Source organism: Malania oleifera, chromosome 10 (assembly GCF_029873635.1).
Source record: "Malania oleifera isolate guangnan ecotype guangnan chromosome 10, ASM2987363v1, whole genome shotgun sequence".
In the NCBI taxonomy this organism is placed as follows: Eukaryota; Viridiplantae; Streptophyta; class Magnoliopsida; order Santalales; family Ximeniaceae; genus Malania; species Malania oleifera.
The window spans coordinates 51,476,325-51,548,413 of NC_080426.1; the positions used below are offsets into that span (position 1 = coordinate 51,476,325).

At 35.9% G+C, this 72,089-nt stretch overlaps 2 protein-coding genes and 1 pseudogene across 2 annotated transcripts in view; 2 read left to right on the forward strand and 1 right to left on the reverse strand.

The window, feature by feature from the left end:
* The window catches only part of LOC131166461 (putative glucose-6-phosphate 1-epimerase), a 6,548-nt gene extending 6,285 nt beyond the window's left edge, over nt 1–263 (forward strand). The window contains exon 8 of the mRNA XM_058125055.1: nt 1–263. This exon is cut by the window's left edge and continues 196 nt beyond it. Within this exon, the coding sequence (XP_057981038.1) occupies nt 1–16 (16 nt within the window). The 3' untranslated portion in view covers nt 17–263.
* Nucleotides 264–29,637: 29,374 nt separating this feature from the next.
* Nucleotides 29,638–31,998, forward strand: LOC131166255 (NDR1/HIN1-like protein 6). Its single transcript, XM_058124618.1, has 2 exons — nt 29,638–30,967; nt 31,518–31,998. The coding sequence occupies exons 1-2, from the start codon at nt 30,234–30,236 to the stop codon at nt 31,531–31,533; spliced, it is 750 nt and encodes a 249-aa protein (XP_057980601.1). The 5' UTR covers nt 29,638–30,233; the 3' UTR covers nt 31,534–31,998.
* A 16,177-nt stretch (nt 31,999–48,175) lies between these two features.
* On the reverse strand, nt 48,176–58,246 carry LOC131166256 (uncharacterized; annotated as a pseudogene).
* Between the last annotated feature and the right edge of the window lie 13,843 nt (nt 58,247–72,089).

A 72,089-nucleotide genomic window follows, 5' to 3' on the forward strand; every position in this document is an offset into this window, starting at 1 on the left:
GAGACCATTCGAGTAAATTTCCTCCCCTCATGCTGTTGTAACTTTTCTTTTTTTCTTTTGATAGTCATAGTCATGGTTGTAGTAGTGAAGTGATCGAAACAAAACCATTCTGGTTTTTCTGAAACTAGGATCATGGGATAATCCTGTTATGAGTCTGGCCCATGTTTTTTCAAATGGCTGCTGATAACTCTCTCTCTCGCCATTCCCGCATTCCCTGTTTGTAACTGTGGGAGGACAATAAAAAGGAGAATATGGCTTGTTTACCTTTGTGTGATTTTTTTTGTTCGGTGTTTGTGTTTGTGAAAATAGTGCTTCTTCGTGTATGGAGTTTTGGATTGAAGCTTTTTTTCATCTTGTCGTAGAAATAATAAATGCAAAACTTGATTAGAAACATACATATAATCATATATATATATATATATATATCTTAAATGGTCGCGAGAAGTTCTTTCGCTGCTCGAAAGGTTGCAAGGCATTATCTGGTGCATGCCTTCTTGGAGCAATCCTTTCCTTGAAGAATGCTCGAGAAAGCATTTTTGCCCCCACTACCTAAAGGGCTGAACGTTGTGGTCCCTCTTTTGCCAACTATTTAAGTTACATGTATGTGGTTTTCAAGTGCGAAATAAATTGGGAATTGGACTGTTATTGTATAAGAATGCAATACTTTATATAGGAAAAGTGTGTTAGTTTAAGATAAATATGTGAACATTGGTACTGTTTCAATTAACATAAAATAAGATATGAATAGATTTTTTACGGTATAATTTTAAAATTTGCCCTTCATCTATTTCATATTTGTTTGTAGTTTGGAATAGCAGAAATGTTTTTACGACAAGACCAATTTTTTCTTTCTTTTTATTTTAATTCTTCAAATCAAATGTACTCTCATTGCTACCTACCTATTGGAGGTGATTTTCGGGTCAAATATATAAATCAACGGAGTTAGATAACTCAATTGATTACTATAATCATTAGGTCTTTTAGCTACATTAATTTAGTTCTAGAACAAGCAATCATGATTGGTGCAACTTGGTTGAGTTTAGGATTACGGTTATGCAAGTGAAAGGCATTAACACTCATTAAACCCTCGTCCAACAGACATCAGATAATTTGTCTTGATTATCTTTAAATTGAACCGATCAAGACATATTTTTACATTTTATTCAATTATTATTTAAAAAAATAAAATAAAATATTGGATAACCTTACATAAGTAGGAACTCCTTATAAAGGAAATCATGTAGTTGTACCAGATTTCTTAAAAATTGTTGATGGTTATTGCATAACCCATCGATGATTTCGAACATAATTTTGCAAATTTTATATGGTATCAGAGCTTATTTCTCTAACGAGTATTTTTTTTTTTCCCTTGTGGTCGTTTCCCTTGAATCTATGATTGTCAACAATTTCAAGCTTCCTGACAATGGTAACACTCATCTTGTTGCCATTAATGTCGGCACCCAGCTTCCTATGAAGCTGATCCCTTCCAACTTTCCTTTATAGCGCCCCCAACTGACATCATTGCTCATTGGCTATGATCTCTAGGGCTATCTTGACGGTACCATTGTATGCCCATCACCGAAGCTTTCCTCCAGCACCTTCTCTACTAATCATCTTCTGCAAATGTCTCCAATTCGGCCTTCTGCCTTTGGCTTAGGCAAGATAAGCTGATCCTTCATGCCATCCTTGCATTTGTCTCCGAACCAGTGATGCCACTAATTGCTGCTTCAATCATAGCTTGTGATGCATAGTCCAAGTTGCAACGATTGTATGTGTTGTTCACCACACCAACAATCACTTAGGTCTGATACCAATTGTCATTCTCAACAATTAGCCCTCAGAAAGCAATTGTCGGTGTCGAATGTGCGCAGCGGAAGACCACACAAATTCTCACGAACAATCAATGGAACAAGCAAGCAAGCACTCGATGATGAACTATACGAACCTAGCAATCACTCAACAATGTGAATCAATATAAGAAACAATCAAAACACAAGAATTTACGTGGTTCGACAGTTTGCCTAAATCCACGGGAGCAGCGGTTGTTTTCACTATCAATAATGAAGCGTACAAGCTCAATCCCATCTAGGGTTACATATAATCATTATATATCAATCTAATGTGTATATAAGTTCCATAGTTGATCTAAAAAACTTATGTAGCAACCCCTCAGAGGAAATCCCTCCGATTAGCCCAATCTACTGATCTCAGATTCCGTAACGTCCGCAAGTGAAACTGTTGATGGTTTAGACCAAACCGTCAACGGTTTGAGGTCGAGAAGAATTGCCCTTGTAGCACTGCCTGAAACCATCAATGATTACCACAAATCGTCAACGGTATGCCCTCATGGCTGCCATCCTGCATCTTTCTTTTGGTCCCTCGCTTCACGCTACTTTCCTCAGTACATGCATTCCACTCAGAGTATGAGCCACATCCCCAACAATCTCCACCTTGGAGAATATTCACCACCTACAAGAAACTCGAAAGCATAATCCCTGCTGCTCCTCCTGAGCTAGTAGATTGGGATCCACCTCCCATCTAACACCTGGAGATGTAAACCAAGTCCAAGCAATGCTTGAACTTGTCCGTGGGAACATGAACTCCACTTAATTGAACACCCAACTCCTTGAACGATCCTCTAAACCACAAAGCCACCTTGGCAACCTCAGCCACTGCCAATAACTCTGATCTAGTTGCAACTAGCGCACCCTGAGATTATACCCTGGACTTCCAACAATTAGGCCTTCCTATAACATACCATGTTGCAAGTCTCTTGTCATCCAAGTCTCCTGTGTAGTCTCCATTTGCAAACCTCACAACTAACGTAACCATGTGTTGCTTGACGAAGTACCCAACTGCACTAGTGTAGGAAACCTTTGACATGTTTCAAACATCACCGTACGTCCTTGAGTATTGAGTGATAAACTGTTTACTTTGATTCACCAATGGTGTACCGATGACCGATTTAACATTAACCATGCTAAACCTCTTCGACACCTGATCCACAAAACCACCCTGAGATAACCGCAATCTCTATGTAGTTTTGTCCACACAGCCACCCTGAGATGACTTCAATCTCCCTGCAGCTATGACCACAAAGTCACAATGAGATAATCCTAATCTGCCTGTAACTTTACTCTTGTGAATCTCTAACCTAAGAATACTCTTGGCAGCACCCAACACTTTTATCTCAATTTCATTTCTCAACAGAGTTCCCGACTGATTTACCTAAGTCGGAACCTTCCCAGCAATCGGCATGTCATTTACATAAAAAAATAGAATACTTCCCCACTTGCAGCCTATCTCCCTCTCCCCCTCTCAGAGCTCCACTAACCCGCATGTCTAATTCTTATATGATAACTTCATCTCCTCCACCATGGCACCTATCCACATACCTTTGTTCTGGCTGTGCACTACCTCCTGAAAGGTAGTAGAATCCTTCGTGTTAGTAATGGTACTTCGGTGGTGTAGAGACTCGAACCAGGAAAATAAGGAAATTAAATAAGGAAGGAAAAATGGGATATTCAGCAGGCTTCGTCAACGAACTCCATGTTCTCGTCGACGAAGACCTTTCTGAGGTTCGTTACCAAAATTCATAGCTTCGTCGATGAAGAGATTTAGAACATCCGAAAAAATATCAGGCTTAGGGTTCGTTGACGAGGCCCTTCCTTCGTCGACGAATGGCCTTGTGTTGCTCATCGGCGAAGGCATCATTTCGTCGACGAATTTGACCAGGTCAAAGGGTCTATAAATTTCAATTGCTTCATGGTTAAGAAATCAAAATCTCTCTCTCTCCCTCTCTCTCTTTAGAACCTGCACTCACACTCCCTCTCTCTTCGATCCTTCACCGTTTGTTGCTCATTTCAATGATCGGAGGTTACCACAAGGATTAGGGAGCAAATATCTATAGATCTAACGCAGTGGATTCTTAATTTCGGGAAAAAGTTAGGGTTCGATTTTCGAGCGTCTCGGGTTTTTTTTAGGAAATAGGTGAGGAGATTATATTATGTCAGTTATGTTTATGAGTTCTAATGGATTGAAATGTTAAAACGATTTTTAGATAAACAGTTATGACTTTTCTAGGGTTTCCCGGCCTAGGGTTCGATTAACTAACTTTATTTTCAAAATCAACCATTTAAATTTAAGTATGATATTTTAAAAATATAGTATTGATCTTTATAAATGTTTTCACCTGTTGGAAAGTTATTATTTCAAACTATAGTCTTATTTTAAAATCAACCAAAGATGGTAGGGTTTATTATCTCCATTTTTTTTTTTCGTATTTAGCTATATATTTATATTTAGTAAAATAACAATCTAGAGATATTCATACCCTCGTTTTAGCAGCAGTATGTATGTTCTCAAGCAGCTGAGTTATGTATGAGTTACCAGAAGAAAATTGTATGGCATGAATATATTTTTAATTGGCATTAAATAAGCAGGTTTTGTGTAATACTGAACTGTAATGGCTATAAGTCGAGATGAGAGATATGATGACTATATGCCAAGAGAAGAGATGAGATGAGATGAGTTGTGACGGCTAAATGTCGAGTTTACGATACGCCGGTTTTTACCGAGTCAGCATCTGACAGATATATTTTATAGAGATATATACTGAGTATGTTATATTACATTTTTATGAAATGAATGATGATTATAGTTTAATATGATGTGAATTGCCATATATGATAGTAGAGCCCTGTTATGATGTTCTCATGATTAAGCACGGTACCGTAGCTATATGTATGTAGGGGTTTAACCACAATGCTCAGTTAGAAAAAGGCAATTGGTGACCTGGGTAAAGTACTCCCCAAAGGAGTGATTGACAGAGAGAGAGAGAGAGAGAGAGAGTAGGCACCATCGTACTATGTTTATGTTTGACTTGACATTAGTCAACCGGCTATTTGTTAAGTCCAGCCTTCAGGCCACACAACCCGTTATGGGGGGAAGCATGTTGCACGTGTATGTGATGGCGTGACGACGCTAGTCCTACAGACCAGGTTGTATCTTCTAGGCATATATGGGCATATTTACTATAGACAAGGCTATATTGAGTCAGCAGTATGTATTTTCAGATTTACAGAGTAATACAATTTTAAAATGTCAATTAAATATATTTGAATGTTAGCAGTATATGTACACACGAAATCTCATGTTAGCCACACACTAATATAATATAATCCGTCTTATCGAGAGGTGTTTTACCCTAGCATACACATGTTGTTTCACGTCCTCCAAGGGATCGAGCTTAGCGTATTGCCAAGCAGAGTTAGATAGTAGACAGTCCTTGTCAGAGTTGGTGAGACTTTATGCAGTGTTTGTCTTTTGGGGATTGTATATATGGCAGATTATGTTTTCAGTTATATATGGATGTATATGGGAAACAATTAGAGACTTTGGTAAGTTTTATTAGAAGATGTATGTTTTTCGTTGTGTATGTTTATACAGTTCAGTATGGAACACTCGTTTTTCCCTTGTTTGGGCGGGTTGTATATGTATGGTATTAGAGAGATGTATATATGTATGTATGTATGTATGTATGTTTAGTGGCATTCCGGGCCCACCGAGAGGGTCGGGGCATTACAGGTGGTGCCCCGATAGTGCCTTTGAGCCCATTATGATCCTACTAGTCTCTTGAGCTTGAACTCCTTGCATTATGAGTAATGTCATCTCCGCCTTGAGTTTGAAACTACACTTGCATCACAATCTCCTTTTTGCTCCAATTTATCCTGTGATACTGCAAGTCTCCTGAGTTAGAACTCCCTGCACTTCTGCCGTAAGTCTCTAAGTCCACCTGCACAACATGCTCATTGTTGCTACTGTAGCTTTTTAGCACCTATTTCTTTTCATCTACCTGAGTACTCTGTTATATGGTTTTAGCACCTAAAACCATGTCTCCACCAATTTCCACCCTTTTTGCCATTGTAATACCCAGCTTGAACCCAACTTTCTTACATACCAGAAAGATGCATTGTCCAGACATCACACCAAGCTAGAGCCCACCTCACTAGAAATGTGCATGGCTGGACCTCCAAACTCTCTCAAACCAGAGAAGTCTATCTCATAACCTATCCAAGCCTCTCCTACAACTTTCCCATCTAGTGATACCTTTGGCGATCGATTAACCGAGAAACATGCCACATTCCTTAACTTCACCAAGAAGTCCCTTGCAAGCCCTGCATACACCATGCCTTACTCACAAAACTCCTTGAACACTAGCGTACTTAGCACCAATATTTGACCTGAGGAACTCTCTCTCGGTCTAGTACTCCACCTCAGCCAAAAGTTACACCTAGAAAACATCTCTAACTCGTGCCACATGAGATAACCCCATACCTTTTGCGAAAACTTCACGAAATACCTATGTACAACTTGTGATGCTGCCCTCACCGGTCCCCAAACATCCATAACAATGTAGTTAAGAATACCCTTCATTTTGTGTGTGGTTGTATTACATAAAACGACATTATCTAACTCATAACTCTCAGCTGTAGCTCCAACTACAATTGCATTACCTTACAGTGTATCTCCCTGCTATCCACTGTCCTTTCATCACCATCAAAGTGCCTTAACATACCATCATCGTCCCGCCTTTAGACTTGTAACTATACCCGTTACAATCTAAAGTACCCAATGATATCACATTCTTTCGTAGATTAGGTACATGTCTTACCCCACACAACGTCCTTATCACACCATCATACATCTTGATCATGATATCTCCCATTTTGATAACTTTGTAGACCACATCGTTTCCTATCAAAACAGAACCAGGACTCACCAATTTGTAAGTGGTGAACCAGGCTTTGTTGGCCGTCATGTGAAAAGAACGTCTCAAGTCTAGGATCTAAGACCCGTGAGGCATTCTGAAACTGATGAAACAAAAAACATCTCACAATCACTGCTCCCCGAGTCCCCCTCTTCCATTACATTCATAGATTTTGATGAATCCTATTGAGCCTTTGCCTTTCCTTTCTCCCACTTCGAACAATTCGGTTTTATGTGCCCTAGTTTACCACACTTAAAATAGCGAACGTCCTTCCTCCTCCTAGACTGAGTTTTATTACCACTTGATTCGCTCTAAAACTTGCCTCTCCCACGATCCTGATTACCCTTCGCCATGAGCTCTTCACCATGTGAACCCTTATTGCTGGTCTTCTTCCTTTGATGGAACCCCAGCAATGCACTCGTGATGTCCTCTAACTCCAAGGTTTCTTTCCCCCAAGTCAGCGTTGTAACTAGATTCTCATATATAGGTTGTTAGCTTTACCGTGATCCCAAGAAGGGGGGTGAATTGGTATTTTTAAATTTAATCCTTAGGTAAATGTTCTAACACCAGTATGCTCACAACCTTAAGGACAATCTAATGCAAGTAAAGTAAATATGTCATAATTTAAATAAAATAATTTACTCAACACCATATGCACCAGAAAGCAGTAAAGTAAAAGTGACACACAAAGATGTTATCGAGGTTTGGCCAATTGCCTACATCCCCGCCTTGGCTAACATGTACAAGGATTACCACTATAACTTGCTCACTTAAATGGGTGGAGCGACACCTATACAAACCAGGTCAATTAGCACAGGGTTGACCTCAACCTTTACAACAATCCTTACTAGGCTAGATGACTGCCCCCTCAGGCCACGCTTGCAAACACTCAGATTTACAATCAAATGGTACAACAGAAAAGTACTTTCACGTAAAACAGATTTGTACCCAAATGCTTTCAATCACATACACCACAAATGATTTAATACGTAAGCTCAGTGTGGTCTAAATAGTTCAACTCTCAAATTTATTTTCTATCAGTGTAATGAGTACGTGAGAGTGTCAATAATCTATGTATCTCAAAATATTCAATCAAACGTGTTCACACAAGATGTCAAGTGAGTCTCAAGTGTGTCAATTAGCAGGATGTCTCAATCACGAATATAGTGTATATGCTTGGTTTGCAAAAGTTATGCAATCTTTGTATTCAGCAAATGATGTATACTCGAATAAATATTGTCACAAAGATTAATATCACAAACACAAATATCTTTTCACAAATATATCAATATAAATCCCACAAGATATTTGAGTAAGTTTGAAAATATTTTTGCGAGCCAAAAACAAATACAAGCTTCCTAAGATATTGCAATACAAATGCAATACTCAAAAACTTAGGAAGTCTTCTTAGGATAGGCTTATGAGAAAATCTTCCTAAGAACACTTAGGTTTAGCTCTCAATGAAAATTGATTCAAACGCACAACAATGAGAGAGCAAACGTTTTAACATCAACACTCAATACACTTATAGATGATATATAGAATTGAAAAAGGTAAGCTTGAGTGATTTTAGAGAGAGTAGAAATAGTAGTGAGAGTTTTGCTTGAGAGAAAATATTTGGATTTTGTATGTTAATCAAGTTACTAATTTTCCCAAATGAAGGGGTATATATAGACACCCCATGAATTATGACCATTGGGAACAACGCTGGTATTATTAGAAAATATTAATGGCGTTTTAATTAATTTAACCCTGTTTTAAAAAATTAACTACGGTAAAAAAATTCAGGGCAACCCGAGAGACCCGGTCGACCAGAACCATTTTGGTTGACTGAAGTTCATATGGCTCGGTCGACTGGGACATTTTTGAATTGGGGACTCGATAGACCGAACGTACATGTTCGAGGCGATTTTTCCATTTTATCGAGGTTTGGTCAACCAGGAAGATTTGCACTGGGTGATTCGGTCAACCAGACAGTTGAGATTTCTCCCAAGGACCCTCGATCGACTAGACAGTTGCAATGTAATTTGGGCTCGGTTGACCAGTTGGTCAAAATGTTGATCTCAGGAGGTTTCGGTCGACCGGGGGTTTTTGAACTACAATGGTTCGGTCGACCGGGCTAAGGTCAAATTCTTGACCCAGATTGGATTCGGTCGACCGGGGCAGAATGAACTGCATGGGCCGGTCGATCGAAAGTGCACAAAATGTGCATTTTGGTCCTGTTTTGAATCACAAACACCCTAATCAAGTGCCTAACATTTATGAGTGAAAATGTGAGTGTCCTAGGGTCATTTCTGGGTCCTTATGAAGACACCGAAAAAATTCAGTGTCGGTCGACTAAACCCTAAGGTCATTCTAAGGTCATTTGTATTATGAGCTTACGTATTTGACCATGCATGTGATGTGTGTGATTATTATATACAAAAAGCCCTAATTACTATTACAGACCTTTTACATGAATGAATTATATTACTACGTAAGAAATTGGGTCTTCAATAGAAATTTGGTCTTCAAGCTTCACTCTCTCCATGTGCATTATGATATAAGTTCCTGCACAAATTCTCAAACACTCCTTAGATACAATGAGTATTTGTCATAATCAAAACTGGGCGTGACCTATAAGGTCAACATAGGTGACATAGGTAGGGAGTTCAGCAACATCAACACTTTGTCCTATTCCTCGAACTTCACATCAACTCGCTCCAAATCACTAATGATCTAATTAAATGTGTTGATGTGCTGAGTCAAGTTCAAACCCTCTGGCATCTTAAGCCAATATAATTTTTTCTTAAGATACAACTTATTCGTCAATGAATTGGATATGTACCGGCGCTCTAGTTTTAGTCAAACCGCTACCAGCGAGTCCTCATTCATGACGTGATACAACACGTCATTGGCCAGACATAACCTGATAGTAGACACAGTCTTCGTTTCTAACTCCTTCCAACTTGCGTCTTCCATGCTTTCCCACTTCTTTCCGTACAAACCTTTCACCATCCCTTGCTGCACAAGCAAGTTCTTCACCTTCCTCTACCACAACCTGAAGTTCCCCGTTCCATCAAACTTAACAACCTCGAACCTCGCAGAAGAAATCCTAGCCATTGAGAACCAATAGCTCTGATACCACTTGTTGTTCACCACACCAACAATCACTCGGGTCTGATACTAATTTTCATTCTCAACAATCAGCCCTTAGAAACCAATTATTGGCACCGAATGTGCACAACGGAAGACCTCACACAAACTTTCATGAATAATCAATAGAACAAGCAAGCAAGCACTTGATGATCTACTATACGAACCTAACAATCACTTAACAATGTGAATCAATGAAAGCAACAATCAAAACACATGAATTTATGGGGTTTAACAATTTTCCTTACGTCCACGGGAGCAGCGACCGTTTTCACTATCAACAATGAAGTGTACAAGCTCAATCCCATCTAGGGTTATATAATAAGACCTATAGTTGATCTAAAACAGTTCTGTAGCAATCCCCCCTAGAGGAAATCCCTCTGATTAGCCCAATCTACTGATCTCGAATTCAAAAATTCGTAACGTCCGCGAGTGAAACCATCGATGGTTTGAGGCCAAGAAGAATTGCCCATGTAGCACTGCCTAAAACCGTTGATGGTTACCCCAAACTGTCAACTTGTATCTCTATTTTGGTCCTTCACTTCACTCTGCTTTTTTAGGTAGATGCGTTCCACTCAGAATATAAGCCTCATCCCCAATAGTATGCTAATCGTTCACGTACTTGTGTTATGTAGCTTAAGGAGGAGTTGACTCTCATTTAACGAGTGTCTTGCTCGGTCTCAAAGTATCTCCATGCCATCAAGGTTCTAGTTGATGAATTTGTAGTGATTGACTCTCTTGTCTTAGCAGATGACATTACTTTTTATGTCTTCAATGGCCTCGGTCCTGAATTCCATGATATTGCAACACCAATTTGGGAACGCGAGACTTCTCTTACGTTTGAAGAGCTTTATGACATGCTGGTTAACCACGAAAGCTACTTGAAACATGTTGAAGCTTCCAATTCCGCCCTGGTTTCCACTACAAACACCACTCAGCGCCACACTACTACTTCCAAATTCAATACAACCAAAGTTCCAACACTAGTTCCTCGGGTCAGAATCTCACCAACTATGGTCGCTATAATCACAAAGACCGGTCTAGTAAGCCCTTAGATGTTTCCCAACTATGTGACAAAGTGGGTCACTCGGCCAAGACTTGTCGCTCGATTTTTGGAATCAAGTCTGTGAATTGTACCCTGCCACCAGGTCCAGCAACAAAAAGTAGCTTGTGGATTTCGTTGCTTCTCACAATATCACCTATGTCTTGCCAATTTATCTGTTCAGTCGTAGTACGATGGCACGGATGAGCTCGTCATTGGCGATGACTCAGGTTTGCGAGTCACACATGTTGGCTCTATGACTCTTTGCTCTTCTTTGAAGCCCTTTACATTAACTAATACTCTTTGTGCTCCTAATATTCACAAGAACTTGGTCTCTGTTCATAATTTCACCCGTTCCAATAATGTCTATCTTGAGTTTCACCCATTTTATTTTCTTGTGAAGGATCGGAGCATGGGGGGACTGTTCTTCACGATAAATGTTAGGATGGTGTCTATCCAATGCCAATGGCTTCTCCCGCTACCAAGTCTTTTGTTTTAGCACTTATTGGTGAACAAACAACATCTGCAACTTAGCATAGACGACTTGGGCATCCGTCGAATAAATTTGTTGATTTTGTTATTCGTAGATTTTCTCTTCCAGTTGTAGTGTCTCGTACCTCTTCCCCTTCTCTTTGTACTACTTGTCAATGTAATAAAATTCATAAATTGCCTTTTTCTTCCACTTCTCTTGTTAGCACTCATCCTCTTGAATATATCTATATAGATCTTTGGGGGCCTACATCTTCCACTTCAATTGATGGGTTTCATTTCTATGCCTTATTTTTTTGATCATTTTACCAAGTATTGTTGGTTGTTTCCCATCCATCGAAAAATTGATGTTTGCTCCATTTTCTATTAGTTAAAAGGGCTACTTGAAAAACAAGTTGGATTTCAAATCAAGCACTTATACTTTGATAATTTTTTTGGGGGGGGGGGGGGTGAGGGGGCGGAGGGATATCATGCTCTTCGCCAATTTATTTCTTCTAATTCCATTAGTTGGTTAACCACGCTCCTCGTACACCTCAACAGAATGGTACGAGTCAACATCGACATCGTCATGTTGTCGAAACAGGCCTAACTCTATTGAGTTAGGCGAGTCTTCCTCCATCTTATTGGTCTTATGCATTTCAAGCAGTAGTTTATTTAATAAATCGTATGTCCACTCCTATTTTGAAAAATAAAAGTCCATTTGAATGTTTATTTGGTCGCCTAGTCGACTATAAGAAGTTTTGAATTTTTGGTTGTTAGTGTTACCCATGGCTAAAACCTTATACCACAAGTAAACTATAACCAAATTCAATGTCTTGTCTCTTTCTCGGTTACTCAAGCTCACAAAGTGCCTATAAGTGTATGGATCTTGTTACGTCTCACATCTACTTGTCTAGGCATGTGGTATTTGATGAGTGTATTCTTCCCTTTTCTTTCTCTGCCCATGTCATTGTGCCTTCTCTGTCAGTTTTAGGTGCTAACACACATGATTTTGTCATATTGGTTGTGCCTTCCATTGGATGAATCCCCTCCTCTCTTACCACTGTGACGAACAGTGCTCCTTAAGCTCCAACTTCACTTTCCCAGTCATCTTCTTTCCCTACACAATCTCGGCCAGCGACAATAACTCCACCTGCCACACCTGCAACTCCGAACCGGTCTACCCATACTCATGCTATGACTACCCGATTTATGAATAGTATTCATAAATGGGGAGGGGGAGTAATCCATTTATGACCTAAATATTAAATAGATAAAATGGATGTACCCGCCTAACCCTTTTAAATTTTAATGTAATTAATTATAATAATTTATTAAATGGATTGTATTTAAAAAATAATATGATTACGTAATTAATATTATAAATAATTTGGATATCTATGTATATATGTGGCAATTATTTACTTGCCTAATTGACTTGGTTCATCCAACTCAATTAATATGTATGTGCATGTAACTACGTAATTGTTTTGATTTAGTTGTGTCCTTTATGTAGGTACACAATTATAATATTGGTTGCACCTATCAATGAAATTAAATTGCATAATTACAAAATATATTATTATGCGAAAATCAATGTACATAATTTTATAATTGTAGATATCTTGTCTAGAATATATACACAGTTTTACTATTATATATGTAGGTAACTAGTTTCGTTTGGCTATCCAAACCAATTAATATGTTTACATGTACACAATCACGCAACTGATTCGATTTAATATGTCCATAATTATACAAGTATGTAATTATAGTATTGATTACAACTATTAGGTAAAATTAAACTATATAATCATCTAATTAATACTATAAGTTGAGAAATCTATATACATAATTTTATGATTATGGACACGTTGATTCAAATAATTGGTTCAATTTAGTAATTCAAAACAATTAATATGCATGAATGCATGTACATAATTACATAACTAGTTTGGTATAGATATGTTCATAATTATATAGATATGTAATAATAGTATTGATTACAATCATCATTTAAAATTATTTACATCATTACATAATCAATGCTATAATTCTAAAATTTATATATGTAATTTTATAATTATGGATTCCTTGGCTCAAATATATACTTAATTACATAATTATGAGTGTACACAATTAATTTAGTTTAGTTTATGCAAACAAATTAATATGCGTGCATGTACATACGTAATTGGGCAATTTGATTTGTTAAGATATGTTCATAAATATATAGATATGTAATTATAGTATTGACTACAACTATCATTTGAGATTAAACTATATAATTAATTACTTAATACATATCATAATTTGGAAATCTATACATAATTTTGTAATAATGGATACCTTGATTCAAATATTTAAGTAATAACATAATTATAAGTGTACACAATCAGTTCGATTCAGTTATGCAAACAAATTAATATGTATACATGAATGTACATACTTGCATAATTTATAATTTTATAATCATGTAATTACATACATATTTTTCAGTTGATCAATTAATCGAATAACCTTCAAAGATGACAAGAAGACGTGACAATGATAATGTTTAATACTATAAGTTTCACGTGGTATTTAACAATTATTTTTGCATGTTTTAAAATTAAATGGATAAATGGGTTGACCCGTGGTTAAATGGGTAAGGTCATAAATGAGTCAAATATTTTTTATACAAATGGATCATAAATGGGTAAATGGGTTCACAAATGACTCAGCCCGTTTTGTCCGTGCCTATCTTAACCTATACCCATCCATTTTACATGTCTACTCTCACGTTAAGAATCACAAGAGTGTGCATCATTTACCTTACCTTTTATAATCAATAGGTCTTACACAAAGATTGAGACCCCTCTCACTTCAATATCCTCAAATGCATGCATAAACAAAGTCTAGAGACTTGTCATTAGATTTATTAGAAATATGGGTTTTAAGTAGAGTAAGAAAAGTAAGTAAACTAAACATATTTCACATATGCAAAATTAGAAAGTCTAATAGAATCACCGAGTAAATTCAAGGTGATTTTTTTACACTAATTGCCCCTTAAAATATATATTAAGGTCCAAGTACCCTGATCAATTCATTCATATCATAGGGGATTCACACACTCGCATGCACATGTAGAATAGAGAGAATCACACCAGCACTAAGCAAAATCTACAAGATAACCTGCAATGAAAACAAACAAAGCAAGCAAATCAGATATAAGAACAAACACACAAATTAGGAAGTCTAATAGGATCATTGAATGAATTAAAGGTGATTCTATTAGACTAACTGCCCCTCGATCAAAATAGTGAGTGAGAACAATGTCGCGACATTCCCGGACGCGAACTTGGACGAAAATGGGTTGATTTTAAAAATGATATTTTCATGGAAAACATGATGTAATGGAGTCGCCACTAACCTTTTAGTGTGGTTAGATCATTTCATTACTACCCAATTAAGGGTAGAATTGGTCTGTGTTACTAGAGTCGGGTTCGAGAGTTCGGTTACGTGAGGGGAATGTATTAACACCCCCTACATGCGTCGTTCTTACGAACGGTACCTAATTAATAAGAAATTATCCCATAAATTGAATTTAATAAGCTTTTGAAATTACTTCCTTTCAAAAGTGTAAAGAGATGCACAAAATAAAATATTATATAAGTATTCCCTCATAACCGGGGCATACCGTGCTCTGAAGAGTTCATGCATCCCTTTTAAATCATCAGGATCGAAAAATCAAGAAAGTAATTTGAAAAATACACTCCCGAGATTTTTGAAATTTTTATAGAATTTTATAAGAGTAAAAAAAATAATATTTCGGGAGGTTTAATACTTCAAAAGAGTGTTGAAAATGATCTCCAACCTCAATGATTTTTTTTTGGATTTTTCTCTAATTTTTCTGAAATTTTGGTGATTTTTCCTATTTTTTTAATTAAATAACAAAAAGACAATTAAGCAAAAAGAACAAAAATCGAGTCAAAAACATTTTTAGAATTTTCTTCTGAATTTTTTGTGATTCTTTTGACATTTTTATGATTTTTCAAATGCACAAATAGTTTTTTAATATTTAAAACATTTTTTTTTTGTGAATTTTTTATATTTTTTTAAAAGTTTTATTATATAACTTTTTTCAACTTTTTAAAACTTCAAAATACATTTTGTGCATTTTTCTGAATTTTTTTGAGTTTTTATGGTTTTTTTTAATTTATTTGAATTTATTGTGTATTATTGAAAGTTTAAGTAATATTAAAAAAGAAGATTAAACCGGTTCCATACCACTTCAAAGGACTCAAACCAATTTGGAGAAGAACCGGTTCGAAAGGGGTAAACCTATTTAAGGTTTGTTCAAGACCATCAAGTCAACACACGTTGCCTTCCGCGTAGGTGGTGTGTGTTTAGGCGTGTGTTAAAGTGTGAGTGTGTGTTGTGACGTACCGATTTTCATACCATTTTTTTTCAATAAATATTAATCAAACTTCGGTCACGTAAAAAACTCTGATACCATTCAAACATAATTCGACCCAAAGTGGGATACCGGGTAATCAGTCTATCATATAAATACATACCTAACAACGGAAGTCCATATATACATACCATCCAAAATACAAATAACCAGAGTACCAACCATCCATAAACATATATATATATACATATCTAACACATTCCAAAAAATCAACCAAAAATTCTAGGGGAATCATACATCGCTAGCTTAAAACACTCACCTTGTCTATGAGGGTACTAGCTCCCCTCTATCTCGGAGCTCTATCTCCTGGTCTTTCACTGTTCCCTGAAATATTTAGATATTTGGGTGAGACACATCTCAGTAAGACGGAATAAATTATTCACAGTGCGTGGCAGTATGAGTTTTGTTATATCATAATATACTCATTTCAGTGACAATGCCATTTGAGAAAATATACAAATTCGTATTCATAATCATATAGATATAAAACACAATCTTTTATAAGTTTTATTCCGTTTCTCAAATTCATGCGCATGCAACTCATATTTATCAGTGAAAATTCCCGAGGATAGGGGAGATTACATGCCGATACATGTAACTTCCCTCTACTCTGATATCGTTTGTAACATTGTCCGATTAACTCGGGTGAGGCTGCAACTGATACTTATTAGGGCAATCACCTTACTAAGTAAGCACTTAAGCGGAGAGTTTTATTTCGCTCTAATTATTCATGTTATTAAACTCACGCTCTTTTATTTCTCATTTCCATTTCACATCTAACTCATGAGTGTCCTCTGTAACCAATACATATGCCATCTATAACTCATGGTTACCTTGAGGATATTCTCCATAGCATGCTTCCTCCCATGATCAAGGTTGTATGACCCGAAGGTTGGATCTAAACCACAGTTGGCTGACCCGGTTAGATCAAAATAAGAACTCTACCTGTCCGTCTGTAGTACAATTAGCCTACCGCAGCTTGGTTCGGACCTAGGAGCAGTCAACATCTCTCCGAAGGCCTAATCGACTGTCACGCCACACTCTCCACGAGACCGTGTGGTTGCATTAACACCTCACTAGCAACGGTACCGTGCTCTTTAACAACAACTGTCCATCAGGGTTCTCATTTCCACATTTCATCATTCACATTTTGTATTCATGTTTCAAAATTCATATTACAGTATTCAAATTACAATATTCATATTTTCACATTCACATTTCAGTATTTACATTGCAGTATTCTCATTGAATATTCACATTTCAGTATTCACAATGCAATATTCTCATTGCAATATTTATATTTTCATATTCATATCTCATCTCATAATGGTATATATCACATTTTAATATTCTTATCATTTTCTGTTTCTTTCTCACCTTTTCAATACACATTTCATTCTCATAATAGTATATATCTCATTTTGTGTATTTCAACATTTCTCAATTAAACATATCATCATTTCACATATTTCAAATCCCAAAATATCACAATTTAGTATTACTCATATGCCACACAATTTTATCTGATATTCGTATCATAATAATTTCAGGTAAAATATCATATTCTCATTTCACGTAATTATTCAACCAAGAGATCTCAAAATAACTATTATAATTTATTCCCCTTACGTGACTTACTGAAAGGCCTGTTAACACCCAAATCCTACGCCTGCAACGTTCGAAATTCAAAACCCTAAAATTCACATTTTCCCAAATTAATCAACTCAACTCCTAGAATAATTCTCATTTAGCACTTCTTAGGTTCCAAGTACTTCAAGTAACCCATAAAACTTAAAATAACTTACTTACCCTGATTTTGGAGTGGTGCCCAAGAACTCCAAATCAACAATCCGTTCCGGCTAAACTGTAAAGAATCTCCCCACAAACCCCGTCGTGACTTCTGATAGTCAAAACGAGTTTAGATGGAGTGAAAATCGAAAAGAGAGAGTGTGAAAACCGTAGGTCAGAGAGAGAGAGAGAGAGCGAGAGGAGAGAGAAAATTCACACTGAAAATAACGATTTCCCTATTTATAGGCTAGACTTCGTCAACTAGTTAAAGTGATTCGTTGACGAGCCCATGAAAACAATTTGTCGACGAAGAAGCTGGTTTGTTGACGAACCTGAAATTCTCTTAATTTCCCTAACTCTGGGTATCTTCTCGTCAACGAGACATGTGTACTTCGTTGACGAGACCTAGAAGGACATTCGTCGACGAAGACTTTGGGTTCGTTGACGAACCCTTGTTGATGCTCTTTTTGAAATTTCCTTACCCTTTCTTATTCTTTTCCTTTCTCTTTCCTTTATTATTTTTCATTAATAAATTTTTCGGGTCTCTGTATTCTCTCCTTCTTATAAAATTTCATCATCGAAATTACTATTCATCACCTTTTCATCCTTACAGAAAACATCTCAATTTTATTTATTACCCTCACTTATGGCGGAGGAATACCGTGGTTATAGAAAAAGGGTTCTGGGAAATTATATTCATGTACATCAGAAGAAAACTTCTCCAAAACCATTCATAATCAAAACCAAAACACTACTTATTCTATACTATATAAATCAAAATACATACCTTGTTATTCACAGTTCAATGCTGGGTGCCACCGAACAGGTGTGGCTATCTTTGGCGCATCTGTTCCTCTATTTCTCACGAAACTTCCTCTATTGTATGATTACGCCATAACACTTTTACTAGTGGGATTATTTTTATACATAGTTTTTGTTTCTTCCAGTCTAAAATCTGCACTAATTTCTCTTCATAAAATAAGGCATCATCAAGCTCCAATGCCCCATAACTGATCACATGGGAGGGATCTGGGATGTATTTCCTTAACATAGAAACATGAAATATGCCGTGGACTCTAAACAAAACCGGTGGTAACACCAACCTGTAGGCAATTGGACCCACTTTTTCAAGAATTTCGAATGGTCCAATATACCTAGGGCTCAGTTTACTCTTCCTCTCAAATCTCATCACTCCTTTCATTGGTGCTACTTTCAAAAATATGTGATCTCCTGCGTCAAACTCCAACTCTCGTCGGCGAGTATCAACATAACTCTTCTACCTACTTTGTGTTGTTCTGATCCTGTCTCTGATGAGTTTGACTTTATCATGATTCTGCTATATCAGCTCTCACCCCAAAATCTGTCTTTTTCCAATCTCATTCCAATATAACGGGGATCAGCACCTCCTACCATATAATGCCTCATATGGTGTCATCCTAATGCTGGTCTGATAGCTGTTATTATAAGCAAACTCGGCCAGTGGTATGAACTGTATCCAAATGCCCCCGAAATCCAGCACACAAGCTCGTAGCATATCCTCTAGTATTTGTATCGTTCTCTCCGTTTGATCATCTGTCTGAGGATGAAATGCTGTGCTGAACATCAATTGAGAACCTATGGCCTTCTGCAAACTCCTCCAAATCTGAGACGTAAACCGTGGGTCTCGGCCCGATACAATGGACACTAGCACGACATGTCGTCTAACTATCTCTTGAATATACAAATCCGCTAGTCTACTCATGGAGTAGTTAGTTTTGATAGGCAAGAAATGAGCAATCTTCGTTAGTCGATCTACAACTACCTAAATGACGTCCTGTCCATGTAGTGCCAACTATAATCTTATAACAAAATCTATCGCTATATGTTCCCACTTCCACTCAGGAATGTGGAGTAGTTGCAATGATCCTGCTGGTCTCTGATGCTCAGTTTTTACCTGCTGGCATGTTAAATACTGTGCTACAAATTCAGCGATCTCTTTTTTCATATTGCTCCACTAAAAAGATTCTCGGAGATCCCTATGCATTTTAGTACTACCCGGGTGTACAGTATAAACAGATCGGTGTGCTTCCTACAAAATAACTTTCTTAATCTCAGGGTCGGTAGGTACACACAGGCTGGTACGAAACCTCAAGGCTCCATTATCTGAGATACTGAAATCTATCTCCAAACCATCCTGTACTTTATCCATAAGCTCTACTAACTCTGCATCACTCCTCTGAGCTGCTTTAATTCTTTCCTATAGAGTCGGCTGCAGTACTAGATTGACAATAAATGTTCAGTGATTGCCCTCTACGAGTTACACCCCAAGTCTTTCTAAATCCATCTAGATCGGATGCTGCATCACCCCTGCTGACATTGTTGCTCCCACTGATTTTCGGCTCAGAGCATTAGCTACCACATTAACCTTTCCTAAGTGGTAACTGATGGTGCAGTCGTAATTTTTATCAGCTCCAGTTATCTCCTCTGTCGCATGTTTAATTCTTTTTGTAACGATCCAAAAATTTATACAAATTTTTTTTTAAAAAAAAAAATACATATATTGTAAAATCATACTACTCTGAAAATCTATTATAAGATCTCGATCCCAAAGTGGGCACCGAGGAATACTTATTCATAAGATAACACAACTATGCAGCAAAAGACATAAAATCATATAACCATAATTACAATACCAGAATTCAGTATTTTCCCAATACACACACACACACACACACACACACACACACACACACACACATATACATCTCCAGTATTCTAGACTAGATTATCTGGAATCCACACAAAAATACATCTCCCAGCACTCACTTACCCTACAGATAGGGCAGTACAAGATCCCTTCTATCTCCGAGCCTAATCTATTCATCTAACTGGATTACCTGAAATGTGTTAAATTACTGGGATAAGACAACTCTCAGTAAGAGTTATTACTAATGTGTGGCAGCTAAGTTTACATAAATAATATACTTTTAATCAACTGAAACGGTTAGAATTGGTGTATTCTCAAGAAGGGGGGGGGGTGAATTGGAATTTTAAACTTTTCTCCTAAGTTGAACTAAATGTTGGCAAGATATTAAAACCTAGGGTCTTTCTATGTAGTTCCAAATACACTGATAAATATAATATTTGGAAATTTAAATCAAGCGTATCATCCACATAATAACATACACGTGCGGTAAATATAAAGTGCGGAAATATAAACAAACACACGATATGTTATCGGGGTTTGACCAACTGTGCCTATGTCCCCGCCTCTAGCTCGCAAGCCTGAGGATTCCACTAAAAGCTCACTTAAGGGTGGAGCGGCACTGTTTACAACCAGATCAAATTAACACAGGGTTGACCTCAACCTTAACTAGGTCAATTAGCGGGCTGACCTCAACCTACACGCCTTAATAGGATGACGCACCTAGCTTTCCTAACCGGGTCTAAGCAAATCTGGGACTATTCCAAGGATAGTCTCCCTCTTCAGGCTTGTGCCTGGGAATACAACAGATGTGTATTACAATCAAATGGTACAATGAATTTGCTTTCAAATAAAGCAGATGTGTACCCAAATTCGCTTAATAACATACACCACAAATATGATTCAATATGTAAGCTCAATGTGGTCTAGATGGTTCAACTTTCAAAGGTATTTTCTATCAATGTAATGCGCACGTGAGAGTGTCAAACAAATAATCTGTGTATCACAAGATATGTTCAATATAATAGTTCACAAAAAGATACTAGCCAGACAATATGTATATTTCAATGAGCAGGTTTCCTCAATCATATGATGCTCCAGTAATATATATGTTCGGTTTGTAAAAGATATTCAATCTTTGTATTCAGCAAAGGATATGTGAGTTGATGAATATTGCAACAAAGATTTTATCACACAAACAAATATCTCTTCAAATATTTTTCAAGATAAAAGTACAATAGATATTTGGAAGTGTTTGAAAAGTTTTCGCAATCCAATAACAAATACAATCTTCTCAAGATTTTGCAATGAAGGTGCAAGCTTAGAAGATCTAACAAAGTCTTCTTAGGATAGACTTATTAACAAAGTCCCCTAAGAATCCTTAGGTTTTGCTCTCAAATAAAATCGTGCCAAGCAAATAGAACAAGGAGAGCAAACCTTTCCAAACACACACTCAATCCACTTACAAATGATGTAGGTACTAATAAAGGGTAAGCTTGAGTGAATGAGGCTAAAAAATGAGTAGTATAGGCTTTTGGATTTTCAGAGAATTCTTCCTAATCAAAGTAGCTAATCCATACTAATTTTCTCAAATGATCTCATATATATAGGCATAGGAGAAAATATGACCATTGGGGACCTATTGGGTATTATTAGGAAAGTTTAATGATGTTTAAAACATTTTAACCCTGTTTAAAAAATATTTAACCGTGGTAAAAATCAGGGCAACCCGAGAGGTCGGGTCGACCAAAAATGTTTCGGTCGACCAAGTCTCATATGGTTCGGTTGACTAGGGAAATTTTGAACTAAGGGCTTGGTCAACCAGTAGAGGGTGATCTTCCAATTTTCCGAGGTTCGGTCGACCGGGCCATTTTGAACTGGCTGGGCCGGTCGACCAGACCGTTGGATTTCTCCCAAGAACCCTCGGTCGACCAGATAGTTGGTGTACAAAACTGGCTCGGTCGACCAGATGGTTAAAATGTTGACCCAAGGAGGTTTCGGTCGACCGGGACTTTTTGAACTACCTTGTTTGGTCGACCACGTGGTCAAAATGTTGACCTAGGGAGGATTTCGGTCGACCAGGGCTTTTTGACCTATTCTGGTTGGGTCGACTTGGGCCTTGGTCAATCAGTTGACCCAAAGAGGTTTCGGTCGACCAAGCCAAAATGAACTGACTTAGCTGGTCGATCGAAAGTGCACCATGTGTGCATTTCGGTCCCGTTTAGAAACATACAAGCCCTATTCAAGTGCCTAACAAACATATGTGCAAATGTGTGTGTCTTAGGGTCACTTGTGGTCCAATTTGAAGACACCAAAAAAGTCTGGTGTCGGTCGACCAAGGGTAAACCCTAAGGTCTTTCTAAGGTCATTTCTTATTTTGAGCTTACGTATTCTCATGCGGGTGATGCATACAATTATTATAATCAAAACCCTATTTACTATTACAAACCTTTCCTACTTAAATATTACAGACCCGAATATAAATTATAAAAAATAAAATATATCTAGGGTCTTCAGGATCTTCGTTTTCCTCCGAGTCTCCGAGTGCCATCATAGGATACTACCATGATAAACCTGCACATCAACTCGGTAGTCATTAAATACTTGAGTATTTGTCATAATCAAAAAACAGGGTATGACCCATAGGGTCAACAGAAACTGAGATAACATGTAAAGTAAAATACAATATAACTCACCTATGTGGCTTAAAATACAACTGTTTCTAAACTTTCTATTTAAACATACTTTTAGTATCTATAGATATGTCTATTGTTTTCTGCAAATCTATATATATACACATACATAATTATGAAAACTTCCCTGAATGGATAATTGTAAGTCATGATTTGACCTCTCATGATAGGGCTGTGCAGCCCGTAGGCGAGACTTAACACTGGTTAGCCTACCAGGATAAGTCAGTTGAAACCTATGTCGTCAGATCGACCGCTTCAACCCGGACTATCGGGGAGCCTGCAATCTCTCCCAAGGCACGATCAACTACTCCTAAAATCCACACACTATTTGAGATGTGGGGTTGCATTTTGAACTAAAATAGCTACGGTACCGTGCTCTGAAATCTGATCTGGTCCATCAGGGTTTGATACTATATAATACTATTTTATATATATCTTACTGTTTTACCATGATTTTGTTTCAACTGAATTAACCATAACACTGTAATAACTGATCTGTATAAACTGTAATATCTGATTGAACTGTAATATCAAAATGTTATGATTCAGTAATCTGTATATCATGGTATTCTGTAAATGCTATTAAACTTCTTTATGTGTGTATACTATAAATCATGATTTTGTAAATTCTCTAAAACATCTTTCTATATATATATATATATACACTGTAAATCATGATACTTTGAAAGCTGTGTAAATTATGTACTAAACTGATATTTACTTATGCCACACAATTAAATAAATAAAACCCATGTACTGTAATCTGTATATTTCTAATAATAAAGTTAATTTATAATCTATAGAATTTTTATGAAAACACATAATTTCATATATTAAATCATCCATAATTCATATCCCAAAATACATATATTTTACTGGTAAAAATTCGTAAAATTACTAGCATAGCATATTTCCTTTACCTCACTGATTGGGAGGCCTAACTCCAACTTTATTCTTATGCTCGCAGTGTACCAAACTCCAAAACCCTGAAATAATGTACATTTCCTAATTCAATCAACCCAAACTCAGAATAATAACTATACTCGCCTTTTCTCCAGACTCACATATCTCTTTTATCCATAAAATTCTAAACTACTAATTATTTATCAATGTTACTTGAGTTCCTGAGAAAACACCCGCTGGAATCCTCAATCCATGCCTGTGGTGTTTGGAAAACCAAACCCTGAAATCACAACACCCTAGTTTAATCAACTCAAACTTCAGTATATTTCCATCTAACACAAAATCTGGGTTCATAAAAGCCTACAACCATATAAACCCTAGAATAACCCACTTACCTTGATTTTGGGATGGTGTCTGAACTTCTCAAACTAAAATTCTGCTCCAACTAAGTTGTAGAGAATCTCCCCAGGATCAACGTGGTAACTTATGATCGTCGAAATGGGGAGAAACGGAGCCGAAATCGTAGAGAGAATATGGAGAAACCGAAATGTAGAGAGAGAAAGTGAAAGAGGAATTGATTTCCTTGCTGAAATGTGATTTTCAGCTATATATTGGCAGCTGTCCACGTGGCTTCATCGACGAGACACGTGGCCTCGTCGACGAACCCATGAGGAGAGTTCATTGATGAAGGTAATGAGTTCATTAACAAACCAAAAGGTCTGAAACTCTCCCATTCTCGATATCTTTTCGTCGATGAGACACTGAGGCTCGTCCACGAAACATACAAGGGTGTTCATCGATGAAACTAGGTAGTTTGTCGACGAACACTGACTTTAGTTCCTTTTTAAATCTTCCTTTTTCTCCCTATTATCTAATTGCTATTATTTTCTGGGTCTCTACACTTTTTGTGTGAAGAAATATTTCAAACTCTTATGATCAGTGAAAATCTCACACCTAACCCCATATAGATAGTGTCTCCAAATTTTTAGCGCATAAACCACCGCTACTAACTCCAAATCATGGGTAGGGTATTTCTTCTCATATTTTTTTAGCTGTCAATATGCATTTGCTACCACTCTCCCTTGCTACATTAACACACATTCAAGCCCTTTATGTGACACATCATTGTAAATTACGAAACCCTCTTCTCCTGAAGGAATCGTCAACACCAGTGCAGTGATGATCCGCTACTTTAAATCCTGAAAGCTCCGTTCACATTCATCGGTCCACTTGAATTTCATACCTTTATTGGTCAATCTCATCAAAGGACTCATAATTTAGAGAAACCTTCAACAAATCTGCGGTTATACCCAACCAATCCCAGGAAACTTCTGATTTCCTGCACATTCTTAGGTTGCACCTAGTCTTCTACCGCCTTAATCTTGCTTGGATCCACCAAAATACCACCTCTGGATACCACATGTCCAAGGAAGGTAACTTGCTTCAGCCAGAACTCACACTTCTTCAATTTTGTATACAGTTTTCTTTCTCTCAACACTTGAAGCACTATCCTCAGATGTTTCTTGTGTTCCTCTGGCTCTTTGAATACACCAGTATGTCGTTAATGAACACTACCATGAGCTAGTATAAATACTGGGGGAAGACCCTGTTCATTGGATCCATAAACACTACAGGAGTATTTGTCAACCCAAACGGCATAATCAAAAATTCATAGCGGCCATACCGAGTCCTGAATGCTGTCTTTAGAACATCCTCTGCTCTAACATTTACCTGATGGTACCCAGACTGTAAATCTATCCTCGAGAAAGTTTGTGTCCCCTGTAGTTGGTCAAATAAATCATCGATGCGGGAAAGCGGGTACTTATTCTTGATAATCACTTCATTTATTTCTCTCTAGTAGATGCACATTCTCATCAACCCATCCTTCTTTCTTACAAACAAAACCAACGCTCCCCAGGGCGACACGTTGGGCCAAATAAACCCCTTATCTAATAGTTCCCACAATTGTTCCTTCAATTCTTTTAACTCTGCCAGTGCCATTCTGTATGGTGCTTTAGAAATTGGCGCTGTCCCCAAAGCTAGATCAATAGTAAACTCTACCTCACGATCAGGAGGTAATCCAAAAATCCTAAGAAAAAACATCAAGAAAATCTCTCACTACCGGGATATCCTGTAACCTCAACTCCCTTTCTAATACTTCCTTCACATAAGCTAAATATCCCTGGCAATCCTCTAACAACAACTTCCTCAATTGAATGGCGGATAACAACTATGGTGGGGCACGCACATATGATCCCAAAAATTTGAACTCCTGTCCCCTTGGAGGTCTGAACACTACCTCTCTCTGATGGCAATCAATACTAGCATAGTGGGCAGCTAGCCAATCCATCCCAAAATCACCTCGAACCCATGCATCTCTAAAACCATCAAATTAACTGGTAAAGATCTCCCATGAATATAGACTGGAGAGTTCCTGAGTACCTTCCTACACAAAACTACTGCCCCAGTAGGTGTAGAAACGAACAAACTAATGTCTAATTGTTGAGTTTCTATCCCACAAAATTTAAAAAATTCCTATACGATAAAAGAATGAGTCGCCCCTGAATTAAACAAGGTTGTAGCTTTATATGACAGTATTGAAATAGTACCTGTCACAACATCTCTTGTTGCCTCAGCATCTCCCGGTGTCAGTTCATAGACTCGTGCTGAGGTGGTATTCCTCTGATGTCCGCCTTAGGATGCCTGGTGACCTCCTCGATAAGGTCTAAGAGCAGGCGCATTGACTGGCGATGCTCGGCAATCCCTCGCCATATGGCCAATCTGATGACATCGGTAACATACCATCCCACTAACCCAACACTCTCCCAGGTGTCTTCTGTAGCATATAGAATAGAGGGGGCATCGGCCTATCCTGTACCGCTCAATCTCCTATCCCCTATATCCGACCTCCTCTATTATCCTGCGCACTCCACGGCTCTCGATTAGACCCTGCCTGAAAAGCTGGGGGCGTGAGCCTCTTTCTCTGACCTTGTGTCACAGCACCTCTTTGTAGGCTACTCTCAATCGCTGTAGCTCTATCCACTATCTCTAAAAAAGTCTGAGCCTGGAAGCCTACAACCTGATCGAACAAACTCTGTCTTAGGCCCTCCTTAAATTTCCTTGCCTTCTTCTCCTTGTTCGCCACTAAGTACAGGGAAAAATGGGACAATTCGATAAATCTGGTTGCATACTACTATACCATCATCTGCCCCTGCATCAAATGCAAAAACTCCGCTGCCTTCGCACTTATAACAGTAGCGGGAAAATACCACTCGACAAATAATTCCCTAAAGCGGCTCTAGGTCACCACTACAGGTTTAGGTCTATGCTCCTCTAACAGTTTCGCTGATCTCCACCAGCGTTTAGCTTCTCTAATCAACTTAAACATTGCAAACAGTACCTTCTGCTCATTTGTACACGAAAGAATTGCCAACATATCCTTTAATATCCTAAACTCAATTCTCAGCTACTAGTGGGTCAACCCCTCCAGAGAACGACATAGGTCTCATGCGCGTCAACTACTCAATCGTGCAACTCCACTCCCCTAAACACCTAGCCATCTCTGCCATCACCTATTGGGTGACACTATGTAACACTACATCAGGGTCTCTGCCACCTATACTAGAAGGCCCTACATCATCACCTCCAGCATGTGCTCTACTACTTCTAGGTTCCATCCTGAAAATGATATAAAACAGTTTTAGAACTCTATCATCTTAACATCACTAATTCACTCAACAAACTAAACTCATAAAACATTCCTCTACAATCATCCATCTCCAATATATTCAATCCCAATTTAAGATTCAGTCTTACCACTCAAGAACAAGAATCGGCAATAATTTACTATGACTTTCCTGAGATCGACACCCCAGGAAAACTACAGAAACAATCACGGAATTTCCTGCCTCCAAGTCGTAAGATAAAACCCTAAATTTCAATCTTATCCTCCACAATGACTAACTCAAAACTCATGCATCTCACCACATTTTTCAACTTCAAACTTTACTTTTCAAACTCACTGTTTTCATCCATCGTTTTCAAATACTGGTAATACAAGTCCAATCCTCTCTTTTAAAACTTTGGTTTCCCATGTTGGTAATATAAGTCCTGCATTTTCAAACCAACCCTTTTTCACTTTACCATCATCATCATCATCATCATGTTTTCATTAAAAACTTAGGGTTTTGAAGCTAACCCTTTTTAGAGTAATACTTTAAGCTCCTCGAAGCCATATTAGTGTTTGGACAGTGAGTCAATCATTGGACGACTAAAAGGGGTTTATCTTTCATTTTCTATTTCTTTTCTTTTTGAAGACAATAACTATGTAATTGCACTAGTTGTTTTGTGAACATGTCATTAGGAATGCTAAAATGCTGATCATCACCGACATATTTGGGCTAGTCACCTTCCCTACGCACAAATGTACTCATGAACTCTAAATCTATTTTTGCAGATGTTTTCAGGATTTTTCATTATTTTCCCTATTTTTTTGAAAAAAAAAAAAGACGTCACCTTTGTATTTTTAACTATTTTTACCCCTTCTCTTAGAAAAATGTTTGTTTCTTGTTTGGGGACCACCATTCTCTCTTCATTAGCAACACTGAAAAGAATGTTGCATTAACACTTGATGATTAGGCGATTAATGTTGCCTAATGACTGCGTGACTTTTGTCGCTTGAATGAGTACTTAATATTCCTGGTCCGCCTAAGTGACAAGTAATTCTTCTTGCCCAAGCAATTTTTCTATTGTGACTCTTCGGGCGATTTTCCTAACTAGGCGAGTGTTATTATTCTCCAAATTAAGGAGTGTAAAAAAAGTGCAAACATGCAAGTAATTAAAGTGTTTCTTTGGCTACAATATTTAATTTGTGTTTATAATAAATTATATTAAATTTTATTTAAATTTAATATTTGAAGTTCATGTTTCAAAAACAATTAATGTTTTAAATTTCTATCAATAAACTAAGATTAAGTTCAAATGTTTCATATTGCGCCCATTCAATTGTCTTCTCATTTTTGGTTGGAGTGGGGCGACAACATGTGGGTTGAGTGCTATTGAATTATTACTATAGCATCCAAGGGCAAAGGTCATTTGGCTTGTAGGTCTACTTTAAAAAAAAGGGCCAAATCTAAGGGAAGAGATTTGTGCTTCAAGATATTTTGAATTTCAAACATGAAACACATTAACACCCAAAAACAAAAAAATAGTAATGATAAATGGAATAGGCCAAAGAGAAATCAAATAACAAAAACTTAATAATTCACTCTTTAGATTAAATCCAGATCAATTTTTAAAAAAAGGTAGCTCGGTACACAAAACTTCTGCGTATGCAAGGGCCAGAAGAAGGGCGGACCATGATAGATATATAGTACGCAGACTATTTTTTGTGTTTAAAAATATCCCAAAAAAGGTGAAAAATTGAGAAAATAATTATAAAAAAAAAAAAAAAAGCCTAAAACGTTTCCAACCTGTCAGCTATCAGTATTTTAGCTAATGAATTAAATAATTATTGGTTGCTGACTAATTAATTATATTATTTATTCTTCTTCTATTTGTGTTAATATTATATTATTAATAATTATTTATTCTTTTTTCTATTTGGGTTGATATTATATTACTACAATTATTATGGGGATCCGAGGTGCATATTCCAGTTTTCTTTGATATACCGGAAGTGGAGAAACAGAAGACAGAGCAAAACGCGAGGATAATTGGACAAAACGACAAAAATAAACCTTCTTATCATGCCGCGCGTGAATCTCGCTGATTTCTGCCTCTCCTTTCAATAGCTCCGGCCGCCTCTCTCTCTCTCTCTCTGTTCCATTGGCCACCATCTTTCTCAATTGAAGTTAGAGAGACTTCGATCATCTTTGCGGGAATTCCAGATTCATGCTCGAAATCTCATTATAATCAGGCTAGATCTCTGCAATTCTCGTTCAAATCTCTATCCATTTTTTAAGACTGCATTGCTGAATTGCGATTCTCCGTGAGGTTCTAGTTGGTTCCCTCGAGTGATTCGATTTCCAGCTCTTCTTCAATGGTGTTTTTTAATCTTTCCAGTTTCGTGTATCCGAAGGCTCTGAATCAGATTTTGTTCATCATTTCTAATCACACATAAACTCAATTACAAAAAAAAATAAAAAATCGTCTCGTTGAGTTGAATTCCCCATCGACTTCGTTACTTTCAACATACATTTATCGAAATTCACAATTCCCCACCCCCCCCCCCCCCCGGGGGGAGTCTTTGCCTAAATTCAATCATTTTTCGATTAAATTAAAATTGAAGTTCGGGAATGGCACAACCGTCTAAACCAGTTCTACAAAAACCGCCGGGCTACAGAGATCCAACCCTCTCCGGGCACGCCGCCCCCAGGCCGCGGCCGCTGCCGCCGCGAAAACCGGTTCTCCCTCCTTCCTTCCGCCCTAAGCCGAAACGCAGAAGCTGCCGCCGCATATGTTGCTGTTCCCTCTGCATCCTCATTCTCGTCGTCCTCCTCTTCCTCGCCGCCGCGGGTGGCCTGTTCTATCTCTTCTTCGAGCCGAAGCTTCCGGTTTTCCACCTCCGGTCATTCAAAATCCGCCGGTTCAAAGTCACCGTCGAGCCGGACGGCACCTACCTCGACGCCCAAACCGTCGTCAGGATCGAAGCCAAGAACCCTAACCGGAAGCTAACGCTGTACTACGGGCGGAGTGAGCTGCAATTGAGCGAGGAGAGGGATGGGACCGAGTTGGGATCGGCGAGTCAGTCTGGGTTCACTCAGGAGAAAGGGAACGTCACGGTCCTGAAGCTGACGGCGGGAGTGAAGACTGTAGTGGAAGACGGTTTGGGAAGGAAGCTGAAGGCTGGGTACCGAAGCAAGGCGCTGGTGGTTGCGGCGGAGATTCGGACGAGGGTGGGGTTAGGTGTGGGGAGGTGGAGGATAGGGACGCTGGGGTTGAGTGTGGTGTGTGGTGGCGGTGGGGACATGAGCTTGAAAAAGCTTAAGGGAGGTGTGATGCCCAAATGCACCATTCGTATCCTCAAATGGTATGGATTCACACTTCATTTTTTTTATTTGATGGTTCCCATTTACCTTTCTTTTCTTTCCCAACTTAGATTTATGTGATTTTGGGCCGAGGAAATTTTTTCATCCCACATTCCCTTTTCATTTTCCTCCTCCTTATGTTAGACATAGCAAGCTTGAGATCTCTAATAGTTAGAATGTTCAAATAATTTTTTATAACATAGAGACATTCACTCCTACAAAAATTTGATATTAAAAAATATAAATTTTTTTCGTAATCAAAAAATTATAAGGTATATTTCCCTCTGTGTCTGTATGTCTGTATTTTAAATGTTAGATATGTGACAAATTGATTCTAAATTCATTAATATCATGTTTAATAAGTATATAAATTAGGAAATAAACATACAAAGACGTGGAGGGAAAGATCCCCATATAATTTTTTCAAGTTATGTTATATTAAATTTTTTTTGAATGTGTATAGTTGCCCCTCAAGCGCATTAATTAATTACATTTTTTTTTTTTATAACTCATACGTAGAAGGTCTAATTAGAGCTAATTGCGGAAATGCAGGATTCACATTCATTAGAAACCCTTTTGGCATGTGAAGGCCGCCAGCTTCCGCTCTCTGTTGTATTTTCTTTTTTCTTAAAAAATTGTGTGCTACAACACTCACTGAGTCACTGATATCATCTTCTTCTTTTTGTTCTTTTATAGTATTATTATTATTATTATTATATATGCAATATTCTTTTCTTTCTTAATAAGAGAGAGAGAGAAAAAGAGGGAAGGAAAAGGAATTACACGGCGATGTGATCTTTTTGTATATATTTGGGCGTTGGTGCATGGGAGCGGGCCCCAGTTGGGTGCACAATATGCCATTGGTCGGCTGGCATATTTGCATAGCTGGCATTTGTCACTCATTTGTTTATTGCTGCTAATCAATTGGCAGCCACGTACTATTTGTAACCGTTTGACTGATGTGAATGTATATAAGCCAGGGAACATGGTAATAAATGTGGGTGATACTACAATGCATTTTTTTTTCCCTTGATCATTATTGTGGATATATATATATAATAAAAGTAGTGGAGAATTTGTAAAGAGTTTATCCTCAAAACAAGGATACACCGAAAATGAGTCATTGTAATATTTATACTAATGTGGTTAAACTTATTACAATCAGACTCTAATACCAATTGTTAGAATTGGTGTGATGAGAAGAGGAGGGGGTGAATTGAGTTTTAAAATATTTTGACTAAATTTAAATATTTGTCGATTCACCATAATTTATATCTCATTCAATATACACGCGTGTATGTAAAATAATTTTAACAATGAAAACAAACATACACGTGTGCAGTATATCTCATTTAAATCAAATGTATGTATTCAAATAATTATGACATTAAATATACATTCGTAAACATGCTGAAATTGAAACAGAGTGTGTAGCAGATTGAATTCAAAACAAGGGAGAAAATCAACTTTTTGTTATTTCTCTCTCTGCACGTATTACAAACTGAAGCCTCTGTATATATAACCACAGGATGAAGATAGAAAAGAAAGAAAACAAAAGAAACAGAAAAATAGAATGAAAACCAACTAATAAAACTAACATAACTGCTATATTGTGCTGTAATAGTCCCCCTCAAGATGATGTGTAAATATTGTGCACATTCATCTTGGATAAAAGTAATGCAAAAGCTTGATAACCCAAAGGTTTAGTCATTAAATCTGCAATTTGATGAGCGGAAGAAACATGTATAGTAATGAGACCCTCTTGCAATTTCTCACGAACCAAATGGCAATCAATTTCAATATGTTTAGTTCGCTCATGAAAAGCTGGATTACTTGCCATGTGAAGGGCTGCTTGATTATTACAAAATAAGAGAGTTGGTTGATGATGAGAATGATACAAGTTAGCAAGTAAATTTTTGATCCAAATAATCTCACAAATTGTGAATGTCATTGATCTATATTCAGCTTTAGCTAAAAAACGTGAGATGATTTGTTGCTTTTTAGATTTCCATGAGACAAGATAATCCTCAATGAAAACACAATATCCACTGATGGATCTGCGAGTGTCCAAACAGCTAGCCTAATTTGAGTCTGAAAAAGCTTTTATATGAACCTTTGATGATGATGGAAAAAATAATCTTTGGCTAGGAGCAGATTTGGGATATCGCAAGATTCGCATAGCAGTGTGTAAATAAGGAATGCGAGGGGTATCCAAAAATTGACTAAGATGATGCACAACAAATGTAATATCTGGTCTGGTGTGAGTCAAATACAACAATCTTCCAATAAGTCTACAATAAGCTGAAATATCATCTACCCAATCACCAATATCTTTAGATAATTTGGTATGAGGATCCATAGGAAATGAAATAGATTTTGCAGCTAGCAGTCTAGAGTTTGAAATTAACTCTAAATAATATTTTCTTTGTGATAAAGATATGCCTTTGTTCGATCGGGCTATCTCCATTCCAAGAAAGAATTTTGCAGGCCCCAAATCCTTCAACTTAAACTCAGCACTTAGTGAACTATTAACTTGTTGAAGAAGAGTTAGATCACTACTAGCTAGAAGTATATCATCTACATACAACAACAAGGTAATGAAAGAATTTCCATCTTTCTTAGTGAACAAAGAATAATCAGCCTTAGATTGTGAAAAACCCGATGTAAACAACACAAAAGTAAATTTAGAATTCCACTGCATTGAGGCTTGCTTCAAGTCATACAAAGATTTTTGCAACTTACACACTCTTTTGTTCCCCTTGCTAAGATAAACTAGAGGAGGCTTCATAAAAACTTCCTCATCTAAGTCTCCATACAGAAATGCATTATTAACATCAAGATGAAATATATGCCAATTGTGTATCGCAACAAGTGATAATATACACCTTACAGTAACCATCTTTGCAACAGGGGAAAAAATCTAAACAAAATCCAAACCTTCCAATTAAGTATAACCTTTAGCAACCAGTCGTGCCTTGTGTCTCTCTATTGAACCACCAGAATTATATTTTGTTTTATAAACCCACTTAAACCCTATAAGAGTTTTATGATATGGTAGTGTTGTGAGAATCCAGGTGTTATTCATTTCTAATGCAGATAATTCTGCAGACATAGCATCTTTCCAATGAGCATACTGAACAGCTTGATGATAAAATGAAGGTTCAAAATCAGAAGAAATAGCAATAGAAAATGCTCTATGTGAATCAGATAATCTAGAATAAGAAAGAACTTCATAAATGCTATGTGTATTACCTGAAACAATAGCAGGATCCCTGGGAGATGATTAAGAAGCAGAAGTAGCTAAGTTGCAATGATATGATTACAGATAACCAGGCATTCTGTGCTGTTGAGTGGATTTTCGCAAAGGTGGAAATTGATTTGCATCATGTAAGGGTATATTTGTATTATAAGAAACAGGAGGAACAGATGTAATAGGAGGAATTGATGATGACAATGGGTCTGGAAAAAAAAAATATGCTCAGAAAAATTTGAAACTGGCTTGGGGAGAACTGGAACTAGACTCTCTGAAATGGTATTTGACTGAATTGAAATGTCATGTCTAGAAGTCCTATTGAAATCAGATGAGAAAGGAAATATAGATTCATGAAATATGACATCTCGAGAAACAGAAAAAAAAAAAATTTCTATTCCAAGTCATGAAGTTTATAACCTTTTATACTAGATGGATGCCCTATAAAGATACATTGTCTTACTCTTGAAGAAAATTTTGATCTAGAATGGGTAAGAGTTGATGCATAACATAAACATTCAAAAACTTTTAAATGTTTATATGCTGGAATAGAATTATACAAAACTTCATGTGGAGATTTGTTATTCAAAATTAAGGATGGAAATCTATTAATAAGATATGTTGCAGTGAGTATGCTTTCTCCCCAGAAAATCAAAGGCATGTTTGATTGAAATTTTAAAGATCTTGCTACATTTAAAAAATGTTGATGCTTTCTCTCAACTATAGAATTTTGTTGAGGTGTTTCTACAATGATACTTGATGCAAAATTCCTTTTGAATGAAAAAAATTTATCATGTTGAACTCTAAACCGTTATCATATCTTACACATTTTATTTTTGTCTCAAACTGTGTTTCAACCAGATTATAAAAGGCAATAAAAATATTTTGAACTTCAGATTTCTTTTTCATTAAGTAGGTCCAAGTGATTCTAGAATGATCATCCACTAGAGTAAGAAAATATCTAAAACCATTATGAGTTGGAACAAAAAATGGTCCCCATATATCAACACGAACAAGATTGAAAGAAAAACTTTTATTATATGAATGAATCTCAAAAGAAAGTCCTTTTTGTTTAGCCATAGGACAAATTGTACAACGGTCAATAGTTTTGTCTGAAAAAGTAATATCTGATACATGTTTTGAAAGAAAATTCAATTGGGACATAGAAGGATGTCCTAATCTGTTATGCCAGACTTTGGAGTTTATGAGAGAGTTCACAATATTGGATGTTGGTGGAAATTCAACAGCATTAACAGCCGATTGTTGCAAGATGTATAACCCGGCAGATTTTCTAGCAATCCCAATCATCCTCCATGGGGTAAATTCCTGAATAAAACAAACATCAGGTAAGAAAATAAAAACACATTTCTAAGATGAAGTAAGCTTACTAACCGAAAGCGAGTTATATGAAAAAGATGGTACACAATGTACATCTTTAAGAGTTAAACATTCAGATAGTTTAACTGTGCCAAAGTGAGTAACTGGGGCAATGGTTCCATTTGGGAGCATAACAGTAGTGTTCAAAAACTTTGTTATAGAAGTAAAATTATCAACGGAATGAACAATATGGTCTGTAGCACCAATGTCTATAATCCAATGATGCTGAGATGTTGATGAAGTTACTGAACAATTCAAAGAAAAAACTAGAAAGTATCATACCTTGGATGTTCTGTGGAGGATTAGTGGAAATAACATTGGTTGTTTGATGGCTAATGGGTTTATCAGGTTATGAGTGGATTAGAGCTAATAATTTTTGACAGTCCTATTGAGAGAAAGGCAAATTATTATAAGATTCAAAGATTGTATCAAGAAGATGACTTATAACTTGATTAGTTGATGAAGACTTTCCTTTCTGTTGAGAATTACTGAATTTAAAACCTGGAGGATAGCCATGTATTCTATAACATTTGTCAACTGTGTGATTATTCAAACCACAATGAGTGCAAAACAATTTTGTTTTCCTTGGTTGCTAATTTTCAGAAGCGAACTTGCGACCTAAAAATTTCAATTCTAGCACTTTACTCATAAGAGCAACTGTGTCAATTACCCCAGGTTTGCAAACTTCTCTTTGTTTTTCTTCTTGGACCATTAAAGAAAAAATTTTATTTATTTCAGTTAGGGGTTCCATCATTAGAATCTGCCCTCTAATGTGAGAAAAAACTTCATTCAATCCCATAAAGAATTGAATTACATGCTGTTTATCCTGATATTTCAAGAATTCCTGAATGGCATCACAATTATGTACATGTTCTTAGTATACCACAAGAACAAGTGGGAATCTGATTATAGTCAGCTAATTCGTTCCATAAAGACTTAAATTTTGTATAGTAATCCCTTACCGACATGTTTTCTTGAACTAACATTGATAAATCCTTTTGAAATTGAAAAATTCTTGACCCACTTCCTTGCGTGAACCTGTTCTTGAGATCCTGCCACATATCCGTAGCAGTGTTGGAACAAATGATGTTGGCTCTAATCTCTCTCAATACTAAATTGATGATCCAAGAAGAAACCATGTTATTGTATCTTTTCCACAGAGCATTTGAAGCATCTGTTGAAGCTGGACGAACAATTGTTCCATTCACAAAACCAATTTGTTCTTTGCTTTCAAGGCCATCATCATGGATCTACTTCATGTATGATAATTGTCCCTAGTGAGGACATTTAAAACTAGTATTGTACCTGGTGAATCACCACTCTGTAAGTGGTATGGATTGTTTTCTTCACTTGTATTATTCATTGAAATGAAAGAAGTGGACATTGCAGTGATGGCAGTGATGCTACGCAGCTTTCTTTTCTTTCTTGCTCTGATACCATGAAACAGAGTGTGTAGCAGATTGAATTCAAAACAAGGGAGAAAATCAACTTTCTGTTATTTCTCTCTCTGCACGTATTACAAACTGAAGCCTCTGTTTATATAACCAGAGGAAGAAGATAGAAAAGAAAGAAAACAAAAGAAACAGAAAAACAGAATGAAAAACAACTAATAAAACTAACAAAACTGTTATACTGTGCTATAATAGAAATTATAGTGTAGAAATTTAAATAAGATAGAGAGAGAGTGACACACGATATTTGTTATCGAAGTTCGGCCAAACCAGTCTACATCCCCACTTTGGGCATACCCCCCCCCCCCCGCCAAGGATTACATAATCTCTGCTCACTTAAATAGGCGGAGTAGAAACCGTTACAACCTTTCCTTACAGGGCAAGGTAAACCCCAACTCAATTACAATGCTGAGCCCAACTTGTCTCCCTTACGGGGCGAAGACTCCCCAATTCAATTTCCCGGACTGAACCTAATAGGTCTCACTTACGGGGTTAAGAATCCTCAATTCAATTTATCGAGCTGAACCAAATCGGTCTCGCTTGCGGGGCCGAGATTTTCTAGTTCAATTCCGAGTTGAGCCCAACAGATACATTAAAAATATTTTTCGTACATATAAACATGTTTTTAAATACAAGCAGAGATGTACATCATTAACTCTCAAATACATATACTCTCATATGATATGAGTTATATTCAGTAGAGAACGGGTGTTTTCTCAAAACAAAATATTCAATCTCTGAGAAATGATGTGTATGATAAAATACTCAAAGATATGACCCTAAAAAATTTTTCTCTCAAAAATATATTTCAATAAAAATATAGAAAAACCTAGGGTTTTTCTCTTCAACAAATTTTGTACAAATAAAATTATATGAATATTTATAAATGAGAAATATGTTCTCGAACAAAGATTTTTACAAATAAAAATATTTGGAGAATCTGGAGTTTTAAGTTTAAAGATATTTGTGCAATAAATGTAATTAAAAAACAAACGCTCAAACAAAATACTCTCTTTAAAAATATTTCAAAGAACGTAACAAAGAGAGTTGGAGAGTATGAAAAATTTAACCCCAAAATGATTTTTGAAATAAAAGAGCATGTGAGAGAACTTTGATTAAGTAAAAAATTTAAGAGAAAAAGTTTGCTAATCAAATTTCTTGATTTAAGTTATGAAAGGGGTATTATTATATATGTTTGTTTGAGGTGTTCAAACACTTTTGATAGTGTAGATTAGGATGGAGTGATTGCCTTGTGGGTATGTTAAATAGGTATTTAGCATTAATAAAGTGTTTTTTAAATGAAAGGAATTGAAATGAGGAGATAATGAATTAACTAAAATGAACTTATTATGCCGAGATGAGGGGATGATGAACCGGATAAAATGAGTTCATTATGTCAAATTTTGTTTAAGGTTTTAAGATAAATACCCTAGTGCATAAGGGATACTCTTGGAATTGAGGTTGCGAGAATAGAATCGTGAAAATCATCAAAATATTGATTAGAAGAGGGGAAGAAAGAAATAAGATAAGAGGGTGAATCAAAGATGAGAGAGAGAGAGAGAGAGAGAGAGAGAGAGAGAGAGAGAGGGAGAGATGCATTAGGCTTATTTAATGCTAGGCTATTACATTTTAATGTATGTTGGGTTTAAAAGTTCTTTACAATATATATATATATATATATATATATATATATATATATAATATAATATTGTCGCAACGGTCTGAAAAATGATTCAGAATGACGAGAAATAATAATATTAAAAGTTTGATGAAGTCGCCTCTAATTTGTTATTTGCCTAAGTGCTGTTAGTTCACCTAATTACGACTCATTGATTGATTTCTAGATTAATCTTAAGGCCAAAAAACCAGTAGTTCAATTATGTGAGGATAAGGTACTAACACCCTTTCTACGAACAATGCTTAATTAACCATGAAATATTCCAAAATTGAATCTAATAACCTTTAATTAACTCATTAAAAATAAATAAATATTAAAATTTTAAAAAATAAAATAAAATAATGTGCGATTTAGAAATATATAATAAAATCTCCAAAGAAGGGGTCTTATTAGATAAACCTCCCTAAGAACTACTATGGGGGAGGTTTGAAATACTTTTTTACCATTTGTTTAATCATTGAGACGCAAAAAGGAAAAAAAAAATATAGAGATAATAATTAAGCAAATTCATCAAATTTGATAAAAAAAATAATATTTAAAATATTATCAAAATTTTCCAACATTTTTTATAATTTTTTGAAAGTTTTCTAACATTTTTTTTGCAATTTTCTGAGATTTTTAAACACTTTTTTCCTTCATTTTTGATATTTTTATTTTCCCATTTTTTTATTACCCAGGTCAAAATAACTCAAATAATTTTATTTATTTATTTGTTTTCTAATTTTCAAATATTTTTTTCTAATTTTTTTCTGATTTTATAACTATTTTTTCCTATTTTTAAAAAGTAAAAATTAATTAAAAATATATATTTAAATAAAATAAAATGAATCAGCAGTTTAGACGGGTTAGACCAGTTCAATCGGTCTGAATTGGATCAAAAGGTCAACTCGGGTTAACTCAAGTCAAATCAACCGATTGAGGAAGAGTAATCACGTGTCAGCCAGCGGTGGCGTCATGTGACACTGCTTATTATTTATTATTATTATTATTAAATTTCTTGCATGACATCACCTGCAACATGACAACAATGGAAGATTTTGGAATTTGATTAAGTGGTTTTTTTTTTTTTTTGGGAAAGCAGCTAATGCTAGTAGAAGATGGATATTCTAAGAGCGCCAATAGTAGTCACTTGGAGCACCATTTGTATACAAAGACATGAGTGAGAAGATGGAGGATTTTGTAAAGACAAAGAAGGTAGGGAATGAGATGGTAAACAAAGGAAAGGGGCAAACAGTTATGAGGAGAGATGTTTCTCTCATAGGAAAAAAAAAAATTAGGTCCTCCGAAAGAAACAAAGTAATTCTCTCATTAGACTCTCTCATTTAATAAAAACACATTAAACAGTGAGTATCACATAATAGAACCAACATATTTGCATTATTTAGTGTATTTTCATTGAATGAGAGGATGTATGGGAGGACCAACCGGAGGACCTCCTAATATTTTCTCCTCTCATAGATGGCTTTCCTGATGAGCCTTTCTCCGGTTGCCACGTGTTTTAATACTTTTCCCCATGTGTATGTGTTCACGCACGATTTTTTTTTTTTAGGATGAAAACTTAGAGGTTCCATGTAAGCATTTCTATTAGACATAAAGGCGTATGAAAATGATCGAAAATTTGAAAGTTGGACTAAAACAGAATTGTTTGACATTTTTATGATGATTATTATTTTTTTTGTTTCAAATCCTAATTTAAAGTAATAAAAAAAATTGATTTTGGTTTTGGTTTTACTAAAAAACCTGAACCGAAGAAATCCAAAAATCATGTATGTATAGTAATTATTATTAATTTTATATGTTTCAATGATAAATTAACATTCATTTTCTAAATTTTTGGCTTAAAATGTAAATAATATAATGCTGGGATGCAGGTCTAAGAGAAACTAGAAAGGGTTTAATAAAGAAGGGCAGACTCCCCGCGAGTTTAACCGAATTAACCAAATTTTGAACCCATTGAGAATGTTAATAGTTTCTAACAAGAGGATAATTATGCACCTTATAAATTATTTAAAGTGGTTATGTAGTGATTATTTTAGTTTAGGAGAATATTGTGCAATATGTGTCTAATGCATTTTAGCCTTAAAAAGGTAAAATAAAAAATTTCATAAAAACATTAAAAGAAAATGACAAGAATGGAATAAAAAATATTCATTTTTTCATGTCTTTTTTCTTGTCCTTCTTGGCTCTTGTCTAGCTTGGAGCTAATTCAATCTGGGCCCTCCAATTTGAACAAGAAGATCCTAGAGATTGAAATATTTGACGTAAAATTCTTTGATATGTCTGGCATTTTATGCCAAACACATTCCCACTATTTACTCTAATATCGTTTGATTTAAGATCAGTAACAAAAACAATTGTCTAGATGTTAGATTATTGAATTTTGCGAAAAATAAAACATAAAAAAACAAAAAATAAAAAACAAAACAAAACAAAACAATACATTAAGCATAGGATCTAAAAAAATATTATTGCCAAATCCTCATAAAAATTGAAACTATGCCTCTAAAAGTGGTACTTACGAGATTTAATCTTAACCCTTTATTTATAAAAGATTAGAACCAAAAACATAGAAGTCCCAAAAAGAATAAAATGCTAGTTTGTGTGAACAGCATATGCAACATTGATACGAATATAAATCACTATAGTAATTAAATCTGTTATACTAAGTTACAAACTTACAATCCTTAAGAGGGTTTTGTGTGAGCAATACATATGTCACAGTGATGGAAGCATAAATTAGTGTAGTAACTAAACTTGTTATACAAAGCTGCTTACATTCCTTGAAATGGTTTAATCTTAACCTTTTGGTTATAAAAGATTAGGGCAAAAGACATAGAAGCACTAAAAAGAAGAAAATATTAGGGCCCATTTGATATTTCTTCCTTGAGCCTCTAACTCCATCTGCACCACATGCTCGTTACTGTTGCAGTTTTTTGGCACTTGTTTCTTTTCTTCTTCCTGAGTACGCCGCAACATGTCTTTCTTATTGAAAACTACGTCTCTAGTAATCACCACTTTATTTGCCATCGGATTCCACAACTTGAACCCTTTCACACCTTTCTAATATTCCAAAAAGAAGCATTGTTTATGCTTCGTCTTAAGCTTTGATCTCTTCTCACCAAGAATGAGCACATAGACTGGACACCCAAATACTCTCAAGTCGACGTAGTCTACCTCGTTACCTATTCACACCTCCTCAGCAACTTTCCCATCTTGTGATGCCCTTGGTTATCTGTTAACCAAGAAACAAGTCATAGTCACCGCCTCGGCCCACAAATTCTTAGTGAGCCCAATATTCAACCTGAGATACTGAGCCCTTTCAGCTAAGGTTCGGTTCATCCTTTCTGCCACACCATTTTGTTGTGGTGTCTTATGTACTGTAAAATGTCTCTTTGTATCATGTTGCTTGCACAACTCTTTGAAGATCGAGTTTGTGTTCTCAGTGTCTTTGTCTAACCTAAGGCACTTAATCTTTCTCCTGGTTTGGTTTTTCACCTCAAACTTTCCACAATTTAAACTTGGCAAATCTCTCTAACTTGTGCCACATAAAGTACACCAAGACCTTTCGTGAGTAATCATCAATGAAACTCACAAAGCACATATGTCTCCCTCGTGATGCTACTCTCACTGGCCCCTAAACATCCGAATGAACAAAGTATACCCTCCATCTTGTGCATGGTTGCCATAAAATGAACCCTATTCTACTTCCTACGCACACAATACTTGCATAAATCTAGCTTGCATGATTTGACCCCCTTTAAAAGATTTCTCTTGTGAAGCTCCTTCATTCCACGCTCACCCATATGCCCTAACCGCATATGTCACAGAACAGTAGGCCTGGCAAAACAGGCGGGCAGGCCGGGTCACTAACGGGCCGGGTCATAAACGGGCGGGTCATTAACGGGTCGATGTTAAATGGATCACACACATGCCAACCCTAACCCGCCCATTTAATAAACGGGCGGGTAACGGGTCACCCGTTTAAAAAATATGATTTTTTTATTTTAAAAATTTTAAAAATTTCATATAAAATGACATTTTGTTTTTTAAAAAACTGTATTTTATTTATTAATTTCTAAATAAAAAGAACATAAAATGTAAAAAAAAAATACATCCTGAATACAATTTTTAAAAAATGTAAAATTAAAAAAAACACACACACAGTCACCACACCAGATCCGCGCGTCTGTGGTTCGTTCGAAGGAGACGATGACTGCCGACTGGTAGCCTGGCAGATCCGGCACGTAGCGGCGCACCAGTCACCAGAGGAGAGGAAAGACTGCCGGAGGGAGAGGAGAATCTGAGAGACAGAGAGAGTGAGAGCTGAGAGCCGAGAGTCGAGAGCCGAGAGCCTCTCTCAAAGACGATCCAAACGCCAGACAAGGAGACTGGAGACTGGAGTGGACTGTGGTCCGTGGAGAGGCGCGGCGCTGGTTAGGGTTAGGGTTTCTTTTTTTCAAGTGTGTGTGATTGTGTTTGGGAAGATTGAAGAGTCGAAGACCGAAGAAGACGAAGAGGGAACCGTGAGTCGTGACTCACTGACTCAGTGCGGCACTGAGGCCTGAGTCGCGTGAAGGGCCGAACCGCCGAAGGCATAGCGAATTAACCCACTTAACCCGTTTATAAACGGGTTGATCCGGACCCGCCCAATTATTAATTGGGTTAATATTCTTAAACCCGAACCCGTTTTAAACGGACGGGTCCGGGTGACCCGACGGGTTATGACCCGTTTTGCCAGGCCTACAAAACAGTATTGTCTGACTCAAAATCTCAGTTGCAACTCCACCTACAACTGTAGTACCTAGCAGTGTATAGATATTCTCCAGTACTTTCAGACCCTTCATCACAGTCTGAACACCCATGCTTACCTTCATTACCCCACTTTTAGACTTATAACTAAACCCGTCACAGTCTAAAGAGCCCAATGAAATCAAATTCTTTCTCAACTCTGGTATGTGCCTAACATTACATAACGTCTTCACCACACCATCTACATCTTGATTATGATGTTCCCTATTCTGAAAACTTTGCAGGCAGCATCGTTTCCTATCAGAACAAAACCAAAATTCACTAATTTGTAGGTGGTGAACCAATATTTGTTGGGCATCATATGATAAGAGCACGCCGAATCTAAGATCCAATCATCCGAGAGCCCATCTGAATTGGATGAAATTAAAAGCATATCACCATCACTGCTCCCAAAGTCTCCTTCTTCAACTACATTCGTCATGTTTGATGAACCTTCTTTATTTTTAGCATTCCCCTTCTTCCTCTATAGACAATCCGATTTTATATGCCCCTTTTTTCCGCACTTAAAAACACCTTACATCCTTCCTCTTCCTGGAATTGGACCAAGCCTTATTGTTACTCAGTCCACATCGAAACTTGTTTCTCCCACGATCATAATTACCTTTCACCACAAGCCATTCACCTTAAGAATTCTCGTTGCCAACCTTCTTCCTCTAATGGAAACTCAACAAGGCACTCGTAATATCCTCCAACTTCAGAGTTTCTTTTCCCCCATGTCAGAATCATAACCAAATTCGCATACGTAGGAGACGTAGGTAGGGAATTCAGCAGCATCAACGCTTTGTCTTCATCCTCGAACTTCACCTGATTGAATATATTGATGTATTGATTTAGATCCGAACTCTCTGTCATCTTAAGCTCATAAAGTTTCTGCTTAAGATACAACTTGTTCGTTAATAATTTGGACATATACTGACTCTATAGTTTTAGCCAAACCGCCGCTAGCGATTCATCATCCATGACGTAATACATCATGTCATTGGCTAGACAAAACCTGATAGTAGCCATAACTTTCACTTCCAACTCTTTCCAACTCATGTCGTCCATGTCTTCCAGCTGTTTTCCATATAGTGCATTCACCATACCTTACTGCACCAACAAATCCTCAACCCTCCTCTACCAAAGTTTGAAATTTCTCGTTCCATCAAACTTAACATCGAATTTCGTCAAAGAAATCTCAACCATTGCAACCAATAACTCTAAAACCAATTTATTGTGCAAAGTGGTTGAATGCCAATGGGCACCAGAAACCACAAATTAAATCAGAACGTGCGATGCAAGCAACCAATGATGAATATATGGAAACACAATCACACAAGCGCAATTAATAAAGCAATAAAACACATGACACAAGAATTTACATGGTTCGCCACTGTGTCAATGTCCATGGGAACAAGCGGCTAAATTTTCACTACCAATCATCAAGGGTTACAAAATATAGTTTATATTCTAACCCTATGCGTACAGAAGACTTAGAAATTCCCTAAAGTACCCCTGTAGCAAATCCTAAAGGAAAAACCTCTGAATCCCCCAATCTATTGATCTTCTCGATTCAAAATCCATGTTTAGCCCCGAACAAAAACCGTCGGACAGTTTCGGCAAGCCGTCGACGGTGTGGACTAAAATCGTCGATAGTTTCACTAAAACTGTCGACGGTTATCTCATGATACCAAACCGTCGATCACACTGTCGACCAAACAGTCGATGATTTCTTCCTGCAACCTATTTCATTGTTATTTGCTTCACAATACTTTCTTGGTGCATGCATTCCACTCAATATGAGTCACATATCCAACAAATATGTCTAGCATTTTATGCCAAACACATTCCCACCATTCAGTCTAATATCGTTTGATGTAAGACCAGTAACAAAAGCGATTATATGGATGTTTATTATTGAATTTTGAAAAATAAAAAAAAATAATATAAAAAAAAAACTAAACAATACATTAAGCATAGGATCTAAAAAATATTATTGCCCAATCCTAATAAAAACTGAAACTATGCCTCTAAAAGTGGTACTATACTTAACTATATCCTTTTTAAGAAGATTGAATCTTGACCTTTTATTTATAAAAGATTAGAACCAAAAACATAGAAGTCCTAAAAAGAATAAAATGCTAGTTTGTGTGAATCGTGCATATGCAACATTGATACGAATAGAAATCACTATAGTAACTAAATTTGTTATACTAAGTTACATACTTACATTCCTTAAGAGGGTTTTGTGTGAGCAATATTTATGTCACATTGATGGGAGCAAAAATCATTGTAGTAACAAAACTTGTTATACTAAGTTACTTACATTTCTTGAGATGGTTTAATCTTAACCTTCTAGTTATAAAAGATTAGGACAAAAGACATAGAAGCACTAAAAAGAACAAAATATTAGGGGCCATTTGATTGCAAATATAAATATATTTTTTATTTTTATTTTTTAAAAAAATATTAAAAAAATATTTTATTTTTAAATATTTTAACATTTGTCTTACAAAAAGGTTACAAATAAAGAGTGTACTTAAATGTAGAAAACAATGTTTTATTTTTTATTTCTAAATTTTAAAAGAATCACGAAAAGATAACTTGTTTTTTAATTTTTCAACATTTATATAAGATAATATTTAGAATCATAGATTTTAGTCTTGAATTTTGATTTGCTTGGATTTAGAAAAATTTGTCACCATAATCCATATAAATTAAGTTTAAGATCGTCATGCTTCCAATGACAAAATAAGAGTAAGAAATGTAGAAAAACAATGAGAAGTTTTCCAACTTTTCTATATAAATTTAAGAAATTGAAAAATAAGATCACAATTTTGTAATTATTTTAAAAATTAGAAATAAAAAATAAAGCTATTTCCATAAGCAAGTAGTGTTTAAATTATTTAATGTCACTCATTCATTTCAATACAAATATTATAAAAATGAAAAACTAATTATTTTTTGTAATTTTAAAAAATAAAAATAAAAATTCGCAATTAAATGGCCCCTTAATTTGCGTGAAGAGCACACGTGTTGCATAAATGTGAACAAAATTCACTAACAAAGGGTCTAATCTTAGCCCACTATTTATAAAAAAGATTATAATAAAAGACATTAAAACCCTAAAATATATATATATATATGCAAGTTTGGATGAATAGTACACATGCTATATTTATGTGAATTGAAGTTAGTAGAGTAATTAAACATATTATACTCAGTAACATCTTTTGGGAGGATTTAATCTTAGCTTAGCTCTCTATTTATAGAATACTAAGACGAGAGACATAGAAGCCCTCTAATTTGTTGAACAGTGACATTAATTTATCTATGCCGCTTTATAATGTGTCTTGAGAAATTGCATTGCTCATGGACAATGCAATTTTGGGAGTTGGAATTTTAGAATCTTCCTATATAGTGGGTCTGAAAATTGATACAATATATTATGACTCGAAGATTTTAAATCCTGCATGGAGGGACAGCCCTTGGCAGGTCCTTCTCTTAAAATCATATCCTATCCATTTTGGAAGTTGAGTTTAGAGTCATATCCAATCTTATCACTTTCTAAATGCCGACTTTACAATTTTCAAAACAAACTTTAAATAAAGACTTACGACTCATTTGGTTCGTAAAATAGTTACTCGTTAAATAAGATGAAATATGGTGAAAATTTTGAAATTCGCACAATGTGCAGGTGATTACCTGACTTAAAGTATTAAAATTTAGTCTATACATCCCAAAATGAAGCGCCCAGTCTCAGTAACCCAACCATATATTTTGCGTTTGGAAAGAACATTATGCAGTCTAATCTCCAGACAGAGAAGTGATCCTTGAACATGTAACCTTCTAATTTGAGTGTAGCATCCCTAAATCTTTAACTAAACAAATGAAAAGACATCTTGGGCAAAAAGATAATAACAATAACAAATTACAAATAGAAAAATACCTAAATAGGATCAATTATTCCACGTAAAACTTAAAACCATGGCATCCATTGTAACATTTCATAATTGATGGATTCTAAACTGTCAAATTAACCTAAAACTAAGACAAAACCCAAGAACTTTGACTGCAACAATACACATTGCGAGTCAAAACCGTACAAAAGCACCATAGTGCATATTGAGCTTCTGGTTGGGAGTGATTTTCAGTCTTTTGGTTTGGGTAAAACTCAACATAATTTTGTAATACATTTTGTTCAAACTCATTCAAATTCAAATCTAAGACCCAAAATCCAAACTATCATACACACTGACCCTGTGTTTGGGAACATGGATTTCGAGATTTTGAATTTGTGTGGATTTAGAGAAAATATAATACAACAGTCTATTGAATTCTACTCAAATCCACGTAAATCCAAATCCAAACCTCGAAATCCATGCTTTCAAACATTGCCCGAGTTCTTTCAGATTTAAACTAATTGTCTCAAAAGACCAGAACCAATTCCAGTGGCCCATTCAATATTTCATTGTACCTCTTTAACTCTTTCTTACATCCCAACCCCTGAAGATCCAAGACGCAAGAAAGAGACAACTGCGTATGCTGATAGAGAAGCAAAAAATTCCCATCATCCGTTTGCTTCTACTAAATAATGAAAACCTACAACAGCTACTAAGTGACTCTTAACTCAAAATGATTTAAGTTCAAGAGTCCCCCCTTCATATGTTGAATGTAAAATTTATTTAGAATCAACAACCAATTCAACCATTGATCAGAAAATCACAATCTCCGTAATACAACCCATATTGATCAGAATGGACTGGAAACTCAATGAAACTTCAAAGCAGATACTTCTACTCCTGACCCATACAATTGTAATCAAGCCACCATGACCTGCCCAAATATCTCAATTCAGAGCTCATCTTCCATTCTCAGGTATTCCCCAATATCCCCCTGGTGAAGCACAACAATCCCATTTGGGTCCAACTTACGACAATCCTGGGTTGATTTTGCTGCAACTCCAAAACCCAGTGGCACATCAGACATTGAAAACACCACAACCCCATCCCCAGCCACAACATTCTCTGTAATCCTCCCCAACCCACCTTTCAAAACATGGTTTCCGTACAAAAAGGACATCTCTGAGGTCGGTTTGAGCCAGACCTTGTGCTTGGCATTTGCAGCCAATAGATCAAGTGCCTGAATCGTGAGGTGGAAGCTGCCACCCTTGGTGAACTTTCCAATGCAAGTGCCGAGAGAGACAAGTTGGGCCCGACTTACGTTGGTAGCTCGCTTGACAAGGGACTCACTCTATTCTTCTGGAGGCGAAAGCAGTAACGACCTGGATTGGCTTCAGGACCCTCATGTGAGGGCCTCTCCACTATGTTCTTGAGGTTGTTTCCAGTGAATTTGAAAATCTTCTCAAACACTGCTGTTGTCTCATTCTCATCTAATGGCCTCATCCTAGTACCTTCTCTATCTAAGGTTTTTCTCTCTCCTTTTGCCTAGACAAACCTGTCTGGTGAAGAACAATGTTTTTAAAGTTACACACATACCTCAATTTTTAGGTCTATAGACTTCAAAAAATTAGAAGCAGCATCCGTACCAACATGTGACACAAGGTTATGGCAATTTTTCAATTTTCAAAAATTGGGATACAACACAATGCTTATACATCAATTAACTGTCTCTTTTTTCTTTTAAATACATATTAAGACATGTTTTTCCTTTTATATGAAAAACAGAAAAAACTATTAGAACCTATTTGAGCAAAAATTAAGATGAAGTAAAGAGGAGAACAAAAAAAATTAAAGAGATTGTATAATTCGACTACAATAGTGAAGAGGCCAATAAGCATTTTATGTTTCAAAAAAATAAAGATAGACGCAGAATTTAAATCAATTCCTGATAATAAATGAGTTCAAGACTAAAGAGACCCCAACACTATGCAAAGAAATTGGTCTCTGCATAGAATTTGATGACATGCCTCCACTGAAATAAGAAGCAGGAAACAAACACAGCCAATGCTACTGAGATTTGAAGCATTAAACATTAAAGAAATGAATTATTTCAAATCCAAATTTTAAAGGAGAGAATATTCAAGTCATAAGAAGTAAGCAAATAATATCAGAACTGACCAAACAAAAAAATCTTTTTTCATTTTCTGAGGAATTGTCCATGTTTAAGAATGCATGTGAGGAACTAAACAAGGAGATGGATGAAAATCATAAATAATGGTTACAAACAAAAGATTTAGCTATATTAGGCACAGATATGTATTTAGGAATGTTTTTTACATCAATATATAAATTTAAGATGAATTGTAGGTTTTTACATCTGTTTGTGTACGTGTTTAATTCATGCACATTCTGAAAATAAATTGCATCTACAATCAACAATCAGAAATCACTCAATCAACATAGAACAAAATAATGTGAAAAAAAAAAAAAAAACAAATAGCAGAGTAAAAGTTGCAGAAGAACCAAAATTAGAACTCATTAGTTAGGGAGAGAGGGGTGGGCAGAGAGAGAGAGAGAGAGAGAGCGGAGGTGGATCCAGAAATTTTTGTCAGTGGGGAAAATAAATATATAAATAATAAAAATATAATATTTTTCTATTTTTTTCAAAGCAAGTCATTAAAATGCACATACATTCGCATTTAACACTAGTAATAATTAGTTCAAATAGCTTTCATTTAAACACCCCCCCCCCCCCCAAAAAAAAGAAAGACTTTCTAATTCTAGCATGTTATTGCAATTAATTTTTCCCTATTTTGTGTATTTTACTCAAAAAATCTTGGGTCTTTCATGTTTGCTGCCCTTAAGAGTAGGGGAAAAATAGTACATTCAGTGGGGGAGGCCCTTAAGTTTATCAAAAGCTTCTCTTCATTTTAAGATTTCAGTAGGGGCACCTGCCCCCTCTCAGCTCTGTGGGTCTGCAATTTAGAGAGAGAGAGAGCTACAGACACACAAAAAGACAGAAGAGAGATGAGTAGACGACTGAAAGAGCAATCAAAAAAAGGGATAGGCAACAAAGGTGAGAGGTTATTGTTGACTTTTTGAGTCTTATCCTGTTTTAATAATGACAAATCACAACATCTCAATTGTGCATTAAGTATATGAACAGGTTTAAGTTTCAGAAAGCACAAATGACCGATACAACATGGAAGCCATGAACCACTCAAATAAAGACATCTCTTGGAACATTCCATGGAAATCTGAAGAGCAAAGCTTGAAGACTTACATTTTTCAGTTGTAATGTATCTATGCTTCAATTGTGCATGCACATTTCATTTGATTTACTGTGAAGCTCTCAACCATGACCTTAGTTGAACCCTAGGCACTCTATATTTCATGAAAAATCATTTTACAAATGTGCAAAAATTATTTTAAGTGTAAAAATCATTTTTGGAATGAAAAACTTCAAAATGAGATTTTCAAAATTCCCTTCATGTTTCTGTTGTCGCATTAATGAACACTTTTCTCGATCAATCAGTTCTCTTCTTAAAAAATGTCCAACGTGAAAGTTGTGAGATTTTCTTTTAACTTTCTTGTGATACCAAGAACGTCCCATTTGGAGTTTCCTAGAAAACGTAATGCCCAAAATATTGAAAGGTGTCCGCAACAAAAAATTCCCTTCATCTTTCTGCTGTCGCATTGATGAGCAATTTTTTTGAACAATCAATTCTCATCTTAAAATATGTTCAACATGAAAGTTGTGGGATTTTCTCTTATCTTTCTTTTGATACCAAGAACGTCCCATTTGGAGTTTTCTAGAAAAAGTTATGTCTAAAATACTAAAAGGTATCCACAGCAAAAAACCCAGATTCAGTTGACTGAACCTCAGTTTAGTTAACCGAAGTTCATCTTGGTATGATCCGGTCGATCAGATCATCAGGTCAGTCAACCGAATTGCGCTAAATTGGAAAATCGCCTTGGATTCGGTTGACCAAACCTCAATTCAGATGACCGAACCTTAGTTCAATCGATCAATCCTCTCAGGTTTCGCCAATAACGGTCAAAAAATGGCCATAAATTTTGAAATTAAACATTATTTTATTCCCCAACGGTCATATAACAGCTATATCTTGATTTTGCCTATAAATATCAAGCTTAAACACTTGGAGAAGGTTGATAATCCATCTTGAGAGCATACATGAATATTCTTTGATTATTGAGCTTCATTGAAACACTTTTTCACTTCATTTTCAAATTTCTCCTACTCTTGTTTTGAAAATACATTTGGAGAAAATATTTTAAAGTACTCTTGAAAGCTTTGAGTATATTTTACACTCACATTTATTACATCAAAGCTATCTTACTTTTGATATTTCAAAAGTCTTTTTAAGAAAATCATTTTCCATACTCTATTGAGCTTCATATTTCAAATCATTTGAGAGTGCATTAGAAAAGATTTTTCGTTGTACTAATCAGCTATTGAAGGAGCATTCTTTGAACACCAAAAACGTATTTCCATTCATTTTTTTGCAGTTCTGGTTTTGAACCGTGCTAAGTGAGGGTATATCACTTGGAGAGGTATCTCCACCTATAAGAAGGGATTACGGTTTGAACCATACCGAGGGTATATCACTTGAAGAGGCTTCTCTGCCTGTAAGGAGGGATTGTAATGGCAGCTCCGCCTTGGTTTAAAGGAGCAAGATAGTGAAAATCCTCAGGTGGTTTGCTTGAGGTAAGGACGTAGGCGGAAATAACCGAACCTTGTAAATCACGGTGTCATTCTCTCTATCCCTACTCTTTTTAAATTTCCGCAAGTGCATATTTATATCTATTTTGAAGTGATTGTGGTATATGCTTTAAATTTACATTTGATATTGATTGGAAATCGGTCAAATAGTTGTTAAGTTTTTAAATACCCAATTCACTCTCCCCCCCCACCCCCTTCCTCTCGGGATAACACCAATCCTAACAGCTGCAAGAATTTGAGAGAGCTTGGAGGGGAATATGGCAACTATAAGAGAGTGTTTCGACAGCTGCAAAAGAGGACTTCGACAATTAAGGCTAGGTCTGGGGGCTCTAGAAATCGGCTAAGCAACACTCACAAGGACCAACTGACTAAGAAGAATTGCCAAAACGGATTTCACTGATGAGTTCTAAGGTCTTCAAAAGCTAGAACTTCCTTTCTAGTTCTAGGGCTCAAAGGGCTTCCTTTGTTCTGCAAAGGGTAATTGAAGTGCTAAAGTCTCGTACCAAAAAATAATAAAAATATAGTAAAATCTGTTCACAGCCATTAGGTTTCTAAAAATGGCAGAAAGCTTGAAAATTTAAGAATACTCTTATTTATAAACTTAATAATAAAAAATTCAAAAAATTAGTTAGCAGTTAAGCTCATGGATTTATTCTGATTAAAACATTTTCTTTCTTTTACATTTAATAAAGTTACATGAGAAAAGGCTCTTTTAGTAATTATGTGGTGTGGATAGGTGTAGTTTTGTTTTTCATGTTTTTCAATTATTAATATAAAAGAGGGCAGATCTAGAGCTGTACGCAAGGCTCTAGAAAATGCGACCACATTTTTTTTCTCACCTTCTCTTCTTCACTTCTTCCCCACCTCTAGCTTTACAACATGATATTAGAGCACTAATCTCCTTTAAATATAATTTATCTTAGTTGATTTCGGACACTTTGTTAATTCTTTTTGGGGGTAAAGCTTGTTGACATCCACCTCTCCTAGACCCCACTCAAAGTGGGAGCCTTGTGCACTAGGTACGGCCTTTTTGTTAATTCTTTATCACTTTTTTTTTCTATTTTTTGTTTTTTCACTTTAGCTTTCCTTAATTGGCTGTGCAGCATCCCTTGTTGGATGCAGTGTGGTTCGTCGGAGTTTGTTGAGCTGATGTCATTGCTTACTGGTTTGGGTCTACTACAGTTGTTTGGAAGTTACAATGGCTGGTTGCGGCATGATGATGTTGTTTCAATGTTGAATCTGTTCATGATTGATTGCTTTCAATCTTGTATCAATTTTTGCTTGATTTCAATTGGTGTTTGCTGACTCTTCTCATGTTCTTGCCTGCACTCGCTTCTAGTTGCTGCCAGCCATAATGCCCGTAGGCTGTAAGTGCTACCACGTCATAATTATGTGGCTGCATACTTTGTTGTGGTCTACCCTGATCTATGAGGAATGTGGTCGAGTAACTTCAGTTAAGTGGTTATAGCTACCTGTTGAAGTTCAAGAACTTTTTAAGGTATGTGTGCTATGTGTGCTGCCAAAGTCTGTATTGTCATTGTGTTGTTCATTCTCAATATCAGTGTGCGCTCATGGTAGTGTATTAGGGCTGATTTTGATGGCTTCTTCATAAAGAGCCTCAGCTAATACTGTCAACATACAGATCTATCAAATTGTTGGATCCTTTAACAACTTCTTATGGTCTCAGGCAATGGTTCTGTAAATTAATGCAAAAGGCAAGTCAAAGTATCTCCTACATCCTCCTCCGTCTCTAAACTCCAAAGATTATGAGGATTGGATGAAAAAGAATGGCATGTTGCTTGTGCTGTTGTGGAATAGCATGGAGACATGAATTGCTGCAAATGTTATGTTTCATAGAACAACCAAGGTTTGTACGAGGTGATTTTTCATGAAAGCATCTCACAAAATAACATTCAAACTTATGTTTTTGACTTGTTTAAGAATTTTTTTAAATAAAACCAAGAAGATAAGCCCATCAGTGAAGTATTACAACGCTTTGAGCGGTATTTTGGAGGAACTCAATATCTATCGACACTGAGATGATTACAAGGCAACCGACAAAGTTCATGGCTTCCAAGTTTCTATCTAGGTTGAGTCTCAAGCTTCAACCCATTTGTGATCAAATTTTTGCCGATGAATCCATACCATCCAAGAATAAAGCATATGCTAGAATCCAACGAATAACCAAAGATGGCTCTCAGTCTTCTTCTCAAGCTTCTTCCCATAATAACTTAGCATTGATAGCACTTCCTCAAATCATGGTAGCAGAGGTGTTAAGAGGACAAGGTTTGGATGGAGCTCAAAGGTAGTGTATCGAGGCAAGGAGATGGTGATTCTTGAATTTACACACATATGACTAGGACAATCATACTATTAAATTGTTGTTAAGATCTCTATGGGAAACCTACTTGGGTAATTAGTCTCTTGATGAGGCTAATGCTAGTGTTAACACTTCAAATGCAACCAGCCACTCTACTAGGGAGCTGATTACACAACCTACCATGTACCAAAAAGGAAAATAACAATCTTGTACCTATGTTCCACAACTCCAAGCTCAGTCTTTCTACATCTAGTGGCTAGAGCTACCATGGCTCATTCAGATGCAGCCGGGCTTCTTGCCTCTTTTGTTGGCCTAACAAAACTTAATCTCGGTTTTGATAATGACAAACAAAGGAATTTAATTGTGCTTTCAAGTGAATTTACAGGTATTATATCTTACAAGCACAATGGTTCATATTTAAAGCTTAAAAGCCATGAAGAACATAAGCTAAATGAAGATTGGCTAGAGCTTGAATGAGGATCAAACTTGAAGACATGAAGACTTGGTTAATATTTCATATGTAAAGTAATATGAGTCTTATGTAAGTACTTCTCAAGTTTAAGTTTGTTTAAGAAGCTCTTAGGATAAACAATTGGACTTAGAGACATGTTTTAACAACTTGAAAATACTTTTTCAAAGTCCAAATATCTTTTCAAATGAATACATATGATTTCTGGAATCAAAAATAAAAGGAAAAATGAATTTTAGAATGTTCGGGCGACTGAGGCTCAAGCTCAGTCAACCAAATATCGAAAATTGAACAACCTGGTCTGGCATCGAAGAGTTCAAGCAACCGGACACTTGGTTCAGTCGACCGAATGGTTATTGCTAATGATAAATCCCAGATAGTGTTGGTTTGGGCGACCGAACTGAAAGTTCAATCGACCAAACAGGTTCAGGTGACCAAACCTAAAATTCAGTTGACTGAATAGGTTCAGGCGACCAAACCTAAAGTTCAAACGACCAAAAGGCTACTTCCTGATTCAAAATTCATGTTTTCAATTGGTTCGGGCGACCGAACTCCCAGTTCAGTCGACCTAAGTGTGCGATAAAATTTGCGAACAGTGCAATTTCTTTCCGTTTTTTAAAGATATTGTTTCCAAAACTTGGGCAAACGGCTGGAATTCAAACCCATCTATTTAAGGCTAACCCTAATTGTGTTAGGGCAACCCAAAAGCTCGAAAATTCATTGATTTCATTCTTGAAATACTACTGTGCGCCGTTCATCTTCGCTTAAAGTATTTTCTAATTTTTGTTCTTCAATTTCTTATCTTTCAATCCAAAAAACCTAGCAAACCTTTTGAACTTCATAGAAAATTTATTGTTGAGAGTATTATAGTGATTTTAAAGTGTACAAATTCTGCTCTTTGTGGGAGTTTCATTATTGTACGAAAATCTACAACTGATTTACTTGTAAACGAACGATTTGGGTGTGAATCAGAGACAAGAAAGAGGGTTTTCTTGCTTGAGAGGTGCTCCACCTACTGAAAGGAGAGAGGTGCTCCACCTATTGAACGGAGAGAGTTAGTAAAATCCTCACAACGGGTTGCTTGAGGCAAGGACGTAGGCACGTTGCCGAACCTTGTAAAAAATCTCGATGTCATTCTTATCCCTTATCTTTTACTTTCAAGCACATATATATTGATCTTATTTGCTGTCAATGATTTAAATTTGATTTGGGAATACTGTGAATGATCTAATTTGATTTGTGGATGTCTTGAATGATTTAAATACCCATTGTGATCAAACTCTATCGTAGCTACAAATTCAGACTTGATTTAATTTGCTGGGATTGCTTGGTATTGGTTGATTAATTATTTAAATACAAGAATAAATATTTGTGTGGTTGAACATATTGTTATTAACATTAATCTACTAAGAATATTGTTAATATTGAGATTTGGTTTCATATTTAGGATTGTTGGTTGGTATAGTTGTTCGCTGAATAGATTTTTGTGGTGATTAAAGTATTTAGAGTGCATGGTAAATAAGTTTTAAAATTAATTAAGTTTCCGCACAAAAATTTTAAAATACCCAATCCCCCCCCACCCCCCCCCCCCCCCCCCCAAACCCCCCTTTGGGATTACACCTTCACTTTCATCTTATCTTCCTTGCCTTGGGTTATTGATTTTGGTGCCTCCACCCATATAACAAGTAGTCCTAATTTACTTCATTCCTTGAAACCTCACTACTTTACTAGCAATATTCTTATCCTATTTCCTCTATCTTATTATTGAAAAAAAAAAAAAGGCAACCCAATGCACAAAGTTCCCACATATGCGGGGTCTAGTGCAGACATGTATTTCCTTTATATTATGCGTGCTTAAATTTCCCTTGCACTTTATGTCCGTTAGTCAATTAAATAAATCTTATCATTGTCCTATAACCTTATTTCCTCTTCATTGTGTTATTTAGGATCTCCAGACCAAGAGGAGGATTGCTGGAGGGCTTAATAATGATGGTCTATACTATTTTTTTATGGTGGTGGTGATAGATCCAGTTCTTGTCATATAGCTTCCTCAATATCTACTCTTGGTGTCTCTATGGATCAATGGCATGTTTGTTCGGGTCATTCATCAATTAAAAACAGCAACAAGTTTTTCCCGTATTCAACTCTATTTCTCGTTTTGAGTGTTATGCGTGCCAATTAGGAAAGCAAATCAAAACATCTTTTTGTCTAGAGTCAAGTCTCAAAGTAAATCATTGTTTTCTTTTGTTTATTCATATATTTAGGGTCCATGTAGAGTCAAGAATTTGACTAGTCATCAATATTTTGCATCCTTTGTGGATGATTTTTTTGTACATGACTTGGATCTATGTAGCAAACAAGTCTAAATTTCTCAATTTATTTACTCAATTCTACCAAGAAACAAAAACTCAATTTAGCATTAGTATCAAAATCGTTCGATCTTATAATGCACTTGAATAGTTGAATTTGTTCAAAATGAGCTTCAATCCTTTTGCCAAAAGGATTATTCATGAAAGCCCATGTGTACATACACCTTGGCAAGTTTCAACAAACATGCAGTATATGGGGAACTTAGAGGACATTTTAACAAACATCCAATGGGCAGAAAGAGACATAGGAAATAAAAACCAAATTGAAAATAACATAGTTTTTGCTTGGGCTTAATGGCATATATAGGTCCCCAAAATTAGGGGCAGGTGATTAGTTTATGGACCATAACAAAACTAAGTAATAATATATCAAGCATCATCCGAAAATTCACATTAATTAATTAGTAGCAAGTAATCAATAATTCTAAATTCTCTAATTAATAGAGAACTAAAAAATCAGTTCATTCAAAAAACTGTAGCACTCGTACACTACCACCACTTGTTCTCTTTTCCTTTTGTATACTCCTGGTATAATATAACTCAATAAAATCATATCATGCAAAAAACCCAATCAGTTTATTCAAAAAACTACTCAAAGGAAAATAATGAGCTAACTTTTTTCGTAACACCCCAGTTATAGTTGAGAAGGAAGAAGATGCTCACCTGGGCTGAGGGGAAAAGAGGGCAGGAACTGCTAAACGTGGTTGAGAAGAGAAGGAGCTACCGCTCCAGTTTCCAATGGTCGCGCGCAATCGGTCCGTTGTGAAGATAACTCAAAATAGAGACAGAAGAAAGAGGAGTGGCGACGACGGTAGTGATTTGGCAAGCGCCGACGATGTTGGGCGAGGGACGCGAAGTCCACGAGAGAGAAGAACCAGAAGGTGTCGGGACTCGTAGCCTGCTGATGGTAGGGAAGCTTAGGGGTTTTGATATGTCCTTGAATTTAATATATATATATATATATATATATATAAATTCTGAAAAATTATGACTGGAATTGTGCTGTATTCTCGTTCTCGGTGCCTAGGTTGGCAAAATAGGCTAGCCGGTTAGGGTCAAGCGGATTGAACATTTGGTTGACTCGTTTATAAACGAGTGGCTATTATGTAAATTTAAATTTACCTGTTTAATAAACGGATCCTAAATGAATCACTGGTTTAAAAAATATAATTTATTTATTTTAAAATTTTTTATATAAAATAACATTTAAAAGGAAAAAAAATACTCCTTTATTTTATTTTTAAACGGGTCACCCGACGAGTGACTCGATCCAAACTCACCTAACCCGTTTAATAAACAGGTCGGGCCCGGATTGACCAGTTTATAAACAGGTTAACTTATACTAAATCCAAACTCAGTTACTTGGTTTAAACGGGTAAGTCACAGGCCACCCGTCAGGTTTCAACCCGTTTTGCCACTCCTATCAATGTCTCTCAACCAAAATTTATTGTCCATATATGGGCATAGAAGTACAAGATTTAAGCTCTCTATTTACAAATTTAAGGTAGTTCAAATCTTTTTTGCAATGGCAAGTGAGAGGTTTTGTGCATATGGTGGAGAAACAAGAATGGGGATAGGGTACCCCCAAGGTGTGGTTCAGGTGGTAGTGCGGACTGTGGGAGTGCCTCTCATGAGGTAAGGTGTTCAAACCCTCCCGGACTGGCTTCCACCCCTGGACTGCTGAATTTACCCTCCCTTTGAAGTTGTGGGGTCAACTTCAAGGGGCGTAAGATTAGTCACGTGGACAGTAAAACGGACACGTGAATACCCGGTGTGTAATCCAAAAAAAAAAGAATGGGATAGGGTTTATTCTATAATAAAAGCAAGCTGTTATTTTGTATTTCACAATGAGTGCAAAAGTATGAAATTTAATTATCGTTTAAATGAATGTACATATGATTAAATGGGATAGGATTATGTTAATAAGAAAAATAAAACCCATCATTCTAACTTTAAGGCAAGGTGGTAGTTTTTTGTGGTGTTTCATTGGCAATAAGATATAAATGGGATTGGATTTATATGAACATGACTTTGTCTCAACAAGCCCCTATGTCTGTTGTTTTTGTCCCACATTGGTAGAATACTTCCACATTAGTATAAAAGGTTGTTTTAAATTTTTTATATTATTTGTCCCACATTGGAGAGAAACGTTTTTTAGACTTGAGGTTGAAGCTATATAAAGAGCTCAACTCTTTAGTTGTAAAACACACTTCAAAGTTGTACTTTGTCAAGAAGTAGTGGATTGATTATCGGCGCCCGAGGACGTAGGTAATTTTATACCGAACCTCGTAAATTTCTTGTCTTGTTCTTTTTATTACTTTATTATTAGTTTCTGCATTGCTTTAATTTTCTTATATATTCAATATCAATAGTATTGGTGTTTGGCACAAGTGGGGTGCCCAACACAACAATTGGTATCAGAGCTAGGTTGAATAGTGTTGATATGAAGGTGTTCCTCTGTTAGGATCCTTGATTTCACGTTTGATGCCTAAGAAAGACCTTGTCTAAGTGAGTGCTCAGAGACCATTGCTGCTCAGTCGCTCCCTGGAGGTCGGCCTAGTCAAAGTAGAATTTCATAGGATAAAACATAGTAGACACAGTTGGTACATACTATTCATCTTAGGCTTTTTGTTTTGTTGGTTGCTATTGAATATATAGAAGATGACAGAAACTAGTGCAGCAATAGAAGAAACTCTGTCCATACGAACTGCAACCCCTTCAGCTTCGACATCATCATCGAAGACGATAGCTAATGCTCGATTTGAGGTGGAGAAATTTGATGGTACCAATAATTTTGGTATGTAGCAATGTGAGGTGATGGACATCTTGTATCAACAAGATATTGCTTTGGATGATAAACCAATAGATATGGGCGACAGAGATTGGGAAAAGATCAATCATCAGGCATGTGGTACGATTCGTCTGTGTCTCACCAAAAATCAGAAATATTGTGTTATGAGGGAGACATCTGCAAAGAAATTGTGTAAGACATTGGAAGATACATTTATGACTAAGAGTCTGGAAAATCAGCTCTATTTGAAAAAGAAATTGTTTCGCTTCTAGTATCAACCAGATATTTCGATTAATGACCACATAAATGCTTTCAATAAAATTTTGGCCGATTTGTTAAATTTGGATGAAAAGGTGAAAGATGAGGATAAAGTCATATTGTTACTGAATTCTCTCCCTGATGAGTATGACCATTTGACCACCACTTTATTTTATGGGAAAGATAAAGTTACTTATGATGCTGTTTGTACTGCATTGATTAGTACTGAATGTAGAAAGAATGATCAGAGGGTCCATAAGGAAACAGCAGAAGCACTAATAATAAGGGGACGTTCTCAGAGTCGTATGCCTGGAAGGAAGAGTAAATCTCATGAGAGGAGTAAATCTCATGGGAGACCTGCTAAAGATGAATGCGCCTTTTGTCGTGAGAGAGGGCATTGGAATAAAGATTGCCCTAAATTATGGTGAGTGGATTTTGGATTTTGGTTGTTCCTATCACATGTGTCCCAATAGGGAATGGTTTTCTAATTTTGAAGAATTAGATGGTGGGGTTGTTCTTATGGGAAATGATAATACTTGTAAAACAACTGGAATAGGATCAATACAGTTGAAATGTCAAGATGGAACTATTAAGACCTTGACTGATGTTAGGTATGTTCCAAGCCTAAAGAAGAATCTGATTTCATTGGGTGCCTTAGAATCTAAAGGGTTCACTATCACTTTGAAAGATGAAACCTTAAAGATTAAATCAGATACGCTGGTGGTGATGAAAGGAATAAGGAAAAATAACTTGTATTATTTACAAGGTAGTACAATTATTGGCTCAGCAGCTGTTGTTTCTGAGAAAAATGCAAGTTCAGATACAATCAAGTTATGGCATATGCGGTTAGCACATGCAGGAGAAAAATCTTTGCAACAATTAGTTAAGCGAGGTTTGTTAAAAGGTGCAAAGGTGTGCAAACTTGAATTTTGTGAGCATTGCATTCTGGGAAAACAAACTAGAGTGAAATTTGGCACAACAATCCACCAGACTGAAGGTATTTTAGACTACATCCATACAGATGTATGGGGGCCCACAAAAATGGCTTCGTTGGGTGGTATGCATTATTTTGTCACTTTTGTTGATGATTTTTCTAAAAGAATTTTGGTGTATTCTATGAAGCATAAAAATGAAGTGTGTGATATTTTCCTTAAGTGGAAAAAATTAGTTGAAACTTAAACTGGCAAAAGATTAAACGGCTCAGATCAGATAATGGTGGTAAATACACGAGTGACCCGTTTATGAAGATATGTCAGGATGAAGGTATTGCTCGACACTTCACAGTTCGAAATACACCACAGCAGAATGGGGTGGCAGAGTGCATGAATCGGACTTTGCTGGAGAAAGTTTGATGTATGTTGTCTAATGCTGGGTTAGACAAAAGGTTTTGGGCTGAGGCTGTTAGATATGCGTGTCATCTCATCAATTGTCTACCATCATCTGCAATAGAGGGAAAAACACCCTACGAGGTATGGTCTATAAAGCCTGCTAGTGATTATGATTCTTTACATGTATTTGGTACTATGACTTATTATCATGTTAAAGAATCTAAGTTAGATCCAAGAACCAAGAAAGCAATATTCTTGGGGATAAGTGCAGGAGTCAAAGGATACCGTCTTTGGTGTCTAGAGATGAAAAAAATGATTTTAAGTAGAGATGTATCTTTTGATGAACTTGCCATGATGAAGAAAACAATACACAAGAAGTCACGAGTTGAAGAGAAGACCAGTGGTACTCAACAACAGGTGGAGGTTGAGACAATTTTGGGAAACCTAGTGAAAAATGAGACTGCACATGGTAATTCTCCAATTACGGTGGGGAATAGTGTACAAGAAGAGGAGATTTCAATTCGAGAATCTTCACAGTAACAAGAATCAATTGTTTCTCAAAGGCCAAAACGAGAAATTCGAAAACCTGCTCGATATACTAATATGGTGGCCTATGCACTTTCAGTTGTGGATGATAATGTTCCTTACATTTTCAAAGAAGCAATAAGGAACTCTGAATCAGACAAGTGGAAAAAAGCAATGGATGAAGAAATGCAGTCTCTTCATCAGAATCAGACTTGGGAGCTAGCCCAACTGCCCAAGGGTAAGAAAGCAATTGGTTGTAAATGGGTTTATGTAAAGAAAGAAGGATTTTCATATGCAAATAATGTTCGCTTCAAAGTTAGATTGGTAGCTAAGGGCTACGCACAGAAGGAAGGCGGCATTGATTATAATGAGGTATTTTCTCCAGTTGTTAAACATTCTTCCATTCGAATTTTGTTGGCTTTGGTAGCACAATTTGATCTTGAACTAGTTCAACTCGATGTAAAAACTGCATTTTTACATGGTGATTTGGAAGAGGAAATCTATATGACTCAGCCAGATGGATTTCGGGTTGTTGGAAAAGAAAATTGGGTATGTAAACTGGGTAAATCGTTGTATGGATTAAAACAGTCTTCAAGACAGTGGTACAAACGACTTCATCAGTTTATGATGGGTTAGAAGTACATCAGAAATAAACATGATCATTGTGTTTATTTTCGCAGACTATAAAATGGATCTTTTATATATTTAATCTTGTATGTTGATGACATGTTGATAGCTTCAAAGAATAGGGAAGAAATCAATAAGTTGAAAAGTCAGTTAAAACAAGAGTTTGAGATGAAAGATCTTGGTGAAGCAAAGAAGATACTTGGCATGGAGATTCGCAGAGATAGAATGAGAGGAAAAGTTAGTTTGTCTCAGAAATAATATTTGAAGAAGGTAGTACAGAGTTTTGGCATGTCTGAGCAGTCAAAACTAGTAAGCACTCCTTTTGCTCCTTATTTCAAACTTAGTGCGGCTTTATCTCCTAAATCAGATGAGGAACGTAAGTATATGTCACAAGTTCCTTATGCAAGTGCTGTTGGTAGTTTGATGTATGCAATGGTTTGTACTAGACCTAATATTTCACAAGCTGTTAGTATGGTGAGCAGGTATATGCATGATCTAGGTAAAGGACATTGGCAAGCTGTGAAATGGATTTTAAGATATATTATTAATACGATTGATATTGGTATAGTATTTGAGAAAAATAATACTATTGATCAACGTGTTGTTGGATATGTGGATTCGGATTTTGCAGGTGATTTGGATAAACGTCGATCAACTACTGGATATATTTTTACATTTGCTAATGGTCCAGTGAGTTGGAGGTCTACCTTACAGTCTACCATTGCCTTGTCTACAACAGAAGCAGAGTACATGGCAGCTTCAAAGGCTGTTAAGGAAGCTATTTAGTTATAGAGTTTACTTGAAAATTTGGGAGTTGTTCAGAAGCACATGGTTGTATTCTGTGATAACTAGAGTGCTATTCACTTGGGAAAGAACCAAGTCTACCATGCACAAACGAAGCATATTGATGTTCGGTTTCATTTTATGCGGGATATTATTAATGGAGGGAAGATACTTCTTCAGAAGATTGCTACAATTGAAAATCCCGCAGATATGTTGACCAAGACTGTGACAACAATCAAGTTCAAACATTGTTTGGACTTGATCAATATCCTGCAAGTCTGAATAATTTTGGAAGGCGCCGATGATGTGGAACTTCAGAAGATGTTGGTGATTGAAAAATTTGTTGAATTTATCGCCAAGGTAGAGATTTGTTGTTTTTGTCCCACATTGATAGAATACTTTCACATTAGTATAAAATGTTGTTTTGAATTTTTTATATTATTTGTCCCACATTAGAGAGAAGTGTTTTTTAGACTTGAGGTTGAAACTATATAAAGAGCTCAACTCTTCATTTGTAAAACACACCTCAAAGTTGTACTTTATCAAGAAGTAGTGGATTGATCATCGGCGCCCGAGAACGTAGGTAATTCTATACCAAACCTCGTAAATTTCTTGTCTTGTTCTTTTTATTGCTTTACTATTAGTTTCTGCATTACTTTAATTTTCTTATATATTCAATAGCAACAGTTATAGTATTGGTGTTCGACACAAGTGGGGTGCCTGGTACAACAATGTCTAAAATAATTCTTAAGTAACTTTAGCATTGAAAATAAATCTGTTAAAAAGTCTTATGTATGCTGCTAGGAATATTTTAAATATGGAAAGACTTATTTAGGATCTATACTACAAGCTATCCTAATATTTGGGGGCACAATTAGGGATTAGGAAGTTAAATTATTTGTGAGTTCGGACCCTAAAATGAAGAAGGTGGAGATGAAGCTAGCTACATGGAAATCACTTTGTATGTTGCACATGGAAAGAGGGGAAAGTGGGGGCTCGCCCTAATCAAGAACATACTATCCAACCCACCTTTATATTTTATGTCCTTTTTCTCAACTTGAAATCTTAAGAAAGGACCAATATAATTCTCAAAAAATTTCTATGGGGAGGGCTTCATCTAATTCAGTGGCATAAGAATGAATAACAATTAGAAATGGACTTTAAAAATGTGTTTGATTTGATTGTTAAGTTAGGCTAAAAGTCCTTAGCTTATATTTGGTGCAACCCACATGATAGTTTTTATAGTCAATCAAATTTAATTCAATTCAATTTACTCTAGTCTTGCAAATCTTAGTCATCAATCAAACAAAAGTGCCCATGAATATTTATGATGGGAAAGACCAACTTATGCAAAAAGATTTTTGTTGTATATGTCGACAGAACTCTAACTCTTGGTGCCTAAAATTACATGTTTCTTCTTCTGCTCTTGCTCATGGCTCATTAAGGCTATACTAATAAGAGAATACATTTTATGGGTAAAAAAAAAACAAGAATCAAGATAGTGTCAAGGTCTCTCAATAGATTCTGAAATGATCAACGAGCAAATAATTGCATGAAATACAAGGATATTTCCATGTTGTCAACAAACAAAGAAGCTACAATAAATGAAGTTGCATATTAAAGGATCAATCTAGCACTCCTAGCCAAAACCTTGTTTTGTACATACTGAGTATCTCATAAGCATCTTAACTTGTTTGCCACCACTATAAACTATCTCCCCCCCCCCCCTTTCTTCCTTCCTTTTTCCAATTTTTATATGAATTTTAACTAGTTTGTACTTTTTTAATGCTAAAAAAATGATAAATTATGATGCCCTATTTTGAAATTGGAAAACATTGGGGAAAGAAAAGAATAATATTAAGAAATTCTCTTTTTCATGTTTGATTATTGAGGAAAGTGAGGAAGAAAATAAAATCAATAAATATAAAATTGATTTTATGCAACAATGACATGTGATTTTTCTTCATTTTTAAATTAAACAGGAATATTTTTATTTTTAAAAGTATTTTATATAGAGAGAAAATACCATGGAGAATGAGTTTCTTTCTTATTTTCTTTTATTTTCCTTTTCTAAAAAAATATCTTTAATTCAAAGGGAGCCTAAAAGAACTAAAGAAATTTTTAAGAGAAAATTTTATAAAGCAAAAAAAAAAGTATAAAATAAGATGAAATATAATAAAAATGATGAATTGAAAAAGGAAATACGAAAAATTAAAAGATGAAAATTTAGAGAAAAATGAAGACAAAAACTAAAAATATGAAAGGGAAACAATAGTTGTTAACTTATAACAACTTTACGGATTACGCCCCAAATAGAAAAAATGGTTTTATATTTATAAAAATAATCGGAGTCACCAATTTTTTATTTTCCTTTGTGGAACTTGGTCCTTATCTCGTGATCTTATTGAGGCTAATAATGAAACCTAAAATTCTCTAAATTGTAAAAGGTTGATATATATTTTCAATGTTTGAGTTTGGATATACAATTATGCACGCACAAGGCATTAACAACCCCCCCCCCCCCCCACACACACAATATACAGTCTTTTGTTAAACAATATCACTTAATATGTGAGCTTTCAATGTCGTTCTTTAATTTAACAATGTTTACCTCACGATAAAACTTAATTTTTTTATTTACTAAGTATTTAAATATTAGTGTTGGCCCTAGAGTCGAGTCTAAAAGGAGGATGGATGGACACTTTTGCATATTTTCACTTTTCTCTACAAAATATAAAACTTAGCAAGATACAAACTATTATATCACAATATGTAAAATATAAATAATGCACAAGACATAAAATAAAAGAGTGGAGAAGAAAAGCTTAACAAATAATTTTAACGTGGTTCCACCTCTTGCCCACGTCCATGCCTCGAGACACACTGAAGGATTCCACAATCCATTATAAGTCTCCTTCACTGGTGGAGAAGCCTTTACATACGAGAACAAATCCCTTTCGCTCACCAAGAGCCACAAGGTTCACCAAGAATCCTTGCAATTCGGTTCACCAAGAACCTTCAATCATGGTTCACCAAGAACTCTTTGCAACTCAGTTCACCAAGAACCCTTTGCAACAAGAAGATAAATTACAAACAAAACTCCTTGAATGAGCGAATATTTGATACAACACAAACTTCACACAAATCTCTCGAGTAATGAATCAACACAAGATTGAAGAGCAAGAGAGATTTTGAGCACTTGAAATGATAAACTAAATACAAAGTGCTTTTGAATGATATACTAAAGATGTTAATCACTAAGAATCATGTTTAAACAAGCATTTGGACTTGCATTTATAGGCAAAGGGGTGAACTAGCCGTTTTATGGTCGTTGGGTATTTAATATTAAAAAACTATTTTGAAAATTAGTCGTTTTTCGCCCATTGGTGTTTTGTTTCCAACTCAAACCATCGACAGTTTTTATGAAACCGTCAACTATTTTGCCTTGAAATTCTTCAACATGAAAGTTGTGACATTTTTTCTTAGTTTGTTGTAGGTACCAAGATCGCCCTTTTTGGAGTCTTCTAGCAAAAGTTATGCTTCAAATACTGAAAGGTGTTTAGGAAATTTGAGTGGTGCATAAATGATGTTTTATACCCAACTAGGACCAAGTTTTTAAAAGATTAAAACCCTAATATGATTTAAAACTTGTTCCTTATAAAAATACATTTGAGTAAAGGATATTTTTATAAAACTCTTGTTTGGACTTTAAAAACTCATAAGTATTGAACTTATGATTTGGTGATATCCTAAATACTTTTATGTTCTAGTATGCATATGCAATTTTCTCAACTCTTACTCAATAAACATGTGTTAAACAAAACTACAAGAGTTTCATAAAATACTATCTTAAACACTCCCCATTACATATGTTTCTATGTTAGCATTCATTGGTATGTGCTTGAGCTCTTCCGATTGAGTGTCCTTTTGATCTTTGCCACTCGAATGTCTACTCAGTTCGATCTGTGCCTTTGATCCAGTACTTTCATGTATTTGTCACTTGTACTTGTACTAACTTGATCTGCAAATATAGGTTCAACTTGGAACTACAAATATGTTAATATCATCAAAATACATTACATATAATTATATAACTACTAAGGCTAACAATCTCCCCCTTTTTAATGATGTCTAGCCTATTAAGATTTTACTTGATCTTTGCATTTGAGTTTGTACTTATCATAGTTTGATATGCAAAGATTAGTTTACCTAGAACCACTAATGGGTTGTTATTATCAAAACATGACAATTAGGATTATGTAGGCACAAAGGCTAACAATATCCCCCCTTTTTCATTATGGCAAACCATTGGTGTTTTTACAGGATATAATTTACAAGCTCCACCTTAATTTATGCATATTGTTGAATGAAAATTTTACTCCCCCTTACTATATGCATATAAAGCACAATTAAATCATTCAACTAGATATGTTATATACATTTGAGCTTTATAACACGCAATACAAAAATTAGAAAGTTCATTTAGATAAAACAACAAATGAACAAAACATTCATTAAAACATATTAAGTAACAAATCTGAACTTTTATTTAAATTGTTTTAAGCACTACTACAGATTTGCACTGAGAGGAATGGCATATTCTCAAGAGGGGGGTGAATTGGGTATTTAAAAATTCAAGGTCAATATACCCCTATTTAAAAATCCACAAGCAGTATTACACAACCTATGGTCTTTCTATAAAATATCAAATCCCACAAATGTTTAAAGCATGTATGTAAAGCAATCAATGCAATAAATAATCAAACATACACATACAGAAATTAAAGTGCGGAAATTAAATAGAGTATGGAAGAGAAAGTAGACACGATATTATTATCTAGGTTCAGTCAATTGTGCTTGTAACGCCCCAAAAAATTAATATGCATGGAAGTGTAAAAAAAGAAAAAAAAAAGAATTTTGAAGCAATGCTTCAGGATCAATTTAATTTGACCATTCTAGAGAGTTCTTTCCTCTCTCACGCCAAATCTCTTCCCTCATCTCACCATCTCTCCTTCTCTCTCCTCTATCTCCCTCTCTCCTTGATTACTTCGGCGAATCGAGCGCCGATCAGAGAACGGAAAATACCGTTGGATCTTTCATAGGAGCGTCATAGGCACCACTCCTGGAGTAAGGTAAACCCACTCTTTCTCCTCAATTCCTCTCAAATCTTCAACCTAACTGACGATCTGAAACCACCACGTGGTTTTAGGAGCATTTCTCTTCTAGTCTAGTGGAGTAGATTTTTGAACTATACTTTCCAAGCACCACTCCAAGGCTAGGGTAAGATTTAGAGAATTAAGCAAATTGGTTGTTCTTGGGAGTTTAATTGTTTATTTGGAGTTTATGGACCTAAGAAATGTTAAAATAGTATTTTATTTGGCATTGATTTGATTGAACTAGGGTTATTGAATCAGAGTTTGGGTGAGCGCCGCAGACATCTTTTTGGGGTTCCTGCTGGCGTAATTTTTAAAAACCAAGTAAAGGGAATAGATTAAGCTAGTAATTTTGTGACTCAACTGGTTAAAATGGAAACTATATGTGTGAGTATATATATATGATTATCATGTGGGTTTTGAAAAGCCAATCGTTTGAACAGTGATTTTGAGCCTAGGGTTGTGTTATTAGTTATTATTTGCGAAAATGGAATGATTAAAGTAATGAATTTTCTGGATAAATTGTGGAGATAATTTAACGTGTATTTTTAGTAAAACAGATGATGAACATAGGTTAGCTTATTATTTTAAATGATATAATTATGCATATTATTCAAATCGTGTGGCATGAGTAAAGTGAATATACTGTGTTGAATTATGATATATTTATGAGATGTTGGAAATACTGAAATGTGTTGAGAATATATATTGTGTGTGATTGTTTAAAACAAAGCTAAATGTGAATGTTAAATTGCAAGTTATGGTTTGAGAATTCTGGTGGACCATAGTAGGCATAGTATTATTGCGCGTGATTATTGAAGAGCTAGTGCACCCACACGTCTTAGAAAGAGTGTGGAGACGGGATGGTCGATTGTGCTGAGAAGGGTAGAGTCCCCTTGGAGTCTAGACCAGTATGGGAACAAGTAATCTGACTTATAGACTGAAGAGGTTGTTATTGATTTAACTATGGTGGGGTGACCAGGGTTAAGTCCAGCCTACAGGCCGCACAATCCATCATGGGGGGAAGCATGATAGTGTTTATCCATCTGGTAGTGAGTTCTAAATGCATAATTATAAATTTAACCAATGTATAACATGAGAATAGTGTATGTGAATACAAATTATGTGATGTGAAATGTGGGAACATATTATGCGATTTAATATATTATGCGATGCGACATATTATATAATGACAAATGTGAAATGAGATTACGTGATGTGCAATACTGAGAAATGTGAGAATTGAGATCATGAAGAGATGAGTATTATGGAGATAATAGATACAGAGTAAAGAATAAATGTATTATATATTGTAGTATTATATGTATTTGGGGCAAGGTAAACTCTCAATCTGAGGGCTTGCTGAGAAAGCCGAGTGCCCTGATAGGTATCAAATGTAGCCATACTAGGCTACATAATGTATTAGGGTAGAGGGAAGCTCTTGTATGGGTGGGTAATCTTCCCTATCCTTAGGAACCTTTGCTGATAAATAATTGTGTGAATGTGTGTGAATACGAGACAAACTATCCACCTGAGGGCTTACTAAGTAAGGTAAGTGCCCTGATGAACATCAGTTGTAACCATACCCGGTTGCATAAGGTATCAGAGCAGAGGAGTGTTACTTGTATGGGCAAGTAATCACCCCAATCCTTGGAAAACTCTCATTAATAAAATACACTACATGTGTGTGAGTAGGGATAGAGAATGATTTCATAATTGTGGTTTAATTTGTAAATGATGATTATATTTAATACACAAACCTCATGATAGTCACACACTGGTATTAATATATTGCGTCTTACTAAGATGTGTCTCACTCGATATGAATTTCATTTTTTTCAGGACCTTCGTGTGATCGAGCTCAGTGAGCTAGAGGCTGGGTTTGTTGGCATAGCATTTTTGTGAGAGAGTACAGATCTTGGATGTATTTTTGGGTTTATGTTTTAGTTTTCTAAAAATATATATGGATACTAGATGTTGGGAAATTTTTGGGATGTTTATATAGAACTCCGATATATTATTGAGGATGTTATTTATTTTTTCGCTACGTGATTGAGGTTATGGTATCAGACATAGGTGATTGGATCACATCACACCCCGAGCCCCACCTGGCGGGTTCGGGGCGTGACAGTGCCTACGTCCTTACCTTGGGCAAACCACCCAAGGATCCCACTATCTTACTCACTTAACTGGGTGGAGCGACGCTGTTTACAATATTCCTTACAGGGTAGAGTCCTCCTAGCTCACTTATTGGGCGGAGTCAAACCGTTTCTCCTTACAGGGCAGAGTCTCCCTAGCTCACTTACCGAATGAAGCCAAACAGCTTCTCCTTATAGGGCGGAGTCTCCCTAACTCACTTACTGAGTGAAGCCAAACTGTTTCTCCTTACAAGGAGGAGTCTCCCTAGCTCACTTACCGGGTGGAGCCAAACCGGTTGCAAGTATAAATTTTTTGTACAAATAAGTGCTTCTAAAGCAAAGATGTACAATTTAAAGCTCTAGATGCACTCTCAAATGATATGAAGTTAAGCTCAGTAAAGTAGGTGTATTTTTCTCATAATGTTTTTGAAATATTTGAACAAGATATATATGATAAAAACTTCAAAGATTCAATCCTAATAAATATTTTTCCAAAAATATTTTTCAATAAAAATGTAGGAGAATATAGAGATTTGCTTTCAAATGTTTTTTGCAAAATAAGATATATCTATGGAAGCACAAGTGCAAAGAGGCTTTTCAAGCACAATATATATTAATGTAAATATGTGCTCAAGCCCTTTTGAATAACTCTCAAAATTTCTCCAAAAATAATTTGTGAGATGAAAGAGAGAGGAGAAATTTGATGTGTAAAACAAAATCTTTCAAGCAATGTATATGAGTTTATATATGCTTAAGATTTTTTAAAAATAATCTCAAAACAATTTTCTCCCAAGAATATTTTTCAAAATGAAAGAGTGAGAGATTTGAAAGTACAAGCACAATAAATATTTTAAGTGCAATAAAAAAAATGTTCTCCAACAATGATGTTCAAAATAAGAGTGTAGGAGAAACACTATGTTCTCTCTCAAAAGTTTTTATTAAAGTAAAGTGAGTGGGAGAGAGTATAGAATTTGCCCCAAAAAGATTTTTGCGAATGAATGTGGGGGTAGAGCTTTGATTTTGAAAGAAAAATGCCCAAAATATTTAAGAGGATTTTCAAGCTAATCAAAAGTATTAAATGTGCTTTAGAATAGACTATATATGGAGCTCTCAAAATTTTTGACTATTAGGGACACAAGAATTAATTAATTTGTTTAATTACAAATTAATCAC

Coding starts and splice junctions, on each gene's coding strand:
- LOC131166255 (XM_058124618.1), top strand. CDS start 30,234: ATGGCACAACCGTCTAAACCAGTTCTACAAAAACCGCCGGGCTACAGA.